At 47.0% G+C, this 72,089-nt stretch overlaps 1 non-coding gene and 1 pseudogene across 1 annotated transcript; one reads left to right on the top strand and one right to left on the bottom strand.

The window, feature by feature from the left end:
* The first annotated feature begins 4,453 nt into the window (after positions 1-4,453).
* Positions 4,454-5,279, top strand: LOC125940078 (uncharacterized; annotated as a pseudogene).
* Positions 5,280-56,980: 51,701 nt separating this feature from the next.
* On the bottom strand, positions 56,981-57,052 carry Trnag-ucc (transfer RNA glycine (anticodon UCC)). Its single transcript has one exon. It is a non-coding gene; the product is annotated as a tRNA-Gly (tRNA).
* Positions 57,053-72,089: the final 15,037 nt, after the last annotated feature.

Below are 72,089 nucleotides of genomic sequence, written 5' to 3'. Positions count from 1 at the left end.
TAATTTTCGCCGAGGAGACCCACAAGATAGTGCTCAATGTGAATGTCCTTTAAACTGTGTGATGGTATACCACATAGACATCTAGCTGCCCTGCCCTACATTACTCGCTATTCGCAACTCAAATGAACTGCAGGGGGCGCTGCGAAAACTGGCCGCGTCTGGCTACACTGTGCAACATGGCGGCTTTACGGAGGTCCCCCTGTCGCCGCAACCGCTGTGTTTGATGTACAGTACACTGTAGTTTGATGATTTTCGTGCAGTGTGATGCCAGTTTGCACTGTTTTGTGGAAGGAAAGCGAGTAGTTTAGGCCGAGCAAATCATTTTATCCGATCTGAGAGAGGCACAGTGGGTAATGAGGCTGAAATGGTCGCACGGTGTGTGCAAACATCTGGCGTGACATCGGACCCGCACGAGATTCTGATGAAAATCACCGATGTATTCTTGAACCCATCAGTCGTGGAACCGATGTACTCGTGCACTGTCGAATTCTCGGAAAAGTACAAGGACGTTTCTGCTGCTTTGATTCACTGTGAATGCGCGGATAGATAGTCCGGCGTTTCGAGCGTGCCAGAAAGCGGCCGGCGATGTTGGATACGTCACGCTGGCCTCGCCAGGATTGCCGAAATCTTACAACCTGCTCAGTTTTTCACGTTAACATGCCCCGCAGCAGCGCACCGACTTGCTCGATCAGCTGTTGCCGCTGCACATGCGGATAAATGCGCAGCCGGCGCGCATGCACTTTCTCATTGTTGTTCGTCCGGCGAAGGCGCTAACTCTGCATGCTCTTTTCAGTCCAGAGAGCAAGCGAACCTAAAATCAAGCTTTGCACTTTCTCGCGAGCATGCACTGTAGAGGGCGCGAGTGCTAAGCCGATTATGAGGCGCCCTCTATAGGATGTAGCATATAAAGGCTGTGCTGTGAATAAACGGGGGCACTTCTGCTGGGGACTCGGAGCGTGTGTCTTTACTCCGCGGCCCTCGGGCTTCAGCCTGCCTCCTCGGCCGCCTCGGCTCGAACCCTCCCACCACATGGTGTCAGAAGTGGGATGCGTGGTTCCCGCGACTTGCCATGGCTAACAAAGACGCTCCAGTTCCTGCTCTCGCTGCCGCCAGTCTCCGGAGTCCCGCTCCGTTCCCCTTCGACGATGTCGGCGAGTGGCTGCCCTGGTTACGGCAATTTGAGGACTATGCCTTCGCCACCGGCATGCACGCAGCCCCGGACGAGACGAGGGTTAGGACTCTCCTCTACTGTATGGGCCCCCGTGCACGCATTGTCCTCAGTTCTCTCATGTCCGATGAAGAAGCGTACAAGTCCTACGCGGAAGTCACCCGGCGGCTCACAAGCTACTTCGTGCACCCTGTAAACGAGGTGTACGAGAGCTCTCGGTTCCACAAGCGGACGCAAGAGCCAGGCGAAACCGTCGACAGTTTCTTCACGGCCCTTCGGAACATGGTACGCAAGTGTAACTACCCGTCACCTGCCGTTGAAGAGCGTCTTGTTCGCGACCGTTTCGTCGTGGGTTTGGCGGATTCTCGCCTTTCAGACAAGCTGTGCCGCACTCCGAGCCTTTCCCTGGACGACGCACTCGTGCAAGCTCGTCAGCACGAAGACGCCGAACGCGAAAGACAACGCCTGTCCCTCACCGCTGGGCAACCGCTTACGGCAGCTCACGTGGACGCGGCGACTTCGCGTAAACCCGCGCAGCGTGCACGCGGACGACGCAATAGACGGGACTCTGGCAACTTTGCTGACTTTGCGTCACGTGACCGACCCGACGGTTCGCACTCGAGCAACAGAGCTGGCGAGGCTTTGAAATGCGGCCTAGGCCTAAGTAGGCAATGCGGATTTTGCGGTCACGAGTTTCACCGACGGTCTGACTGTCCAGCGGCCAAAGCGGTCTGTAACCATTGCAAGAAGCGAGGCCACTTCGCGGCGGTATGTCGCTCAGGGAAGCGCCTCGGATCCGTCGAGCTCCACTCCGTCGCGGCGGTGGCCCGCAACGGGCGGTACGTTGAGGTGCGTGTCAACGGGAACCCTCTCGTCTTCAAAGTGGACTCTGGAGCCGACGTCTCGGTGGTTCCGCGCACGTTTCCCGGCTGCCCAGCCGTCCTCGATAAGCCGCGAGGCGAAGAACTTTTCGGACCCGGGAAACAAGCCCTGAAGCTTCTCGGCACCTTCGACGCGGCGCTGTCTTGGAGAGGCAGGCAAGTCAACGAGCGCCTCTACGTCGTTGCGGGACAAGAGCAGCCACTTCTCGGCTATCCCGCTATCGTTGTCCTTGGGGTCGTCAAGTTTGTCGGCGCCGTCGCACCAGCTCTGCCGGACGCACCACCTCGTGAAGTCCCTCCAGCCCTTTTCACCGGCCTGGGCACGTTTCCGGAAGAGTACACGATACGTATCAAGCCTGACGCGGTACCGTATGCCCTCAGCACAGCCCGGCGTATCCCGATACCGCTACGAGACGTAGTCAAAAAGGAGCTCGACAAGATGGAGCAGGAGGGCGTGATCCGGTGCGTCGACGAACCGACGGACTGGTGCGCGGGACTTGTCGTCGTCCCGAAGCCAGCGGGGGGTTACCGCCTGTGCGTTGATTTGACCAAACTCAACCAAGTCGTTCTGCGTGAACGCCACGTACTCCCGACCGTCGACCAAACCCTCGGACTTCTCGGTGACGCACGCGTTTTCTCGAAGTTGGACGCAACTTCAGGCTTCCACCAAGTACGCCTGGCGCGCGACTCCCAGAAGTACACGACTTTCATCACTCCGTTTGGCAGGTATTGCTACTGCCGCCTCCCATTCGGCATAACATCGGCCCCGGAATACTTCCAGCGTCAGATGTCTCGCCTGCTGGAAGGGTTGGCTGGTGTTGTTAACCTTATGGACGACATCCTTGTGTTTGGCCGCACCACAGAAGAACACGACCAACGCCTCCAGGCAGTCCTTGGTCGCCTCCAACAAGCGGGGGTCACCCTCAACGCTGCCAAGTGCACTTTCGGCGTGTCCAGCGTGCGGTTCCTTGGCGTTGTCGTCGGTGCCAATGGCATCACTCCGGATCCAGAGAAAGTGGCCGCCATTCAGCGCATGCCAGCTCCTCAGGACGTTCATGGTGTCCAACGTTTTCTCGGTATGCTCAACCATGTCGGTCGCTTCCTCCCGGGCCTCTCTCAAACGACTGCGCCAATCAGAAGTCTCCTGAACAAGCTTGCAGCCTGGACATGGGGACCAGCGCAGGCTTCAGCATTTGAAAAGCTCAAGAGCATGCTGTCGTCGGACATCTGCCTCGCAAGGTACAACCCTGCACTGTTGACGACAGTCTCCGCAGATGCCAGTTCCTTCGGGTTGGGTGCTGTCCTCCTTCAAGACCAGCCATCAGGGGAGCGCCGACCAGTTGCATACGCCTCTCGAGCGCTGACTGAAACGGAACGGAGGTACAGCCAGATCGAAAAGGAGGCACTGGCTGCCACCTGGGCCATCAACCGATTCGACGAGTTTCTTCGGGGTCTTCGTTTCACCCTCGAGACCGACCATAAGCCGTTAGTACAGCTCCTAGGAACCGCGGATCTCGATCTCATGCCACCACGAATCCAGCGCTTCCGCATCCGCCTTCTCCAGTACCAGTTTGATGTCAAGTACGTTCCTGGGAAACAGCTGGCCACCGCAGATGCACTCTCAAGGGACCCAGTCGTCCAGCTGCCAGCGACTCCAGCTGTTGACAAGGTGGAGCTGTACGTTCAAGAAGCACTCCGTGCTATCCCTCCTACATTTGCAGTCCTCCTCGACGACTTCCGAGCTCACCAGGCTGCAGATGGGGAGTGCGCGCAGCTCAAGTTGTACTGTGAGCAAGGGTGGCCTAGGAAAGAGAATCTGCCTCTCAGCATGGCTCAGTTCTGGGCTCATCGGGCCGAGTTCAGTATTGGTGACGGCCTTCTCCTCTGCGGTGGACGCCTGCTGGTGCCCGCTTCTCTGCGGAAGCACGTCCTCTCCCTCATCCATGACGGACACCTCGGAGTGAACCGTTGCCGCGCCATCGCCAGGGGAGCTGTCTGGTGGCCGACCATGGGGAGTCAGATCAAGACAATGGTGGAGAACTGTCCCAACTGTGCTACCACGCGGGTCCAGCGAGCAGAGCCACTGCTGCCTACCGTGACGCCTAGCCGTCCCTGGGAGCGAGTCGGGGTGGACATATTTCATCACGAAGAAGCCGACTACCTTCTCCTCGTAGATTACTACTCGAGGTACCCTGAAGTGCTGTCCCTTCGCTCGACGACGTCTACAGCGGTGATCTCCATCATCAAAAGTGTCTTCGCAAGGCATGGGATCCCAGAGACCCTCGTCAGCGATAATGGGCCTCAATTTTCGTCGGCAGAATTCCGCGTCTTCGCCCAGAGCTACGGATTCTCCCACGTCACCAGCAGTCCCAGGTACCCGCAGTCTAATGGGGAAGTCGAGCGTATGGTGCGGACGGTTAAGGAACTCTTCAAGAAGTCTCCGGACTGGCCTTTGGCCCTCTTGGCATACCGCAACGCACCTGGCGTGACCGGGTACAGCCCTGCTCAGCTGCTCATGGGGCGCAGCCTCAGGACTCGCCTTCCGGTCCCCATGGCCGCGTTGCTTCCAGAACCACCTAACGCTGCCGACTTCCACCGGCGTGACACTACCCAACGACGTCGCCAGCGTCAAGATTTTGACCGTCGACATGCTGCACAAGATTTGCGGCCCCTGGAGGAGGGAGAGAGAGTGTGGATTCGCGACACAGATTGTGCTGGCACTGTTCTTAGCCCAGCGCAGCGTCCACGCTCCTACGTGGTCCAGACGGATGCAGGTGCTCTCGTCCGCAACCGGAGACATCTGGTTCCGCAGCAGTCTCCGTCATCAGGTGGTCTAGACCTCGGCAGCTCCAGTCCACGGACACGAGGATCTGAAAGCCTGCCACAGACTCCAACTCGCCCAGAGCCTGTGTGCAGCAGTCCAACTCCCAGGGCACTTACTCCTCTACCAGTTGCATCGCCACCGGTTGCCCCGGCTACTCCCTCAAGACCGCCTGGGTCAGTTGTACGCACTCGGTCTGGACGTTGTGTTAGGCCGCCGGTGCGGCTGAACTTGTAGAACGTGCCATGAGACATTTGTCATTACGTTGTATACCTGAGAGCAAGGGGTTGCTTTCTGTTACTTTCCCAAAAGGGGGGATGTAGAGGGCGCGAGTGCTAAGCCGATTATGAGGCGCCCTCTATAGGATGTAGCATATAAAGGCTGTGCTGTGAATAAACGGGGGCACTTCTGCTGGGGACTCGGAGCGTGTGTCTTTACTCCGCGGCCCTCGGGCTTCAGCCTGCCTCCTCGGCCGCCTCGGCTCGAACCCTCCCACCACATGCACTACGAATCTTTGGCGAACCAGTCCCGCTACTTTTGCGTTCCTGTTATCTATTTTACATTCAAGGTTTGCGCAACGTGACTGCTGCTTCGCTTAGCTGTAGTTATTGCAGTAGTTGGCGCATTGTTTCTCTCGTAGAGCACAAAATGATAAATAAGAAACCGAAATATCTGCTTACTACAACAAAAACACATTTGCACACCATGCACATGTATGACTAGTGCTGCGTGGCCTGACCATCATTGATTACTCCCCGCTGTCTATGAACATGTCGCTTATGGCTGCTGTGTAAACTAATGAAATAAAACAAATTTTTCTGTGTAAATTAGTGTTATCTAAGCTACTGCATTATGAATATAATTAATTTTCATGTTATTCCATAATTTACGTATCCTGCACTTTAAGTGGCCAGAACTGCCACTGTGTTCGCCGTGCCACTGTGTTCGCCTCAGAACTGCCAATTTCCTTCAGACACTGATAAGAGATACAATTGCTTTGATAATTACGCACTTTCAGATAAGCGCCTACTAATTTGCACTAGTTACACGGGTAGCATGTCCACGTCGCAATGAAGGCGTACCGCTATGCCACCCCATAGTTATTTTGCACGCTGGCGCGTACATATTGTGCTTACATATTGTGCTTACAGCGATTTTCGCTGATGTACCATACGCGGTAGTTCCACGTTGTGCGCCGCATGTATCCGATATAAAAGCTTTGATCAATGAAAGCTTGAGTACCGCGGCGACATTTGCATCATAAACTGCATTACCACGCCGGCTATCACATGAAACTGCTTGTTGCAGCACGCATACGCTGAACGTTATCACGATGGCAGTAACAACCTCAACGCAAACTTCCTGAAGTTTGCTGTAGCGCTATACTGCAAACGTAGTACCAGCAACAGGATCGCGTTCTCTTCACAGAAACAACAAACTGACCCTCGCTTAAAAAAAAAGGAAAACTTTCTCGAGCGAGATGTTGAGAACACAACTATTGCCGTTGCTGCAGCTTATGATAATATTCGCAATCCATGTAGCTCTTCGGCGCCGCAAAACTGCAAAACGCAGCATAATTGCACGGCCATGTGGAGTTTCGCAGATGGTGGCTCCACCGTACGCACCCGATAGCAGTACGAAAGCTACGGATCAGCTACTGCTCCGACGCTCCGACCTCCGTGTGAGGTTTCCGGCGCTCGCCGCTAGGTGTCGCATGAATTGCTGGAGTCGCGAATAGTATGTAGATAATGTCTGTATCTGAGCCTTCTTTATTCCGGACTCTGGTGGCAGCCTTGTTCAAGAAATGTTGCAAGAAGACCTGAACATATAACTGTTGTATACTAAAGAGATCGCAACGAGAAAAGATAATTATGTGATTTGCTCTGCCCCCCCCCCCCTCCCCCAGAAGTGTATTTCACATGCCAGCGTTTCAACAACCAAGCCATTGTTCGGCGGTGCGCTTTCGCCATGTAAACAAATCAGACGAATGTAAACATGATGCGGTCTTCAGCTTGCTTCTGTCGTGTGATGCCTGTTGCATGGGCGAAACTGTCTGTTCTATTAATGACAGCAGGAGTACGCGGACCGTGTGTTTGCATGTACTGTAACGGGCCACCTGGTGGCACATTGCCGTACGTGTGGTTACAACGCGGTATTTGAACAGATACCTGTCCACAGCAAAATAACTGACACGGAAACACGTGTCCTCCTTCAGGCCGTATCGATATGCAAGAAAGGCAGCTCTTGCTTCAGCATGCCGTGAATCACCCTGTTAAAAAAAATCGTTCTGCTGCCGATAGAAATATCATTTAGGTTCGCAACCTCATTTTTTCTGTTTCTATTTTTCTAATCGTTTGCATTTCTTTATATTGCTATGCGTGTGTTGCTTTCGTTCAGTCAATATGTGTTAGTGATGGTCTCGTTTCTTCAACTTTTTTTTTGTAGTGCAATGTTATACTCGCCGAACCTGTCGATATGCACCAACTATATCTACCAACTTTTTGATCTAACTTTTAGAAGACCTTCAGCCACGCCATGAGAGACAGCCTTTGAACATACTAAACCAGCACAGATTTACTGGTGTTAGACAGGAGAGACAACCCATTGCATTAAAGCCCTGGAAGCTTAAGTAAACCTAAATAGAATTATTTGCCGCGTTGTAGGCCTGACATGGGGAGGGTCAGTTTTATCGCTAGGAAAGGTACATGATGTACTTATAAAGCAAAATGTAGCATAATTTTCAACATTTCTACATGGCCTCTCCCGTTCATCTGAAGAGCGGCTTCCACGATTAATAGCTAGGACCCTTAGACCATGCCTAGATATTACTCGAGCAACCTCGAATTTCTCAGTGAATAAACGGGTGCGTCACCCTACATTTCCTATTAGGAGGATGGTTGAAACCAGTCGTTACTTTTTTCGAGTTTCCCTGCAGCACTAGCTATTGCTCTCATTGAAAGAAAGAGGGCTTGCATCAGTACGGTGATACAGGTGCACAGAAATCTATCGCGAAAATCCAGTTTTAGATCTCAGATATTTCTTATTCTGCATGGACACATGTTAACGCAAAAGTTCAACTTTCAGTGGAAGGAATCATGTGCAAACGAGATAAGCTGATGCTAACAGCGCAACAACTGGCGTTATACCAGATACATTTAGATACCCTGGTGGCATTCAAGTGTACACACAGATTATTTTGATGCGAAGCGTTCCTTGCCTCATTTTTGGCACTTTGTCGTAAATGAGTAGGTAGCTTACTGTCTCGCGTCGATAAAAAGAAAATAATCTGTGACCTATAGTGGAATCGAACCTCTGCCATGGAGTACAACATCCCGGTGCTCTAACCACTTGGCCAGGAGTGCTTTCTCCCTTTATTGGTTGCAAGAATAAATGCATATGTGTACACTCAAGCGGAAATTCCAAAGGAATTACAACATACTTCTCATTCCAGCCCACATGAACTCAACTTGTTGAAATTAGAGAGATTTCATATGCAGTACAATTTCCACGCGCGGCACCCACTCCGGAACACAAGTGTGTGTTTTATGCACTTGTGCCTGCCTGACGTACATCTTAAAGTAGGCCACCATGGTACGCATGCTCCTGTTCTTCCAAAGGCAGCCAACTCTCTCAAACACTCGGCGCATGCGCCACGTGCCACTTTCTCGCCTTCTTTGCTCGTGACAGCTCGGTCTTTGAGGCGCCAGGTTAGACTGCACATCTTCTAGACCAGCCCACTTTCCCTAGCACTTTCTTTATAGCAGTTTTCGCCGCCTAGAAACAATGTGACATTGTACCAATGTCACACCCAGCCAAGTTAATCATGTTTTAATATTCCTCCACTCGAGTACCAATGCCATCGCCATTTCAACGTACACTACATGACATAGCCATAGGTACGTGCGATTGTAGAACACGTAGTTGTTGATGATGTCAAAACCCACGTTTCCCTCGCTTACGCGCGTCAACTACCAATGAAAAAACCAACAATTGTCGTGTCCTAAGCTCGCGTTGAACAGCCGGCATAGATACTATGCCGTTGCAGCCATATACAATTGTCGTGGACGTGGGTGTCAGGCTGTTGTCGTCACACAGACGTACGCTCGCAACTCACATACACAGGTACTCAATCTGCACAAACACGTTGGTTCACCTGGGTTTGCGGTACCCAAACAATGCTGGATGGCCAGGTACCTGTAAAGTGCTTCGCGTAACATATATTCCCACTGTGCTCGGCATCTGCGCATTTTTTTCCGTCAAACCAATTCTTCTACGACCGCCTTTGCCATTACAGAATAGAACGTTATACAGATATGCATGCATTCTCACACATGACAAGCTGCAGCATAAATTTATATACGTAAATTAAATCCAAGAAGGAAAGAATGGGTCATCTCATGTCCTTCGCAGGCAGTTTTACCGTCGCTTCCTAGAGACAACGAGACGTGACTTTATTTCCCGAAACTCTGAAGGAACTCACGAAAGCACGAGAAGATAATCGCACAATAAAGTTCAAAGGCATGCCTGGCCCACGACCAACTCAAATACTGACCTGCTCAGCTGGTGGCTCTCTATGGAGCCGCCTGCGCCGGTTCTCGTTCCAGACTTCGCCGCTCGAGTTACCCCACCCGAGGATCGACGGGCAATGGTTACAGCACACGCGGGCGCGCTGTACAAGTGCTTCAATCACGCAACGTGTTCAAATTTAGGGATATTTTGATTTATTGCAATGTTTGTGATAGTGAGAATGTTTATCTGCATTTCAGCCAACATTTCAAAGCGTTTATTTATAACAGAAACAACTACACAAAAACTGGTGCACTATTCGGTTCTTCAGCAAATAACTGATTTTGCGCACGTTTCTTTCTTTGTTTTGTTCACCGTGCAAAAGAGAAATGTGCTTATTTGTCGTCCGCGAGCTTAGCGAACCTTATTATGCGCTCTTCTGTAGAGCCCTCCTGCGTAAATACTATTTCCAGCGGTCGCTTGGAGGGCAGTTGAATTTATTTTCTTAACCCCGCAATAACGCATAAGCTTTAGCATCTATACCTCATGCACGTATACACAGGCAAACTCCTGTCTCGGAGAGGGCAGCCCACCTTTCCATCTCATAATGATCCCCACAGTCGCAGCTACGATGGTAGAGCAGGGGACTTATAGATATATATAGCTTTCCACTTACCACTGAAATATCGCTATATCTTCTGCGGCTCTTAGTATAAAGCTGGCGCTGAATGTCTTCATGTTGCTAGATTTGTCCGGGACTCTTTAACAAATATTTTGGGTCCCGGAGTGTTCTGAGGTGCATTGTACTTTTCAAGAAAGTCTACAATCTGCGATAGAATTCCAAGGGCCAGTGTGCAAGTCTCGTCACCATCAAATTCGCAATCTTTAAACTCTTACTGAAGATTAGTGGTGCATCTGCTTGCACCAATTCATGACTTTCCGTTCTGCGACAGGCTTTGCGACGCGCGTAATGTATACGACCGAGGACCATTTATTTACTGTATAAAATTCGACTGTATAACGTACACGCACCTCGTTCCATTTCCTTTTTGCTGATTACATGCTACTCGCTTTTGGTACGGCAGGCGCCGCACGTGCACCTAGGCTACAATGCCGTACATCTTGAATTGAAAGCCGTACATCTTGCATTCAGTCTTTACGTCATATTTTGGCCTAAAATCATCTCAAGTGAAATAAAGGCTATATCCTTGCAATCTGAACTTGATTGTAGGGATTTCTGGCTGTTAAACGAGACGAATAAATAATGAAGACGTACGCGATAAGCCACCAACGGTAATACAGTTTTTTTTTTCTGCGGCGCAACTTATTTGCAGGAATGTTTGTTGCAAAATATTTCGTGCGGACCTTGCCTCTCATGCTCGCAATCCAAATTTGATAACGGTGGCTAAGGTATTCTGGAAATACCACTAAGTGATAGTAAATGTACGGGTACATCTCTCTAGTCATAGAACACCTACGTATAACAATTTTAGGCATGTAGCTGCATTTTCGGCACGCCAAATAACACTTGGTCAGTCTCACTTTTTCTAGAAACTGCATGCCATGATCCATTATTTTCACCCAGGTGCGTAAAGCAGGAACTCAATGTAAGGCGTATGCCAGACGTTTTACCTGGCTGTGATTTATACAAAGTCACGTAGTAGTGCGGCATTATTGTTTATTTTGCTCAATCAACGTACTTTTGCTCCTTTTCTTAGTCAAAGTGCATACCCACGCAAACATCGTAGCTTGGCGCGAGCAGGCGACAGCAAAAGTGCGGCGCAGATGGGGTAACAAGTAGCGCCATAAGGCTCGTAGTGGCAAAAATATGAGCTAGAACTATGAGTGACTGGGATTAAATCATTATTATGGCTTGACATTAAAATTGATTGCGTAAAACATTTACATAAGTTGACTAACTTTCGTCTTTATGTGATTTTGTTGTACATGTGGCATTTAATATTTGCAGTTTTATGTAAGAAAAGGCCAGTGCTGCCAAGGAATAATGTTAGATTAGAATTCAAATTCTTCCGAGTTATTTTGCATAGAACCTTAGTGCGAATGAAAAATTCCCCGCACATTTGATAGAACCAGATCCTGTGAGACGTCGGTTCAGTCTGCCGGTTCGCTACCACGTTAACAAAACACTTCTACGCACAAATGAACGCGCTGATACGTGCAATGCACTTGTGGCTACTTGAATGAGTATATACGAGATCTTTTACTATAGTGTCTGCAACACGCCGCCTGCACAAAACAACATTTATTACGTGAGTTCATGGCATTGAGCCGTACACCCTGCCGCCCGAAGAAGATCCCAGGTCCATGGCCAACATTCATTGCAATATCGAGCGCCAATGGCGTGCCGGAAATTTCGGGAAGCGAGCGATATCCTCGACAAACCCTCCATTTATTGTAGCAACAGCTACATTACGCCAGGTTTTCGCCTCTTCACCGTCACCACACTTTGAGCCATGGCCGCACTGTGACGTCACACCACGGCCCGCGATTTTCCAGCAACTCGGCTCGTCGAGGTCGCCGCGTGGCCACCGCTCCTACGACGCGCGTCCGCCGTTGCCTGGCAACCACCACAGCTGGCGCGCTCGCCGCGCCCTCTCTGTGACGTCATACCACGGGCCTCGATTCTCCGCCAACTCGCCTTTTCGCGGTCGCCGCGCGGCCACCGCTCCGGCCGTTGGTAAAGTCCCTTGATGTAGGAAAGTACCGCCACTCTTTGTACTCTGCCGCCGGCGCGCGACCTCCTCGCCTCCTCCTCGCCCCTCGCGAGTCCCCTCCGCGGCAGACGGTCTTGCGCCCGTTTTCCTGCACGATGATTGGTCTCCCTGCCGTTGCCCTTGGAAACGAGCGGAGCTTGCGTTTTGCTTGTGTTTTCCTTTTTCGTTCGCGCCATTTTGCGCCTCAGCTCGGCTGGCTCGGCGTATAGAACGTCGCGCGCGCAAACATTGCACGCTGTTTCGTGCACTCTGCTGGCGCTATGCCGTGCTGCTGTGCATATAACTGCAGCAAGAAGCGTGATGATGGCTATGCGGTTCTTACGATACCGCAAGGAAAGCGTGATGGCTTGCGCAAGAAGTAGTGGCTGCACAACATTGGCCGGAGAACTTTGTTCCGACAAGGAACAGTGTTGTTTGCGAGGTAAGGGGCCTTTCTTATTGCTCGTATCAAAGCATCCCATAATGCTGCATTTTTCCAATTCTTCCGGCCTGCTCATTAGCGTTTTTGCTGCGGCAATTTGTACGTTGCATAAAAATGGGGTTTTCCTCAGAATGCTGAATATTCTGCTGGGACTCCATCACCTCGCACGTCGTCAACTCTAATTCAATCGGAAATGGCATATTTGTACACTAGCATTGTTTCTCATTCTGAATATTATATGACACTCTTCTACGTTATCTGTATCTTGTCAAATAACGTTTTTTGCGCGTGCACGAAAATAAAGCATCTTACTGACCATTCTTTTTGTTTTTTGTGTGATAAATGTTTTTCTGATGTCTAATAAAAATCACAATTTTAACTATCCGCCTACTACACAATTAAACGGTATGTTGGTGTGAACTATCAAAATACCTTTTCCAGAGGCGTTTCTCTTGCCTAAAAATATAGAATGCCTTCTCCCATAGGTATACCGATTATTTTTTAAGCTTCATTGACACCGAAGCCTAAAGAATAATCTGTAAATACCTTTCCTCAGATTCTGTTATTGTGGGTGATGAGTGGCTGCCGGCACTGTTTCATGGCACTGAAATGGCGCAACCGTCCTATTCAATGCAGAAACCGCAGCGCAAAAGCTACTTTGACATTGAGACAAACACATGGACGGACGATGCTCTCGCCAGTAATTCATTATAAGAAGGCACACTGAATATAATACCTGCGGTGCACATGCGCGCACATACAAGAAAAAACTGCCAAACATAGAGCGATCTGCCACAAGCAATACTAGATCAGATGCAAAAAGTAAAGCAGCGTATCGTGTCGCAGAAAAAATAACTGGAGTATAGAACTCGCCTCAAAGCTCCTTTAACATCAGTGTGTGTCATTCATACGGCTTTAAGATAAAACCAACCTCCTCATAAACGTTGCATTCAGCATTCTACATGCTGTTATCACCATATTTCAAAATATTCTACGGCACTGGGGCGCGCAACTGGCCCAAAATAATGCGCCTCCATCGAATTGTGCGGCCCGTCCACGGGAGCCCAGGCGCAATAGCGTGTCGTGCGCAGCGCGCGCAGCCGGCGGGCGAGGAGAATTGAGGAGGAAAGCGCGCGCGCGGAGGAGAGTGTCGCTACTTTCAAGATCAAGGGGTTTTAGCCGTTGGGTGCTCGCTGCGCCCTCTGTATGACGTCACACCCCGCGCTCCGCAGCTGTGATAACCGGGAGTATAGAAGGGGAGAGCTCGCGTCGCCGCAGACATAGTTGAGGCCGCAGTATGGATGGTGAGAAGTCGGTCAACCTGAAGGAGGCCAGGGATCGCCGTATAAATGAAGAGGAGACAGTGCGCTGAAGAGACTCAAGAGGAGCGTGCCGAATGGTTGGCCAAACGCCGTGAAAGCGATGCCGCTAGGCCGGCTCGCTTAGCCATGTCCTACAAGCGAAGCCTAAGCGCAGCCGGGGGTCTGTAGCTATCGCTACTCGACTGGGTTTAACCAGAGCTAAACCACAGGCAATGTTGCACGCTCACTGAATGTCTTTCATTTGACCTGACTTTGTTTTGTTCCGTGCGTTACATCATGCGTCTCAGTGCATAACTACAAATTTATTCTATCTGGCTACCGTGCCCTGAATTCAGTGTACTTGTGTGACTGTACATTGTGCTTCAGTGCTTTGGAATTATGTGGCCTGACTGTATGATTGAGTGTGTTTCACTTATTATTGTACCTTGAGTTAAAAACTAATTACCTATAACCTGTTTATGTGAGTTGACTTTCTTGTATGTAATTTTTTGTACATGTGGCTCTGGTTATTTGATTTTTTATATAATAAAATCTTGAGACAGTGCCAGGCCGACATCTGCTTGTACATAACGTCTTATATTTCGCTGATATATACATGTGCAGGTGTGAAGCAGTGTAGAATCTCTTAATATCCAAACGCTGCCAGAAATGAGATATTCCATTGTAAGAACGAATACGGTTATCGAAGAAGGTTTACTTTAGCTGTCAGCGAGCTCGGGAACTAGGTATTTCCTAGTCAAACCTGGAGGGGAAAACAATTTTTATTAAGTTTCATTTAGATTCCTGCGTTTGTGAATAGTATTTCAACAAACGTAAACGGCGAAAGCGTCTACTATTTGCCTTGTCTGTAAGGAGATCACGTGCCTAGGGTAAACGTGTGCACAATTGAAGACATCGCCCGCACACCTGAGCCATTGAGTGGGCAAATGAAAACAGCCGCTGTGCTTCGTTTTCACTGGGTATTTGGAAAGAAGCAACAAATCACAAACACCCGTGGTCTGACAAGGTCCGTAGAGACAGACAGGGGTCATCAAAGGAGCAGGCATTCCATTGCAAGATTTTTTTTGTTCTGCTCACTCTTTTTTCTTGCGGCTTTCAGAGACAATGTCTCACAGAGTTCATGACTCACTTCAGTATATGCAACCCAGCGTGGTTCGACCAATCATTTCATATCCTGAGGTGCAATTCCTTGAATCTACAGGGCTGGAATACTTCTCCATCCTTATATTTGGAAAGCTGCAGCAGTTGTAGGAGTCCAAATATTAGCTACTGGATAGCTAATCCGAAGCTAGCTAGGAAGTTCGCTGCGTGCAGAAAACGATCGGGGGAAGGGGCCGCGCATCATTTATATTTCGCTGATATAGACACGTGCAGGTGTGAAGCAACGCAGAATGTGTTAATATCCAAACGCTGCTAGAAATACACCTCGCGCCCGTCACTCAAATTTGCGCTGAATGGTTTTTTATGCGGTCCTTTACGGTTCGCTCCTTGTACACGTCAGAGGCACTCCTTCATCAGTGTCCAATGCCATGACAAGAATCTTACTATCTTACAGTGGGACTTATCGCAGTAGCGAAAGAAACCCGTCGGCTTGGCCCTTTGTGCCTTTTCGAACACCGCTGGCTGATAAGGCCCATACTTAAGTTGAAGACGCGGGGCGGTCCGACGTGCACCCAGCCATATAGTATAGATATTGTGACACCGAGGATAAAATGTAGCAGCTTGGACATCAATTGGTCAACGGCAGCCCGCTTCCTACCGTGCTCCACACGAGGCCGCCGCAGTATGGCCGTCACGTGCTCCCTGTACCGAGACGTGATGGCCAAACGCAGCGAGCTTCGCCGCCACCCACTGATAAAGTGGGGAACGAAATGGGATGTAACTCATGTAAGAATCGACGATACCGCGCTGATATGCCAAGTATGCCACGCAAAACACTGGCTCGGGCTTGTCGAAACATAGTCACTCATATGGTCCGTACGGAGAGCCAAGATTATTTACGCTGTTGCTACTTTGTTGCGACTAGAAGTGCTCAGTACGCGCTGTCCAGACTAGTAATGAGGAGCCTTTACTACGATTTCCATGGTCTTTACCCTTTCGTGCGGAAGATATCCGGGGAATTTTCATTCAGGTGGCGTAAGCTGTACAAGGGGAAAGACGTCGCTATACGATTTCGGAAAGAAGCGCGATTATCTCGGACTCCCTGGCTTAGCGTATGCACCGACAGCCCTCGCGATTCAGAAAACCTTATTTGAGCACTGCCTGCATGCTTAAGGGGCTCGCACTACGGCCACTTGGCGCACGTACGCTTCCGCTTAAGCATTCTCTATCGGTCACGGCCGCTCGTAAGTTGAAGCTGTTCGCATAGCAGCGTGGAAGTGATCACAGGTATCAAAGATGCCTGAAGGATGTTTGGTACGCGAGAACGCAAACAAGCCGGGAACGTTCCCTGATAAAGGTCTCGCTGCTGAACAGAGCCCCTACGCATACTACGTAGCCGTTCCATCGTTACATTTCGCGCCGTTTCCCGTATATCTGACATGTTTCAAGTAGCTTTATTCTAAGAGTGTTCATTTCATGTTGGATTTTTTAAACGCCCGCACGACGGTGCAGAATACGGGGTTGATAGAATTCGCAGTTCATTCACCCTTACAATGTAAAATGCAAGCGTGGAGACAGAAGCTCGCAACATCGTTGTCACGTGCTACGCACCTTACTGAGACGCTAAAGCGGAGTCATCCTTCGGGCCTTCATAAGCAGATTCATAAATAACGAGGTTTGCGTCTTACTTGAAGAACTCGCTTGGGGACCACTGAAAAAAATGCATTTCATCAAAAAATAAGTCTACCTAGTAATTCCCCCAATCCTGTCTCCGTCGCTTTCCTAAGATTGCGAAGAGCTTCCCAGTTCACGCAATGACATGGGTGCCAGGACACCCAATCCGAGGATTCTGTTTTTAGTGTTGAGAACCTGGCCGCTTCTGTGCAGACCAACGCAATACACTTCACGGAGCCGCGAGAATTCTGCTTGCGTAACCGAGGTGGATTAGTGGGCTGAAGATTTACGAACCTGCAATCGGAACGGCACCCAAAGAGTAGCAGATCCATAAATAACGAGGTTTGCGTCTTACTTGAAGGACTCGCTCGGGGACCACTGAAAAAAAATGCCTTCGCTGTTTCACTCAGCCGAGCAGGTAGTCATTGGCTGAGCCAAGGTGCGCGACATGACCGAGGAATTTGTTACGACGGCCCAACGTGCGAGTTTGACACTATCCAACTTTATTGCGCGGCAGCCCCGGCTGAGATTTCTTACGCAGTTATCTGGATATCGGGTCATTTTATGGTTTGCGATTCAATATCGCATACGCCCTCTGTGGTAGAAACCTACCCACGGCTAGGCGCCCCGAACAGCAGTGAATGAACGTAATTCAGAAGGCACCATGCTTGTCTTACTCTCTTTTTGTGGCAGCACAATCGGAGGGACAAAGACGCGTGTACTGATGCGCAGGAGTCGGCGACTTTGACTCGTCGCGTTGAGAACTTGGCGGATGAGTCTAGAATAACTCGATATAAGATATACTTGCGCATATTTGAAGGAGTTTTGTAAAGTTTTTGTTACACTGGTGGCCGAATATAAAAATAACGATGACATGTGAATGCAGAATCAGCGTTGTTCAAGTTAGGACTTTGGGACGATGGGTCACTGTCGTCGAGAGCGATTGGCTCGTTTTGAGTGCGTCCATCGCTGTTATCAGTTCGCAGTGCTGCCGTGGTCTTCCGCGCTCATTCAAAGAGCGCCTCAATTCCAACTCGCCCCGTTTTCCACTTTACTAGAATGAATTGTACAACGGGAAGAAGTAAAGGCGGTTTCCCAAACGAAGCGTCTCGGCACGAAATGTTACTCTATGGCTGAGGCCTCTCGATGGAAACATTCCCGCTTCTCTAATACGCGTCTTTTAATATTTTTTTTTGTGAACAACTGGAACGTTACATCCCGCCCAACGACCAAACGTTACCACCGCCGCCTCCTGACGTTGAGGTATGTCTCTATTCTTCCCAAGATCACTTATTTAGCTGCTGGTCAGCATTCGCATGCATTACCTTATTTAGTGTCTTTTACATTTTACAGCTTCTTTCATACTTGAAAAAAATTTGAGGACGCTTGAGCTTCGCCTTTAAAACTGGAACGCGATAGCATTCAAAGATCTCTGGCTGATTATCAGGCTTCCCGGCAACTGCAGCTTACTTTTTTCTCCAACTTCGCGTCCCCATGCGTTTGCCGAGGAGGCGAGCGCCATCTGGATGGTATTTTTGCAAGGAGCCATCCGCGGCGCGCCGCTGTATGAGTAGTAGAAATGTTGGAAAAGGGACTTGCGTTTCAGTTTACGCGTAAGAGAATTATGTTTTCTCGTATATTCAAATTACAATTCGGCGGTATCACGTATGTTGGTTGTGGTTACGTCGTACTTTGCGATTTTTCTGGAGCATTTTGCTTCGAGAAATTGGTTTAGTTCACCAGCGCCTCTGCACCACGCGGAGGGCCTGCGTGGTCGGGGTGGTTGAGGATGATTTTCTCGGCCGCGGACGCCGACGCTGAGTATGATACCGACGCCGATGCCGGATTTTCTGCGACACTGGGCCTTTAGCGCTATCGCGTTAAAGCAAGTTTGAATTGAAAAACAGCCCTGAAACTGAAGTGGTATAATATGATGACGCTTCTTGATTAATCACGCATTACCTATTAGTGTTTCGTACCAAAAAGGCATGTGTTTGTCGATTGGCTCAGAGCTCGGACGTTATTCACCTGCCATATTGAATCTTCCCAAAAATTTTCCTTGTGCTATATTGCCCTGAATTAAAAATTTCGCTTCGTATGCATGTCTTTCCTAATAGGAGGCCCCGAAGGCTGCAATCAACATTTGAAGCTGTTGCTAAAGGCCATTTATCGCTTTACAAAGCTTTCATTGGAGTGTACCACTTTCTGCATATCAAATAATAGCACCGGGGGAAAGTTCACAAAGTGCGAAAGTCGCGGGGGGGGGGCTCAAGTGTTTGTTTCGGCCATCAGCTTGCAAACTCATTTCTCGAATACGACCGCATAATGAGTTCTCAATGTCTCTAAATAAGGGGCACCAGTCTCACCTTATTTTGCTATATGCTGACTCCGTAAAACCGCAGAACAGGCTTATTTACTAATGGCACAACACAAATATTTTCCAAGACCCACAAGTTCGAAATCATTAATCAATGATAGCGGCTACTCTGCGAAGAGAAGACGCCTTAACGCAATTAAAATGTTCTACCAAATGCGCTTCCTTCAAACGAGATCCAGTCTTGGTGTCTCCAAAGAGAGCGGGTACTTACCTACGAATATTCTGACTACTGTCCAAAAGATGGAAAACTTGAACAGTGCATTGATGAGACCGCACTCAAAAAAAAAAAAATGCTAGAAACACACTCCACACGGGAAAGGTGTGGGAACTCGTGAAGAAAGTTAAATAAAAACGTACAAATTAAACTGTGATTGCCCGCAAATTCGCATATGGACAACTTCTTTAATGCTGTAAAAAAATAAAAAATATGGTAATCACTATTCTGATAGTCACGTAATGAACGGCTAAGTATATATAGTAAAAAGTCAACAAACATTGACACCACGGAGAGCAACGGGGTAGTCATCTGCAATTCTTAATTTAATTAAAGAAATGATAGAAAATGAAATGAAAGTGGATCAGAAAGGTAGTCACCCTTGCATCGACAAGAATAGTAACATGAACTTAATATTAAAAATACCTTAAGTAATGGGCAGACGTAAACGAGAAGTTAAATTTAAAATAATAGTACGAATAATATTATTACTGTGAACTTGTGTTCTTGTCATTTGAATTTTCTAAACTGATAATTTATTGACGGAGAAATAAATCAATAATGGAAATGGGAAATAATAAAAAAAACAGGCAAGTTTGCACTCGGTAGCGCAAAACTTAGGCACAGCGAAGCTCACTGGCTGCTACTGCTAGGTATTAACTTGGTTTAACTGAACTACGCATGTGGGAAGGTATTCTCCAGCGGTCATTTTCAGAGGTACCTTCCCTTTCGCGACATTTCGCGTGACTGGCGATGGACGCGTCGGCGCCCACGAACGACAGCGCTCCTGGCATGCCATAAACGCAGGCAGGCTAACCAAGGCTCCGCGGAAAGAGGCTTCGGTGCCGGCTCCGAGTAGCACAATGCGGTATTTTTTAACACTGGCTATGGCTATAAAATGCCCGACTCTGAAAGAACTAGCTCGGCGTCCACGGCCAACGGCGTTCCTAGGGCCTTGGGGGGATGAGACGCGCGTCGGCGTCCACGGGCGACGATGTTCCTAGCGCGTTCTTTACGCTTTTGTATGAAGTTCCCAGAGAAGAAACCTTGACCAACAGGCGTATTCAGTAAGAGTCCGCCTAGTGGACTGTCCACTTCAGCTGTCGCGATTATCTCCAGCCGCACGGGCGAGAAGGAGCCAGCCAGTCTCCTTCTCGTTGACAGGGACGGCTGGCTTTGGAGTCGATCGAGACAGCGCGGGTAGGCTGTTCGGCGATGTCCTTTACCGACCATGGCACGCTCACGGCTACCCGCGATCACTGGTAATTTTAAGGCGTTAGCATTATGAGTGTCAGTGGGAAAAAAAGTGTGCGTGTGTGAAGTGTTGGAAGCCGAGGGTATGGGAGAGCTTAGAAGAGCGTATATATACGGATTCATTACTCGTCTCATTCCCGGACCCCTTGACACTTGTCCTGGGGAGCGGATCAAAGACCTGAACACTGGCAGTGATGAGGGCGGTGAGTGCGCGAAGGCGCCGTGAATAATACCGTTACCTACGAGTAATCTGTGTAGCCTTCGAATCCTTCCGCCTTCTGCCTTTTTTGTCATTTCCTTAGCTGTGACGTCGCGTCACCGACTGGAAAACTGGGTGAAACCCAAAGCTTTGGACCAATAGCGGAGCGTTATGGCAAAAGAGGTATAAAATACCAAAGAATTACCTTTCTTTTGTTTGGTCTAGTATTGTTTAATCGGAGTGGTCACATCATACCAGAGGGGAGTTTTGGCGGATTCGTGACGTCGGGTGACAGGCAGGGGAAGTTAGGGGTAGCAAAAAAAATGAAGGGTGACTGAAAAAATGGAATTTAAACAGTTTGCAATAGCTTTGCGTTATAGCGTCGCGGCATCTAGTACGACTAGCTCAAGATAGCCGACCTCTTGCTCACACAAGCTTGCAGGACGCATACTGACGAAGCCACTCAAATGCAATAATCCAATATGGCGCCGTGCGAATTCCACGCAGCCGTGCTCAGTGGCCGCACTGGCGCATGCCACGCTTCCACTGCGCTGCACAGTAGTTTAATTGAAGCTGTTTGCATATTTGATTTCGTGTGAATGGAGGTTGCGTGCAGCGAAAGTATTTTATTGGCAAAGTGGGCCTTTCATTGAGGCGTCGAGTCCGCGGTTTTGTTCACCATGCGACTAGGACAGTGAATATAAAAATCCGTTATTGGACAGCGCAGCGAAATGATTCATTGCCGCTCTAACGAAAATTTTTAAAAAATGTACAGAGTGCACACGTGAAGAGAAGATGCGCTTATTGCGCTTCGGGTGGACGCAGAAAGGCTGCTTGTTCAAAAACACGGTTTTTTACCTCCTGCCTGTTGGCACTAGGAAAAAGCGCCGTCTCCTTTTGACCGGGCTCCTGATCCATATTGCGCAGCAAGACGAGTGGTATCTGGCTAGCAAGTTACCTGTACGCCGAAATTAACACTTACGTCCATGAACACCCGCTTAGCACTTCGCGTCAGCAAGCGCGCCAGCCTTTCCCCCGCGCCTTCGCCTTCCACTTCCAACTTCACGTGGAAGCGCGCGGTAACGTAAAGGTTGAGCTGTTTCTTGTCCTTCGCGTTAACTATTGGCCGGTTCACAGCTCATGCGCGGTACACTTTTGGGCCGCGATGAGTCGGTGGCCGCCTGATTGCTATAACGACAGCGTGGCACCATCAGTACCCTTTGCCGAACCCCTACTTGAATTTCGCTGTCTAATGACGTTTTTGACCATGTGACATTAGAACATAATAATTAGTTAATGCGTGTACCGCAAACGCAAGGGCAGCACCAACATCGCTTGAATGAAGTGGCGCCGACGGCGCTGACGGGAAACTTGCGTCTTTACCGGGGCCTGGATGCGCTACACATTAGACCGCGAAATACCCAGTGACGTAGGTTCGTGGGAAAGCGGTTAGCGAGAACGATAGCCCGTTCAAACTGCATGAAACATCCGAAAAATGCTTATCGCCTTAAAAAATGTGGGCGAACACAGAGAGCCCAGATATCGAGCTTATGCTTCGACAAAGGCACCTGCTTTCTTTTCCATTTGCAAACTTTACTTTACAGCACATACATAGACAAAGGGCAAGCAAGAATGACGAAAGGCAAGCGCTGCACCTGGAATACCAATTAAACAGCACAAGTTTGCAAATGGAATACCAACTAGCCCGTACCCAAATCATGCTTATTTTCCATGGCCTTGAAGTGAAAACGTTTCCTTTGTTCGTCTGCTGCTCTCGTATTTGGCGTACTGAGAAGATCCGATAAGATTTGTTGAGGCATAAAATGCCACTTACCACCTTTTTTTTAATATAGAAGATGTATAAAGCTTGATTGAAACCACCATTTATTTCCATCTGCTTTGGTGAAGAGAGAAACACGTGGAGAGGGCCAGTGCGATCAACCACTACAAGGTAACAACCAGGTATTTCTTGAGCTGCTCTCGCTTTGTTTGCAGTCACAATGAACAACTTCACGAAAGCAGCGCTTCCCTTATGTTTAAAAAAAATCTATATCGAAAGCACACAGTATTTTGTCGAGGCAATACTACCGTATGTAAGGTTGTGAGACACCACAGAAAAATGGAGACTGCGACACATCAAGTTAACCGCATGCATTACTTGCGCTTATTTTTTTGTTGCCTATATTTTTGTGTTACAGACGTTCTCTTCACGATTTTTCAATTTTTGCGCTCACACTCTTTCCTACCGATTACAATCCCCGGTCACCGTGGGAATATTACGATGAAAAAGCTCAATTCACTTCATCTAGGCATGACAGTGGGCAATGTGGTAATGGTGCAGACCGGAGGCTTAGCTAATATATAGAGAGAAAGGCTTGTTGCATATTCACGGTCATACGGAGTGATAATGCTCCTGAGTCTGGAGGCTCGCAGGTCACCCACTGGTCACTTGCATCATTGCCAATTGGAATGTAAGCAAGGACATGACAGCAAATTAACCTAAAGCTAAACACAGACCGCGTGTCAAGCTGGTTCTGGAAAGGAAAGCATTCAGCCCAACGACATCATAAAAAATGGCGATGACTAAATATTTACTGACCAATAAGACGTGTGGTACTCAAGGCACAATAACGTCAGTCGCTTGTTCCATAAATACTGCAGCTTCGTACCGCGACTTGTTTTACTTCTTGCTTGTAATTGTACGCTTATATGCTTCTTTCTATATGACGCTAGAAAGAACTTACGCGTGGCGAATTTTCTTTGAACCAACGTGCTTCTGTAAAAACAGAAAAATTATTTTACTGATAGGAATGAATGCCGGCTACCAGCAGTCTTAAGCTATGATAACTTCTACTGTTAAATGTCAAAGTTTTCAACCATAAATGTACGATAGAGAGGCGCTTTTTAACGCAGTATCATTAGTCTGAACGCGGCAACCAAAAATTGATCTCGTTATGAAGATAGCATTAGTGCAGTAGTGCCGCGGTTTCTCGTCCGGAGCCCTTGTCCGTTCAAGGAACGGCTTCTATATTACCGCAAGCGCAATCAAGTTGTTCGACGACACCCCTGTAATAGAGCCTTTATCAGCGACACGCCCTTTAGTGCCCTTTGCCTCTCTCCAAATTCTTGTTTCAAGGCGCCGCCTAGCTAATTGCATTCGTGGCGTCGCGGCACTGTCGTGCAATTAGGCGTTCGTATCAAATGTGCGAAGCCATGTGTTAAGATTAAAGGGTTGACGGCGTTGCAGCGGGAAGCAATTATGAAAATCAAGAGGGCCACTGGTTGCCGATTATCACGTCCAAAGCAAGGAGCATTGAAAACGTCTTGTTGGGATCGAGACGGAATGTCCTCTTCTTTTTTACGTGCCAACCTAAATTACCTTAGTGGATCGTCATCGTTTGTCAATCGCAATGCGTGAGATATTTCTTAGTCCGCTAGTCGCCCCTTCCCTGTTATTAGAAGGAATAATCAGTGTAACAATTTTCCTGGCTTACATGTTTCCAGAAGCAGGCCACATGAAAGCACTTCTACAAATCAACCACGAATGTGAATGGAACGTTCCGATTTGGAACATTGCCTTTTTAAAGACTGCTTTGAGAGTCAGACAATTTAAGTGGCAGCAAACCCCATTTTGTGGGGGCAATCTGCGGTCACTGGTCTGACCTAATCGAGTCAGAGAAGTTGTTCTGCTACTGAGCAATGACTCAGTCTATAATCTCCAGTGAGAGGTGTAAGTAAAACGTGATGTCAATGACCAACAAGTGAAATAGGCACAGTGGGCGTTGTTGTTATTCGTGTTCCTTTTTTCCGTGACTGACCTTTACGACTTTTTGTTTGAGGTATATAAACTCGAGTATAGATCTAAAGGTATGCGAAATACGTTCAATCAAAACAAAGTAAACATCAATTGCCGTTCAGCTGCGTCAAAACATAGTTCGTAAACATTTCAGAAAAGTACGCTATTTTGGTAATACCCTCTCACTGGTGGCCTAAAACAGGCATCCACAACTTCCTGCTAAAACTGTTTTTAGACGCATTTCTAGCAGTCAAACTCTTAAAAGCTTTAGCCCTCTGTTGAGAAAAGCCTGTAAATAAGCAATTCTCTATGACTAAACGCTTAAATGATAGAAGGTAAAGTGATAAAAGTAAAATATATGTACATGTACATTATTTCCGCTAAGGTGATTTGTCATATGTTATAGAACGTCCAAAGCAAACCAGAAGTTAGCCAGTTCGCGAATGCGAAGCCAAAACAGACCGCAAAATTATGGACACAATGTTTGTTTCAACGTTGAAGCGGGCAATATGGACGCTTCACTCTGTGATTGAGTCGCACATGTCACGCACATATTTGCGATGTTCTTTCCGTCGAAAAAGCTCCGCAAAGAGAGGACTATTGTGATGATGTGCGAGAAATCAGCGTGGTCCAGTCATCGGCACTTGTGTGGTAAAGCACAATTGCCGAGCGTGGCTTTAAAAGCATACAAAACAAATCCCCAATCAGCGAGAAGCACGGCATCCCAGAGAGAAAGATGCATGAAATACATTATATTATACCAGGCGCGCGTTGCCCCAGTTGAGGGGCGTCCGTACTCCAGAAAAGAATGGCTCTCTGCCGACAGCCCGGTCCTGCCCACCAGCGAAGTTGGTCCTCCGAGTCCTGGCACGTCAGCATATCCTTCCGCTGGTGTTGACATGATTTCGGTACTTGCGGTGTTCTCGGGTTGTGTCTGCACCCCCTTACCACGTCGGTGTTTGCCGTGTTTGTGTACTATTTGCCACCTTTTTGAAAATTACCGTAATGAACTGTGGGTAATAGAGTTTTGCCTAGGCATGCTCCTGTCTATGGTCGTCTCCATATTACTGCCTCTTCCCTTGTTAGTCGTCCGTGTGGTCTAGGGTAGCATTTGCTTTCCTTCTTGTAGTGTTTTACGATGGTCATGTGTTGCTTAGTACTCTTTCTTCGATATCACGAGCCGTGACAATGTCACGGTGGGGTGGCGCGGAGTAGGTTATCTCGGGCGGCGGTGTGGGCCACTTGGATTCCCATCATGGACGCGTGTCCGGGTGTCGAGATGATGTGCGTTTCTTATGTGTTTGCCCCTGATTAGGTTAAGTGCTGAACGAGTTCTCGTTCTTATTAGTAAACCACACTCACGACCTATTTGTTAAGCCCACCACATTCTGCCGCATCGGTGTATCTGATGTATTCGTCATTTTGCTTGTGTCTTCTGCAAAGCTTGTGGTCGTGCTAGTCTGATCTTCCTGTCATGTTCACGGTGCAAGTTCCTGGGTATTTCGGAAACGTGGATCCTCTCCCTTATTACTAAGCCTATACGTGGAAGTTGATTTCGGTCTTGTTCTGGGGTGCATCCTAATTTAGTCAGCAAAATTCGTCCCGCGGTGTATCCAACTGGCTAGCCTTGTGCGTTTTCATCAGCTTCTCCCAAGTGCCATGAACACACATTTTGAGCTTCTCTCTAGACATAGTGGCTGGAAGCCTGTGCCCGCTCTTCATTTCTACGCTTGACTCCTGGACTGAGGAAACCGCCCCCCCCCCCCCCCCCTGCAGAGCGGAGTAGCTACCTACGCTCGTGTGCTCTTTTGCATAAAGTTTATTCTCTCTCTCTCTAGGGGGTACTGTACGTGGTTCTGGTTGTGACGAGTGCGTGAACAATTCTGATCCAGTCTTCCCCCTTTAGCTCGTGGCGTTTGTTTGATGGCCCGCATGATAAGAGGTGTCCATTGTGTGACTGTAATTCGTAGTTTATGAAAATCTGCACCCCCTGCTTCGTCTTTCTGCAGCGTAGCGTATGCTGAAGATGCCTAGCGTAGTTACCTTGGGTATGTCGATGCCTCGCACTGTCACTTCCGGCTCCGGTATCCATCGAGGAGGGCGGCCTCGCGTCCGCTGGCGCAAAACCATAAACTCGGAATTCTACGGGGCGCTGGAGAGCCAGCTTGCAACAAGGTATACCTATAGTCTGCCGTCACATTTACGGCAGCTTTCAACGCATCTTGTTGTCGTCCAACTGAAGCACCAAATGGTCAGATCGTTCGCGTACAGTGCCTAATTGATTACCTTGATTTTGCGCAGCCTCAGGGCTGCAGAGCTCATTGACTGGTTTAATAGCATTGGCTATATAACCGAAATTTAGGTGATGTCGCAGGAGATATTAGCGAATACTCTCTTGACATCAAAGGTGAGATTGGCTATCTTGCTGTGTGGTTGGAGTTGATCAATTACTTCGTATTTGATTTCTGGTAACACGTAATTTATGGATAGATGTGGTCTGAATCTGAACATAGTGTCAGGTAGGTATGCATTGTCTTCGAGATACGGCGGTAATGATACAGTGATGAACAGTTATATAGAGTCGCTGCGTTTTCCCGAATTTGATTCTGCACGAGTCACCCACTTAGTGGCATAGCGCCATACTTGCAGACGTAATTTGAAGCATTTATTTTCTCTCGCCGAAACTGTTTTTATACGCGCCAGTTCAAATTAATGGCAAATCTCTGGATGAGCAATAACGAAGCACGGAGCTTTATTCCAATATACGCAATTGTTCTAAATTGTTCCAAGAGTAATGATGATAGTAATACAAGCGTCGCTGTGGTCGCATGGCTCCTGAAGTGAGGAAGAGAAAGACATAAGGATCGGTGTCACTGGTTTTGCCTTGTGCTGGCATTTGGCTGGAACTGCTCAGGTGCTCTTTGCGCTGGACCTAGCGTGACTGGGCTTAAACGCCAATAAACCCTATATCACAAGTGATATATACCTGCATACTCTTCATAAAATTTTACTCTGCGAATCTATCTATACTTGCTGTGCGTCGCTACCTTTGTACTGATCTGTTTAAAATGGCTCAGAATCGTCAAGGAAGATTATGCAATGAGTCTGCATTTAAATGCGCGATTGTGTGTGGATGTCCGTTTACTTCAAACCCATTTACAGCGAAGGTGTTAGCCTCTCGTTGGTCGGCATTTGTCGTGGCATCATCCATGGGCAAAATGTGGGCAAACCCCAAAGGTTGCGCAATACCAGGCCGACCTGCGGCGGAGGTGAAGCAGGCTTCAAGCACTCAGCAAAGTGAACCGAAAAGTGAGTGAATACATTCTTTGGAAGCATGTTTAGAACATACTGAACAGCACTCGTATCAAGAAAGAACAAGCACAAAACAAGCATCCGAACCACATAACTGATGATAAGGCGCTCCTCATAACAATGTGAAGCACGTAGCGCTACCCGCATACGTTTCCCGGTAAAGATTACTGTTGCACAAGCTGCTGGCGGTGACGACAGCTTGCGACGTGGGGACAGACGTCACTAGCCTTTCGTATATAAAAGAGCCAACATAGGCACATATTTCATTGTTGTTGCAGCACCGCTATGAGTTGGCACTGTATAGTAAGGGCTCCCGAGGAGCAGCATGAATACGAGGAGCGGATAAGGGGAAAAAAAACGGCAATACGACAAGTGGTGACGTGCTGTCAAAATTGTCATTACTACCATTTCTAAAAAGCAATAAAGCCTTGCATACCCCCCTCAGCAGTTGTAGTGGTGGTTTTCAATGGCTTTGCTGGACATACACTTTCGCAGGGCCTGGATGGTGAGTAAATTTTTTTAAAGCCCATAAAGTTTAGTTTATTTGGTTAGTGGAGGTGAATGACCTGTCTAGGCGGACATAATTTGCAAGAAATACCAAGCCTAGCCATTTATTATAATCAATTACCTTGCTAACAAAAAAAAAGCTTTGACACAAGTTTTAATACGAAAGTTTAAATTATCCGTCATAATTATTCGTCGAATCCTTTGTTTCAGCATTTCAAGATATAGATACAGATATAGATTTCAGCATTTCAAGATGTATAGATTAAAATACCCACCGTATGATTATTCGTTCAATTTGCCTCATTATGCATGCGGGACCAGTGGGCATGGCTCACCCTCCAACCTCCCCGTGACGTTGTAGGGAAGCCTAAAGTGAAGCTTCGCCATATGGCGCAGTCGAGTGGCCCGCTTTGCCCATGCTGCTGAAGTGACTGTGCTTTCATTCGGGAGCGGCATCAAGCGTCAATAGCTGTCAGCCCGTGGAATAAGGTAAGCACGACGGCAGTTTAGTCTTACGCCGCCCTACTGCGTAACAGAGCGGTTTGACAGCGGCTCACGCTTGGCGGTCCACGTGCGTAATGAGGTAGATTGAACAAATAATTTGATGCAGTAAGTTCATTCATGCATGACCACTCTCAAATGCAGAAAGAGGGAACCAGACTTTTGTGACAATTTCCTTAAACTTTCCACTATAAACATGCGCTGAAGTTTTGTGATTAGCAAGAAAATTTGTGTTATATATTCAATGAGTGAATTGATCGCTTCGATTTTTATAGCAAATTCCAAGTAAAACAAGAAAAAACTGTACTTGCTGGGATATTTCGTTTCAACAAAATCAGTTAGGAGACTGCGCTCGTCTTTTCCTGCGGTCTAGCCTCTGTCCCATCTTTAACTGGGCAGTTTACAGAAATGAAACCGTAGAACCTTGTGCAGTTCAGCTGATGACGTATCAATAGAGTCTGTAGCGAGCATTCCCTTAGCCCTGCAGGAAGCCGCAGTGCAGCGTAATGCATGGGTGTATTATTCAATTTTAGCGCCCGCCGGTCTCCTTCGTGATGATCGCTTAAACGCACCACGAAGGCCACAGGAACAGGGTGCGCTACCGCAAGCAAGAGTGTCGAATCCGCAGAAGCAGCGCAGCAGGCATCACTTACTAAAAGGCCAGCGCTTCGAATTTATCGTTCGCTCTCTCTGCGAGGTGAAGAAGCCGTGGAACCTCTGAATCGGCATCGGCTGGTGCCAAGAGCAGGTCCCGCCAGTAGCACGATTAAGTGGTCTCGCATGCCATGGCCCCATCCATTCGGTAGGCTGTCACCGTCGCGTTGTCGCCGTTCAACCTATTCATTTCGTTCCGTACGACATGGTGTGCCTTTGCCGATGTGCTGCATCCTCCGTCTTATAGCAGTCTAGGTTACGTGCACGTTCTTTTACTGCGGCCATGTTGCTTTCTGTTTCTTGCGCATTCCTTGTTCACACTGCTTAAAGTCGGCGCTCTCGATTTACGAGGTGGGATTCTTCATCATGTGTCAGTGCGCGATCGGGAAGTGAAGACTCGGCGCTTCCGGTTAGCGCAGTTTTCATTCGCGATAAATAAGCTTCCTCAATAAATAGATGATTCCCTCTCGGCTTCTGCTGGAACGAAATACGTAGCAGTGGCGTTTCAAAAGTCTTGTTTTTCTTCTCCCGCTGTTGGCGATGCAATCCAAAAGTACCGATTCGCATGGTCCTGGATTTCCATGGCATACCAAAGCGAAAAAGTATGTCCGTGATAAGATTTTGGCACTCGAAAGAACCACAAATTTCAGAACACTGTGATTTCACGGTTTGCTGAAGCCGTCTCACGTGGTATTTAGAAACCTGCTACGCACACGCCTCACAAGACGGTTGTGCGTGATAACTCGCTTCTCCTGCGTATATCGAAGATTGCCTCTGCCACAGGCAGTAGCTTGATTTTTGTTGTTTCTTTTCTTTCTTTTTACAGAGGAGCCAAATTTCTGACGAACCTCTGTCTCACAATTTTCTTGTAGTAAAAATTATTATTGAACGAGCAGTAATGAAGGGAGCCGCCATGTGCTGTGATATAATTACGTGCGAATCAGGCAGCAAAATTATTTAAAGGCATAAAAAAAACAGCGCAAAAAAAGACAGGGACAAGAGAGAGCGACACGCACACAGCGCTCTCTCGTGTCTCTGTCTTTTTTCCCCCCAATAAATCACCAACACGCCCAAGCTTCCACGCTAAGTCGTTACAAGGCATATTTAAAATTTTTGTGCGAGCGCAACCAAGATCGAGCGACCCCGATCAACAACCATTTGTCACAAAACTGTCATTTTTATAAAGATAAAGGCCTCGTTTGCGTCCGAATTTTTCGCCAGTCACGAATTTCATAAGTGTCGCTATATGAGGAACAACGAAGCAAGCAAGCACTGTGCCTTAAAAGGTAGGCATGTTATCCAAGTTAGCTGAATTAGAGATGTTTGCTATGTTATCAGCCTAGAAAGTTTCGATGTGCGTGTAAGCGTCAATGTGACATTGCTCCAGCAGCTCAACACGGAAGAACGGACGATGCTGTAAATTTTCAGGTACAAAAGGCACATGTGTGCTTTAATATGGTCAGGTTACACGTATCACAGGCATCGTTTAGCTGTTTGGAGGTCTTTTCGAAAATTTTCTGTTGAGAATGCTGTAGCTAATAAGAAATTATCGCATCGGCTATCTCAAGGAGAACAAAAGTGTCACGGAGTGTGCTGCATTTGTTATATGTTATTGCAAAATACTAAAGATGCTTTTCTTGCATCTTTTACCAGGATCTCAGTAATCTGCGCTTTTACCAGGATACCAGGATCCCCGTAATAAGCAAGGAATGGCTTCCCTCTCGTCATTAAATTGTATTCGGAACAGCTGTTCGCTAGTATTTATGCTTCATTCTAACTTTATGCTTCTAGTCAATGGTTGCATCATGTATAAATCCAGTGGGACTCTAGAACGTCATGCGGAATTGCAGAAATGAGGGCGTAAGCGCCTGTCATGCCGTTTATTGCTGTGCACGGTAGCGCACCCAATATATTGAAAACGAGGGCCACTTCTTCTATAAGCCAGCTCCAAATGGAGGCCATACTCATTGTTCTCCTGCAACAGCATTTTCATTCTCATACGAGAGTCTGCGCAGCCTGTGCGCTGCAGTGCGCTTCACAGTCACCTGTAGTCCCATGTTTACTGCACTCTATCGGATCTCCAAGTACGGGCTACACATGCGTTGAATTTTCCTATTTGGTTTCCTCTTTGGTTTCGTGAATTATGCTCGAGCCGCGCTTGCACTGTACGCCCATGAGTACTTAAAGGATCCCTGAAATTGTTTAGAGAAATTTTCTAGACGCGTAGGCTACAGCTACAGCAAAACATTAGCGCCAAAACGTAAGTGAAGTGACTCATATTAAGAGAGCCACCGACGATTACAAGTCACCCTCCTCCCAAGCCATGTTTTTACTCCTCAACTCGTTCGCCTAGTGATCGGGGCTAAGCTCTGCCATCACTAGCTCTGCGTAAGGATTTGACGTCGCGTCACTTACTTCCGGTTGTCTTGGAGCCAGCGCCCGAACCCTGTCCAACCTCTCAGCTAGCCGCCTAGCCGTGGATCCCCCGCGAGGGCAATCCGAGCAGCGTTCGTCGCGAGCGTTCTGTCGCAGCGCCGAGCGTGAACTGTATTCCGTTAACCAAGGGTGAGCAGGGTGTTGTGGCGGATGGGCAGAGGCACCAAGTCAAGCCCCTGGATCGCACTGCTACGGCTGTGATAAATGGGCTTTAGTATAAACGTGAGCGGCCTTAGTTACATGCACGTTGCAACCCCCTGGCGGTGCTGAGCTTAACCAGCCAAACACAGAGATACTATCGCTGTAATTAGGTGTAAAATATTTTAAACAGGTAAGAAGGCAATGTGTTCACGATTTTGCTCCTGCCGAAAATTTGCATCAGCAGCGAAATAGAACACACTTGGTTACTGCTATATTAGCTATGTATGTGTCTGGTTGAGCTCAGTGCTACCATGTGATTGCACCGTGCAGGCCGTTCATGTCTGCGCCTCCGCGCATTTGGTAAAACGCCCAGTCCGCTTACGCTTGCGTTTACTCGAATCCCGTACACGCTAAAACTCTCTATTGCGGTCGTAATCCTCCGGCATGAAGTGACTGCCGCAAACGCGCAGATGCTGGCGCCGATCAAATAACAGCCCGATGCGCTACAGACACTCCGCTCGCCTGTTGCCTTGCAGAAGGACATGATGTAGCAGTTTTACATGTTGCCGATCGCTCGATTTGCAGCCCACATCGTAACAAGGGCGATCCATGGTGCTCGCGAAAAGAAAGCTCGAGACCAACACTGACCGCATAGCTCGGTTCAACACTGAGCACGTTGTAACACAAGCCGACGACACTTGCTGTGTGCCGGAAGTGCTTGAGTGTAACTGATAGACTTTCGTTGTGTATTCTCTTTGTGTAGCTTTATTTTATCGAAACAAGTTAACCAACATTCCAGCTATTACGAACAATATGTGTTAACCATAATATTGGAAACATTATCGTTGACGAGACCTTGGTATCCAATCGGATAGCTCGCCCAGCTGGCGTCAATTGGGCTAGTTACGTCAATTGGGAAGGGGCGGCGGAACACTCAAGAGAGCGGTGCCGCTGCGATCGGTAGCGATATATATTTTTAAAACCTTGTAGCTAATTAAACGCTTTACGCAAAGCGCTTAAATGCATCACTTAATGATGAAATGCAACTAGCGTAATGACTCAGTATGTTTGTACAAAATCATCAATATCAATACAGGGTCCCTTTAAAATTGCAACAAATAGTGCATAAGGTATAACTTGCCGTAGCCTAGCCTATATGAAGGTAAGATATGAGAAAACCTTTAGCTAGGCAATCAGGAAAGGAAGTTGGAAGCATGTGTCTTCTCCTACATCGTTTTAAAAACAGGGCGGTCTTTCTTGCTCTTCTGCCAGCGACGCGGTATGCAATTGACTATGGGCTAAGTTGCTTTGAGTTATGAAGATAGCTCGCAAAACAAGAATGCAAATCCACCAACCAGCTATTCGTGTAAGACAAGAGCCAGCACGAAATGTGGGAGCAAGAGGACAAGGATGCGTCGCTTTAAAACACTGGCTAATGTGGAAGAATGTGCCGAAACAAATCTAAAGCTCAATGACATGATGTCAGACACTCAAACTTTCTTCTGCGATTGTTTCGCAAGGGGAGCCGATAGGTTCGGCCATTTAGCGCTGCAAATATATGTTGATGTTACACAGTATTGTGTCGAATATTTTGCTTATAGGTCGAAACAATAATTTATATTGTTCTCACAGCGTTGTAACAATATATTTTGTACTAATCAGAGACATTTAGAAGAACGTATAAGGTGCAAATGGTAAAAAATAGATGGAATATTGGCCGAAGGCGTTTTTCTGAATCCCAAGCTCAACATCGCAGCTGGTTCACGACACGTTAAGTGCAGGAATGAGGGTTTCTGAAATGTTCTAGAATTGTTGCGATCTCTCAGACGTTTTCGGTCGTCAAGGAATAGAAACTGTTTGTTCGCCCCGTTCTGTGCGCGCTGTCACCGTTTCTTTCGCTTGGCCTCAACAAATAACATAGCACCCTTCAGCTTCCTGATTTTAATGGGACCCATCTGATTGCCCTGTAATCTTCGTCGCTTAGCCGCTTCCTTTTTTGCTTAAAAATGAGCACTCAATTTGTACCCCCCGCGCTGATGGCAGGCGAGATTACGTCACATCTCCGTCGCCTGAAGCGCCCAGAGACGCATTAGGTTTTACGGGGAGGAATTCTCGTTGCTTTTCACTTACTAGATTTGAGGCTGGGTGCTGAATTCCCGGCTACAGATATGAAAGAAACATAAGAAAGGATAGAGTAGTGCCTACCACATTAGATATGGAAACCTTAGGCCACGTGCTTTCCACCTGATGCAATTCTAGCTTGTGAGCAAAGCCCGAAACACCGCCGATAACGATAAGCAAAGCTGAGACTCTTTACAGCAAAGCTACGAAACAGTAACGCGCAGATTTTTTTGGCATCCATCGCGTTTTCTTTTGCGTTATTTCACGTCGTTTTTCTTTTCTTTTTTCCTTCTTTTTTGACCTCGCTCTTTTCTGGAAATGGAAACTGACTGTAGCACGAGATGGTCGAAAGCACGTTCTGTTTCGCATCTTTTGGTGAAAACATCGTCATTAGATATACATTAGCGCTAACGGCGGGAACGTGATAGGCACCAAGTGGTGAGCTATGGCGAAGGGGGCCGATACCGCAGTAATCGCGAAGAGGCGATGTCGCCACTGACACCGACCGCCCGTCTCTTAGGGCCCCCATTCCATCTTCGAGGGTGCCGCCTTCTTAGCGGGACAGGGCCGGCAATGTTTTTTCGTGGCGAGTGAGATTACTGCCGAGACAAGGGCGGCTACCGAGTTCCCACCGTTTTCTCTCCGTGCGCTTTACTTAAGATATAAAAACACAAAAATGATAAGCAGCCTATCTATGTAAGCGTATCTTTATCCGTAGGTCGGCGCTATATGGACGAATTCTTCGATGGCTTTCGGTATACAGCGCAGTACATTCTTACGCTTGCCTCCGCCGAAACCACTGTGGCGGTTGACACCGTTGATAGCCCTTGGATAGAGTGCCACCATATTACTCTTTGCTTCGGGGAATCGTTTGGCCCGTCTGTGTCTTTCTCTTTTCTTCTTTTTGTCGGTATTTCCTGATAAAACTGGTTCCGCTGGCCGGTCCCGGATCCTGCCTATGGCACGGTGCTGTATGCGCCCTGTGCGAACAAGGCAGCTACCGTTCGAATCGCGAAGGTGGCCGAGCGGAGTGGAGATACCAAAATGCATCGATTAAGTTTGAGAGGGGGCTGCTGCTATCGCAATCTTAAACCTGGCTGTGAACAGATGACGCTGAAGAACTTTGTTCACTTCAATATCGCAGAAGCGGGCATCACACACAAAAAAAGCGAAGTCGTAACTCTTGAGCGCCACGTTCGGTGAAACGCTGCTATCAGATGTGAAAACCTGTAGTGATGGCTGTTTGTGTGCACAATCTCTATATTTGTCAGACCCGAGGAGTTTCGTCAACGTAGATGTATTTTTTGCCATAATTTGTTGCCCAGTGTAAGCATGCGAAATGTGATCATTGTCACTACTATGAGAAAAAAGTTATGCGATGCATTGAAAATGTGCTTCATCAGTTTTGCCTATTGCCAGGACTAACTAAAAACATGAAATTGCGAACGAAATGAGCCTCCAAGAGGTCACCTTATATACGCAAATAAGGAGCCTTCTGTGCGAAAGAGACGATCACATACATTTATTTGCTTTATATCCTAATATCAGTAACATTACATCCATGTTTCCGTGAATCTTCGTGGTTGCGCAATTGCTATGACATACTGGGGTGGAATAGGAGGTCTCTGGTGTGTCCGTTAAAAGCGGTAACTGCAGCATCCCGACGTGCAAAACATTTTCTAGTGTCAAGCATATTGTGCATTTTAGAAAATCATATGCACGGAGGGTAAAAATTAATCGTAGTCCTTCCGCCGCAGCATTTCATAATGTACCTGCATTTGTTTCGAGCAGTTTCACTCTTATCTGTCATCGATGTTGAACAAAGTGTCATCATGCGTTTATCAAATTGTTTTCGCCTCCTTAAGTTGTGCGTAGCGTACCAGCCTTATAAGGTAATTGATGTCTGACATCTGCCTCGCTCGATGTTCAGCTGTGGTACATAGTGAGGTGATACAAAACAGCTTGTCACTTGTTTGCACCACGCATGCCAAATATTTCACATTGACCGCGGAATAGGAATTGTATACAGAAAAACACCGTATAAGGACAGCAAGATAGCACGGATGAGCGCCTGCTATCGCTGAAGCAAGAACGAAACATGAATGTGCTAGCACATGTATTAGCGTAGTTATTATCACAAAGAGAATCTCGCATTTACAGGCAGATGTAAAGATGATGGAAGGTCTGCTCTGCTATTTTAACTGAAAAAAATAAAAATAAACAAGGTGACGCAGTAACTCCGGGGAGATTTATTGAAGGCGGGAACGTTTTCTACATCACGGTTGGAAGAAAAGGCAGTATTGCAAGAAGCAAATTGTCAGGCCAGCGTCTAACTGTCCGACAGAAGCAGTCCTCGTTGTAGTGCAAACTAGAGCACTGCACGGGCTCGGGCTTACCCGAAAGGGTAGCACAGTTTTTTTACGGGCTCGGGCCAGGCTCGGGCACGGCGTGTGCTTTCTGACTCGGGCTCGGGCCGGGCTCGGGTTTTTTGACGCGGGCCCGGGCCGGGCTCGGGCTTTCTGGTGGTGTGCATGTAACGTGCAGCGAGTTATTCTCGGGTGTCTAAACTCTGAAAAACATTATTTTTCGGTGTCGGGCCGGGTTCGTGCCGGTTTCGAGTCGGACTCGGGCCGGGCTCGGGCCTAAGGTAAAGGGGTGGCGGGCCGGGCCGGGCGGGTAACGTAGATATTTCCGGGCCCGGGCCGGGCCCGGGTCTCGCCATAAAAGTTTTGATCGGGCTCGGGCGGGCCGCCCAACGTCAAAACGGGCCCGGGCCGAGCCCGGGCTGAAAAAATCGGCCCGTGCAGTGCTCTACTGCAAACGTAAATATAAGGCGGGTGTCACAAGGGCACCTTCGATCGTGCTCGACAATCATCACTGCATCACTGCTGCACACAAACAGGATTGACTGAACCGTAGCGCACCAAGTGTCAATAAGCGAGTCCATAAACATTCAGAAATTTTCCTAATACGCATTAAAGATTGTAGGGCAGACGCCAGCCAACAATCATGATAGAAGCTCGATCATAATGCACAGATTGCGGTTGACTCGATCCGGATCGAGTTACGTCGAGACCGAAAGCGTCCGTAGGACACCGAGGGCACTATCACGTCCAAATCTGTCATGTTCTCGAAATCTGTAGTTGCCGCGCAATTAGTCAATCAGAGAGGCCGTAGCAGCCATGTGGGTGCTGACAAGGTGTCGAATCAGAAAACACGGCGGAATTTACAAGTGCAGAGAAATGTACCGCGGTACAAAAATTTATGGTCTACATTCGTCGCATTATCTTTTGTGAAACAACCAGGTCAAGACGCACCACACTTTGTAGACTTCCACATGGAAATGATGAATGTCCGAGACCATTCAGTTTCCGGATATTCACCAATGCTCACTCTTTCATGTTCCGCGTATGGGCTACACCGTCATCGCTTGCTATGGCGTAGCTGTGCGTACCTCAAACGCTATGGCATGCGCCACAGTTACTTGTCTGTTTAGAAGACTGTGCCTGTTAAAAATGCTGCCATCTTGAAAAGAAAGGAGTTTCGTTTTCCTGGCAGCGATACCCTCGCGTGCAAACAAGTAGTCTGAGTGTGCCTCGCTCTTATCGGAGCAAAATAAAAACACACTTGACTGAGTGAATGACCCTCACATCTACGCGCTCTCAATCCGTTTTATTCGTACTGCTCTTGGCACCGTAACCCGGCGCCGCGTTTGTCGACTTACAGCGTGTCCCATTCCAGGCATCTATGTCTGTGTGCACCAGCCTTGGTCGGGGCGCGTATCAGGCGCCGCGAACAGCTGTTTTTAGTTGAACGTGTGCCTCGGCTTCAGGGTGGCCTCCATATGTTCATGTACTTCCTTTATATACACTCTTATCGCGAGGCAGTGCTCCGGTGCCAAGTGCTCCCGCTCGGCGTAATGGGTATTGGCTCGCTCTGCCCTTCGGCGAGTTTTGTTTTGGAGGCGGATGCATCGCCGTAGCTGCATCTCGACGCCATAGCTGTTCTATATTTCTAGCGAGAGATGCAAGCCTGGCATGCCAGACATTTCATTGGGCCGAGAAGGAATATGATAACAAAGGTTGAATTCACCAAGCTTTTTGTTTGTAAGTGCTTTGTGCCATTGGCGGCTCCTTGGCCAATAATATGCCTGGTGTCAGCATCTCCTAGAATTGCATCGAAATATTCTAGCGTAACACCTTTTTTGCGAATAACAGACCACATTCATGCGCTAAACAGACGACCACGAATGTTATACACTCATCGACGGGACGGGAGCCTAAAGCAGAAAGAGTGGTTAACCATAGCACAGGACTCTCTATTCATTCTTATATGCAATGCCCCTCTCTTCATAGAGAACAAGTTCCCGTTACAAATCATTGAGGAAAACAATAGGACACATAAACATGGGCGAATGTAAGACTGCATCACACAGTGCGATAAAAGGAACACAGATCGCAAGGTAAACACACGACAACGATTGTCCTGTTTTCATGCGAAGCATTCTTGGCGAACTCCAGGCACTTTGAGTGTATCTATCTAGCCTACTACGCCGCGTGGTTAGCGGTGCCTACCAACTTGAGCCGCTGGGTATATGCTCAAGGTTGTGTTGACGGCGGGGTCGGATATATATATATCCACACGTTACCTCTTTCCTGCCGTATTGGCTCACGGGTTAGCCATGTTCAAATGGGTAGCGCATCATGCGGTCGTGCTGCGGCAACCGGGTTCAAAACGAACCGTCGGACCAACTTGGGTCACTGGGCCATGCGGCGCTCTTCCACGAGTAAAGTTTATTTGGAGCCGGGCGGAATCGAACCCACGTCACAAATATTCTTACAATCTTGTCATATAGACACGCGCATGCGTCCTGGCGGCGCCGCTGAATAGCGCGCCGTGTCGAGAGGAATGCGCTCAATAAATGCAAAATATGTGACGCGTTTCTGTGGCGTCAGTATGGCGTGTATCTACATTTCTTCAATAGTAATCGCAATAACGTTGACATTTGCCGTGAGGTTGACACCCGCAATTTTTTTTTCTTTTTTTTTTCAGATTCTCTCCTACACTTCAGCGCCGGCGCTCCAGTGTGACACCTCGGATCGGTAGGCATGGGATGACGCCCGTGGACCGAAGAAGAAGACGAAGTCGGTCGAGCAGCAGCACACTGCCTGTTACCCTGACAAGGGTTCGTGTTTGATGAGCCTCCTCTCTACAGTGGTGACCTGGAATCGCCGAACAATACAGGGTGTTTCACTTAACTTGGGACAAACTTTAAACATATGCAATTGCTAAGTAGCTGAACACAACCAAGGTAATGCTGTTTGCCGTCGCTTGGAGACACTCAGGTTATCTTTTTCCATTCTGCCAAATTACATAATTAGTCTTACTTATTGAACTTCTCTAATATTATAGTTACATTAAATGTGTAAATGAGAAAATTGTAGAGCAACATGCAAAACTCCGGATACAACTTTGTGTTTCTCAACACGTGCTATACAAAAGTGTTTTTCCGAGCGTGAAAGAAGCCCGCGAATACACGCAATGTTGCCGCGCGACGTACGGGCCACTCGAGGCGCGTTGTGTGTATTCTTGGGCATCTTTCCCGCTCGGAAAAACACTTTGATGTAGGACGTGTTGAGAAACACAAAGCTGTATCGGTAGTTTTTTATTTTGCTCTACAATTTTCTCTTTTGCACTTTTCTTCTAATTATAATATTTGAGAAGATGAATAATTAATCAGGACTAATTTTCTAATTAGGCGGAATGCTAAGAATAACCTGAATATCTCCAAGCAACTGCAAACAATATTACTTCGGTTTCAGCTACTTACATTGGTCCAGCTACTTAGCATTTCTGTATATTTATATGTTTGGCCCAAAATAAGTGAAACCCCTGTATGGTTCCAACGAAGAAAGCGCGTCCGCCCGATCATCTCCACCGCGTGTTCAAGCGACAATTGTCCACATGCCCCCTTTCTGCCGGCAGACACTTTGTTGTCTATGCAATTATATAAACATTCGTGGCGCGTTGCGCCGTCGGTGCCATGCATTGACGGATTCGACGACATGCGTCAGCCGTGTGTCTGGAGAGACAGCGAGATTGTGGTTTTCAAGGGTAATCCAGCTGCAGAGACGGGAGGGGGTTAGCGGTTCTCCTGAGATGCGGAGTGTATCCCGCAGCAATAGCGACGAAGCCAAGTGGAAGCACACTCAACCTCCGCTACATCGGCTCTGCAGCGGAGCCAGGGTCTGCCGGCATGAGCCTTGTGTGCGCAAACATTAGCGTTCCTGCTGTGTACCTGTGTGCATGCCGCACCATGGCGCGTTCAGGGCTCTGAAGGCAACGCACCGTGCACTTCAAGCCACAAGCGCTGACGGTTTTCCTTCTGCGTCATCTCGTGCACTATTGAGGAGCGATGCCCACAACGGCGGTGGCTGTGCTCCTTTCCATGCCAGCGTTGTGAGACGCCTGTAGCAGCGACCGGGTCACATCTCCCCCGCGTGTTATTAGATGCGAAGCATGTTATGCTCGGGGCTATGTCCCTCCCTCCGCCGTGCAGCGTCCACACCCGCACTGCGCATGCGCATCCTCCTCCTCCTCCTCTCCTTGTCTCATCTCCTCTCCTCTCGGCATGCTTCCTCTCCTGTACGACGCTCCTCTCCTCTCCGGATTGCGCAACGAATGGCAACACCTGCGGCTCAGCCCGCGATAATGCGAAGCAGCTTAGGTTAGAGGCGCGACGGTAGGCGCTGCATACTCCGCTGGGGGCGCCACTGTAGCTCGCGGTATAATGACGCGTGCGCGCGCTCCGCTCCTCTCAGTCTCCTCCCGTAACGCCGCGATGAGTGCCACGGACAGCGCCAGCGTCAACGCCAGTGTCAGCGCCGTGGACAGCGCTGCGGAGAAGAGGAATGGAGCCGCTGCCACGAAACGGCAGCGGCGACAGGCCGATCTGAAAACTAATGGGAACTTGAGTCGACCCCATGGCTGCTTCGCATACTACTCAGGGTTCCCCTGCGGGAAGATGGTGTAATTTTTTAGAACATATTCTGAGGAGCTCCACAGTGCAACGATAAAAGTTCTTGTAGCTATCAGTGCTACGCCCTCCGGGCCTGCTTTGGATTTTTTTCCTGTGTTAGCATCAGGAGTGTCTACGTGTAAAACAGCGTATTCGTGTATTGCGTTGGAAACTGGTCACGTGGTAGAGCAAGAGAGGGGATGGGATGGCTTAGAAGAGCGTTTACGTGTGTTGTGTGTAGAGAGAGAGAGAGAGAGGAAAGGCAGGGAGGTTAACCAGAGACGAGTTTCCGGTTTGCTACCCTGCACTGGGGTAAGGGATATAGGGGTTCGAAAGTGGACAAAGAGAGAGAAAAAGAAAGCCGGCACAGATCCCATGCCCTGTGGGAATCGATGTTAGGCGAATCAATGTGAGAGGAGACTACCAAGTTAACCAAACGACAATGAGAGCACCAAGACGTAGGCGACTGCATCATGACCTACGCGACACGCATGTCATGAAATTCATGTCATGAGTCCCTTTAGCTTAAGGCGAAAGCCTTAGTCATGCTTATGATTATGACTGCGACCATCAACCTTTAGTCTTTTCCTTCATTTAGTACCCCATCCGAAAAAAAATTAAATTATGGGGTATTACCTGCCAAACCCACGATCTGATTATGAGGCACGCCGTAGTGGGGGACTCCGGAAATTTGGACCACATGGGGTTCTTTAACGTGCACAAAATCTAAGCACATGGGTGTTTTCGCATTTCTCCCCCATCGAAATGCGGCCGCCGTGACCGGGATTCGATCCCGCAACCTCGTGCTTAGCAACCCAACATCATAGCCACTAAGCAACCACGGCGGGTAGTACCACATCCGAACCCATTTCAGTGGTTCTTGAGTGTTAATCTTTTTATTGCGATAGCAATTATATGGACACTACAACCGGATTTCTGCCGTCGGCGCCGCCGTCGTCGTCACCGTCGCCGTCGCCGTCAGGTTCCCTATAGATAAAATCTTCGCCGCGCGCCGTATGCCCGAGCGGAAGCGTGCGGGGACGCGCGCTATCACGGAGAGCGAACGCACTCAATCTCCCACGCGCAAGCAAGGAAGCGGGAAGCCAGCGCCGGAGGGAGCTGGGGGGGGGGGGGGGGGCGCACTTCTACTCTGCCAGCAACCGCGCTCGTCGCTCGCTCGCACCGTCGCTTATCTCCACACGGCTCAGACCTTTATGCGCCGTGCATTCGCCGCTCAGTTTCCGTTGAAGCGATAGACCGCACGTACCTTCGCCCGCTGCTTGCTGCCAGCGTTTTGACAGTCGTTGTCTACAGTCATTCAGTGTGATCTATTCATGTTTGTTTGTGCGCGCTCACACCACGCTTGTTCATTCAGTTAGTAATAGTCGGGCCACATTTTCCAACGCACGCTACACATGCAATGCTGCCCGGATCGGCAGTGCAGCGCTACAGGTGTGTCCCTTCGCACGCGCTGCCCACCGGAAGCGCTTCTCATGAACACCACCGTTTCACAGGCGCCTTCTCGTGGTCATCGAGTCTCTCTTCATGTCGGTCTACTTACGGCGCAGCACACCTGCTTACTTAATCAGCTCATGTTTACTACAATTCATATTGCTACCAAAGCCACTCACCTTACTTCGTATGGCATTGCTGTGTTGCTATCGCATTCATTGCTTCGCCCTTAGGGCGAAACTGTGACATTTTTTCGCTTAGTCACTGTCATTTTTGCTGAGTCATGGTCATGAATATGACTTATATCACCACCCTTTGGCGTTTCCTTCACTTAGACCCCACGACCGAAGCCATTCTGGTGGTTTTTGAGTGCTATTCTTCTTTCGCTGAGTCATTGTCATTTTTGATGAGTCATGCTCATGAATATCACCTCTACCACCATCCTTTAGGATTTCTTTCACTTAGTCCCCGCGTTCGAACACATTCCTGTGGGTTTTGAATGTTAATCTTTTTTCGCTGAGTCATTACCATTTTTGGTGAGTGATGCTCATGACTATGACTTCTACGATTATATTTTAGTGTTTCCTTCACTTAGTACTCACGTCAAAACCCATTTCAGTGGTTTTTGAGTGTTAATGTTTCTTCGCTGGGTGATTGACACTTCAGGCGGCTGTTTCATGACTTGCATGACACGCATATCATGACACTCATGTCATGACCTATCATCTTTGTTTGTCTTACACTCTTGACATACTATGCCAATTTCGGTACCTACCAAGTTAACGAAACGACCATGGGAGCACTAAGACGTAGGTGGCTGTTTCATGACCTACATGACACGCATGTCATGATATTTATGTAATGACCTTTCATTTATTTATGTTCGCCATACACTCTTGTCACAATATACCAATTTTGGTACGTACCAAGTAAACGAAACGGCCATGAGAGCACCAATACATGGGCGGCTTGATACATACATACTATCAAAGTGATCAATGTTCGCCAAGAAATGCTTCGCATTTAAAAAAAAAGCAGTGGCAGGTAACAGAGAAGGCGTTCCAATCACAGGCGTTCACAGAGGCCGGTGGATCTCAAGAAGTGCAGTAGCGCTTGCACGGCCTTCTGATGCGATGGTAAGTCGCGACGGTGCTGCAAAATTATTCCTTCTGACAGAGGCTGGTCGTCCAACTGGTTCCGCACGACGGAAAGCAATTGTCTCTGCACACTGTACTGCGGGCACTGGCAAAGATAATTTCGAATTGTTTCCGTGTCGCCACAATCGCCTCATCCTGCGGTGTCAGCCATCCCTATGCGGAACGCGTAGGCATTGGTAAACGCGACGCCCAACCATAGCCTACCCAGAAGGGTCACGTCTCTTCGGAGAAGTCTTGGTGGAAGTCGAAGGCTTAAGGTTGGATCCGATGTTTATAATCGGGCGTGCATAAAATGTAGGTCATTCCGCTCTGATGTAGTGCACTGGCGTGCCAGTAGGCGGAGCATCCTTGCCGCATATGTCCTAGACAGCGGGATTGATAGGCGGTTGTCTTCTGCAAGAGCTGAACGCGCACCTTGATCGGAACGTTCATTGCCAATGATTCCACAGTGACTTGGTAGCCACTAAAAAATTATTTCATGTCCTTTCTCAGTTGCGTGTGTTAAGTCTATGGTGGATGCAATGTGGTGAACGAAGGTAAAATCATGGATCCGAGGCCTGAAAGAGATGCTATGTAATGCTTGCGCATTTCACTCAAATTGGCCGTTAGATCGCCGCTGAATTTTTTTAACCTTGCCTTGTGCCTACGTTTTTAGTGCTCTGTTGCCACCTTGGAAAAAATAATAAAAAACACAGCTCCCGTGACACATCCTGAAAGTCCGAGAAAAGTCAATTCATTGCCTGTCAATGATACAGACGTCGAGCCGACAAATATCTCAAAATCTTGCTATGGCTTCTGCTTGTGTGATCTCACGTGTAAACTGATTGTGGCATTAGTTGAAGTCAGAGGCACAATTCTTCTACAGTAAGGCAAGATATTCTTTTCATAACATTGTCGTCTTGCTGGCGCAATTTGTAGTTAAGGCCGAAACCCTATTTGCACAATGTAGTATTGGGCTCTATATACAAATGAATATATAGCACTACTTTAAAATTTAATCGCGCAGCTTTCGACTTCGAGTGTGCTCCTAATATTTTCGTCTCTTGATCTGTACTTGTCGTTTAATTTACCGTCGTGCACGTGTTTTGTCATCAATAGGAGCATTGACACGGTGAAAGGGTGCGAAATTATAATGACGAAAAGTAGGGTACGGTTTATACATATTGTGTACAGAGAAAGGTAGTGAACCTGACCAAAGGGAAATCATGTGCACCGTTCCGGCGACCGCAGCCTTCTTTATTATTCCAAAGAAATGTTTCGTACCAGTAATTTACAGTGTCATTTTGAACAAGGAGATGCTTTGAATCGCGACAGAACAACAAGGTCTCTCATTTATGCGTTTCATGCAGCGCGGCATGCCTTCGGGAACCGCTCACCAAGTGGTGGTACAACGCGGAAAGCTGAACGGGCCGGCGCCGAGGACCACGACTGCGAAACACGCCTCCGGCCCTGCTTGCGCTTTCCCGCACGGCAAATGGGACCGAACCGTTCGCGCTGAGACCTTCGACGCTCGCGATGTTTCGCTACTAGGCCTCCAATAGCGTCGTACGAGCTGCAGGTGACCTTACGATACCGAAGTAGGTGTAACCTTGCAGCCAGAAGCCAATCACAATCGCGTTCCCTCTACACGTGTCCACAGAGGCGTCAGACCACCGCACAAGGCCCCTTTGGCAAGCTAACTGGGATGTTGCAATGTGTCCCACATTCATAAGACCTGTATGCAAGAGAGGGTTTCTTTCCTCTCGACGAAGTGCTGCTGACCTGAGGGCTCAAATACCGTTTTTTCCCATGATTTAGCAGCACCATTACGCTGCCCTCACTAGTAGCATACATTTTGACTGCGTTACAGTGATGAAATTTAAAGTAAAATGAAATGCTTGTTCGTGGTCGCTATAGGAAAGAACACTGCGTACGAATATCGATCATGTTACTATGCTAATGTCTCCGTACGACGGCATGCAGCTTTTATAAAAAGCGTACTGAAGCCGCGACCCCCATAAATACATTGTAAGCTCGTCGCTGAGAAGCGACGCGCTGAGTCTGATGCGGAGCAGCTATCACTGCAACTAAATTGCTTAATTTGTTTCCGAGCACTGCAAGGACTATGAGCGCCGTGTGTGCCCTGTGTGTCATCTTGTGTCCAGTCTTATTCGCGCCAAATAAATCTTCTCAAAGTGCCATACCTACAAGCCCACATTGATAGCATACTGAGGTCGAAATGAGCGCAACAGACATGAGAACGATATCCCAAATGAACAGTAACAATTGGCTGCATTATGTCTCTCTAAATTGTGCGTAAAAAGCATATTGAAATCAGAAAATATAATGTAACAACTGCAGTTACAGACGGGTTACCGGTAATCGCAACAAATGTTTGGCGAATGCTTTGGAGATTTAGTTCATTAACTGAAGCTGGACTCTTGTAGCATTGAATTTCCATAAGCGCAGTTTTAGCAAAGCAAAGTGTTCTGTGTACATTCTTCTGTGTCCGTATCTCTTTATACAGCCTGCTAAATCGCATCCACGCCAGCTAGCCGATTCAGCCACAGTGTTGCAGCGTAGGTGGCCATGACGCTAGTTATTAAATAACGGGTGATATTGACGCCTGGTGTTGATATAGTCACCTGATTTTCAGAAATGAACCCAATGACTGGATTCACTATCCGAAACGCTGGCCATCAACAGCGACGCGCTGACGGCATCTACATCGAGTGGCAGAAACATAATGTTGACTACCGAGCCAACTAGTGCACAACACACGATGATCACCAGATAGCATATAGCTGCGGCAAGCAAAGTAGATCCACAATGACTCGCATTCCTTACACATGGACTGGTGAGCTGAGGCGGTCGCACACTGTTCCACAAACGCAATTTTTCAGTGACAACGCGCTATTATGATTTATTGTATTCTTTATGTGAAGTGTTCGTTTCCAAGCCATAAAAGCAAGGGAAAAAAAACGAACAAGAAGGTGCAGTCCATCAAGGCGCCCTTGAACTGCAAGGACGTCTTGATACCTATCACATGGCACACAGTGACGGGATAATTTGTTCGGATTCATGTTTAAAATATGCAAGGCGACTGGAGGAAGATATTTAAAGAAAGTGACACACGCAGAGCGCTAGTCAAGGTTCCTGTCATATACAGCGGCCTTTCTCACACAAGGGTTGCACTTTTTCCGGTGCAGAGTCCCACGGGTACAGTAACATTTAGGATAAACTGGAGAGGATATAAACATTCGCTTGTTGCGACTCCATGTCGTTTACGAATGAACAAGAAAGCTAGAAATACCGTCGACTGAAGCACATTCGTTTATAAAAGGTTCAGATACAAGCCAATACAATACGCTGTGATGAGACGAGTCTATCCGCACGCAAGTTATACACAACCACAGATACGCGACCGCTACGGCGCGAGAGACAAGCGGTTACATCCAATGTCGATGGAGTGCAGTTTCAAGACGAATTTCGCGCGTCAGATAAAGATGCAGTGGCATGGCACAGGATGTTGACTGTTCCACGCTTGACACCGGATGAAGTTCTTCGCTTGGACGCCAATAGTTCGCTCCATGTGATTTAGGCTATTATTTCTCATTGGCAAGCAAAACCTCATAAGCTGGCCTCTTAAAGCGAAGGACCACTCGGCGTCCTTGTTCTTTGGGAGCTGAGGCGGCTGCACGCCGTTTCTGCACCTATGATGAAACATTATGAAACAACCAGATGTCCACGTAATTTCTTACAAATGTCTGCTAACATAGAGAAAAAAAGGCGTATTATGAAATAATATGTGAAAACTTTAGCCGTCCTAATAAACACCGAATGGAGCCGGATTTTTCGTCATTGTGATGAAAATGAACGCGCATGTTCTATGTTCATCATTGGCCATGTTTCTAGATTACTTCGACAGTCTCCTTTAAAATTACGAGGAAAATACATGAGCTGGGATACTATTCTATTGGCAAATGCACAATTAGAGCTTGCATAAGTATGGCTTACAGAAAAGGACTGTTTCAATAGCAAGTAATGACAATTATTTACTACTTCGCTTTCAAGTGGTGCTTGAAGTCATTTCGCATAATTTTATAACCTACTAACCATAGGTCTGCAAAATGAACGGAACTCACTCAGGCTGACTCTCAAATTATATTTTTTACTTTGGGTTCACTCGCATTCAGACTCATGATACGTTTGGTCAGCCAGGCCCGCTCGGACTCAAACTCATCACTGTCCTACTCATCCGGGCTCGCTCGCACTCAGACTAACCGAAATTCTACTCAGCTGGACTCACTCAGACCCACGGGTTGGTCTGAGTCTGAGTGTGTCTGACGGAGTCGACCCATGAAGGAGTTCTCGGACCTATAGTGCTGACCATATAGGTTGATTGGCCAATTCATATTAATATGACTGGCGTTTCTGGTATACTTACTAAACATGGCAAAAAGGATACGACAGATAGTAGGTGACTATTCAAATACTGTTAACCATACAGCGGCTTAAATTTTTCAAGCAGGGCGAAAGTTGACATCTGTAAGCTACATTGACTATTGACACGCTTGTCTGAACTAGCATGAAGGAAATTCCTACAAAATGCCCCACTAGGCAGCGAAATAAAACCATCACAGTAGGTCTAACACCTTATAAGCTATGAGTGGCAGCAAAATGTCTGCTTACAGTGATCTTATGCAATCAGACTACCCTCAAGACAGGTGAGTCAAATGATCATGTGACTTTGGGGAGAACAATTCAGGCTATAGAGATATTGAAAAGAAAATGTTTTAGGTAAATATTATTTCCAACTTAGATTGCACTATCTATTGCGTGGTGAAAGAATATATAGGTGGCTCAACGACACCATGTGTCGGCGGAGCGTGGTGACTACGCCTCTATTCGCCCTTCCTTCCTTCGCCGGCAGGTGCGCTACAGTGGTGAGGTCGTCATTTTCTATCGTCTGTTAGAGGCGTGAGGCGCTGCATTCACACATTTAGCTGCAAGCGCCGTTAAACCGCGAGAAGTTACTTCCTATGTGGCCCTACTTTCTCTCGTCACTTCTGTAATACGGCTGCCCCCGCTGTTTGCGGCGGAAAATTAAAAATTAAAATCAAATATGCGTTTTCACGTGCCTAAACTACGATCTGATGAGGCAGCCCTAGGAGGGGGGGGGGGGGGACTCCGGAATAATTTTGACCACCTGGGGTTCCTTAATGTATATCTAAGTCAAAGTGCACGGCTATTTTCACATTTCGCCCCGATCTAAATGCAGCCGCCGGGGCTGGGATTCGATCCCGCGACCTCGTGCTTAGCAGCCCATCACCATAGCCACTGTCACACAGCACCATACAGCATCTTAATTCGTGCTTCTGAGAAAGTTTTCCCGGTAGCTGTAAGTGTCTAGCAGTGCTTGTGTGCACGGGAATGCAGTTGTAGTGTTCACGATAACAGTGCATTGAACCTAAATTGCACGTTAGATATCGGACACAATGTATATCCAGCCTTCCGCCATTTCTCTTAAGAGTCAATGTAAGCGCCTTTCTGTACTACTCAATATTTCATGTCACAGGTACTTAATCCGCCATTTTCAAAGGAAGCAGGTGCAAAATTTCAGCGATAAATAATTGATTGACGCTGGTGCAAGCACCCTACCACTATGACGAAGACTTCGCCTGACTATTCATCATCTGAAAGACCAGCTGTTCAACTGGCTTCCCCGCAGTTGCGCATCTAGGCCCAGCACGACTTCCATTATTTGTTCGGAGGAGCGCCTCAGTCGATTCTCACAAATATGGCCGATTTGAAGATACTACCGCAGTGTTTCCATGGCAACAAGTTCACGAGCTTCAGGTTTGCGTGTAAGACTGATTTCAGATATCTCGATTCAATGAAGTAATGAAGTTACCAAAATATTCTTTCCTGTCTGCCATTTATTCATCGATGTTATCTCTAGCTGACCAGCTTCACATGGTCGCGTTTCTTCGCTTACATCGGTGTGGTCTTGCCGGCTGACGACTGCCGACCACAGACCACACGTAAGTTTGTTTGCAGTGTACAGCTAAACTTTTCCGCCAGACGGCGTAATTTATGGCGATTGAGAACGTCGCCACTCTCCAGAAGGTCTACAGAGCGTCGCCACTCCTCCACGGAAGATTTGCATCTTCCGTGCCGTAAAGAATTGGCAGCAAATCCAAAAGATCGTTTCGCAGTGATGGCACTCCACATCTTTCTGTAGCATCATTAGCGCACTTCAAAGCTTTGATCACATGGGCTGTCTGCAGGAATACCAGCTCTTTTTTTTTTGTCGGGATAGACCAGAATTTTAGAAGCGTTGGAACAGAGAGATAAGCTGGGCGATATTTTGTGTTTATCTCTATTTTCGCTCGGTAAATGCGAGATCTCTTCGGCTACCGTTTGGATGTGATACTAAAAGGGTTACGGCGGCCGTAATCACCGCTTGCTTGAGCTAGAGGCGACAGTTGCTTTTACGACGTACCTTAGTGCGTTGATTGTTAAGGCCGCATTTTGCATGCGTTCTTTCATGTTTACAGAAGTGGTAGGACGAGGAGCCAGTTTGGAAGGGGGCAACGTCATACGGAGCTAAGTATCACTCCGACCTCGGCTGCGAACTGGAGTCGATGTCTTCGAGCGGGAGAACAGGCACCGACTTAGCGGCACATCCAGAGCAGATGACGCTTCAAGCGACGGACTTCCTTGGTGTAATGCGAGACCTACTAGCCGCAGTGCGTCTCGTGGGGAAATAGAACGTGACGAAGCAACTACCCAGCCAAACTAAGAAGAATCAGAGTTCGAAGTTATCCTGACGACAGTCAAAAATGAACCATAACTCCACACAGCGAATCTGAAAACACTCAGTAAATTCATGGCGCAACCCACTAAAGCGTTAGCTTAAAAGATTTACTACGAAAAGCAGCACACACCGAGTACTTTTGAGGCACAGCCAACTAAAGAGCCAGGTTGCTGTCCTCGATAAAACCTCTCTGAAATGGCCTCGATTCCACCAAGCGTTCTAGAGATTTAAAGGATGGTTTTTTGATATTTGCATAGAGGCACATTCCCTGTGGCACATCCTAAGTTACCCAAGTTGGCGCCGCAGACGTTCATTGAAGTAAGGTATGCGACCAGGTTAGTTGGTGTTCATCCATGACGTTTAACCACGCGAACTTGGACAAAGGAAGGCGAAAGAGACAGTCGTAGACAAGCACTTGCCTACGTGTGTCTCTTTCGCCATCCTTTGTTCAAGTTCGCGCGGTTAAACGTCGTGGTTCATTGAAGAGCGGCCCATTCCTACTGGCACATAGCCAGTGAGGCAAGTCGCGGCGTCACGGAGGTTCATTGAACTACGGTATCGACCTAGTCCCGTATCTACAGTGACCCGTTTCGGCGTGAAAGAGGTTCGTTTAACAACGACGGATATGTACACAATTGTTATGCCCCGTTTTACACATTCGACACACCACCCAATTTCAAAGGGGATGTCGTTAAAGCAAATCAATATAATTATCAAAGCCCGAAAGACGCGCCAGGTTGTCACATGACACGTTTCTCAACGTTCGCATGCTCCGGCGCGCCATGCATTTCGGAGGCCACGTGCAGACTTGGCGGCGGCACCGCTAGACGGCGCCGACTGTACTCCAGGAGCACGAAAGAGAAGTCCCGCTGCAGTACACGCCTCATACGTGTTTCGACAGTGGCAATACGCTGTGTCGCTTATTGATTCAATGGCAAATACCATACCACTGACGGTCGTCCTGAAGTGGGTTCTGTCGAATTTTTGGGGATGTGCAATGGCGTGATGAATAATGAACTTCCTTTTTGCCCCAGCGTAGGGAGCAAATTTGCTTGAGAGCATGCTACAAGAGACGGTAAAATTGACGTTTTCATTGACAGACCTAATGTATTTCTTCACGGTGTAATTTCTTCAGCATGCAGTCCTGAAGTGCGGAAAGACAGATGGAAAAGGACGAAGGAGTAGCCTTCGTACCTTTTTACCTTTCTTTGTGCACTTCAGTGCTTCGCGCTGCAGAAATTACACCAAGAACTCAAACCAACTCGTCCACATCGCTATTACTAATTGATGTCTGCTTTCCAGCATTTGATTAAAAAGTTCTGAGGTACTTGTCTGTCGTTAGTTGACATACAAACTTATTTAGCAGACTGAGAGAGCAAACTGACTGCTGAAGGCAAGCAAAAGTTTCTGGACAAAAAAATAAAGAAAACAATGATCGACCATTCTTCTAGCACGTATAAAATGTGAAGGCCACAGGTAATGTCCACTCTGACGTCACACATAGCCTTTCGGTAGGATTCGGCATCAAAAAAGAAGCAAGCTGGACCCAAGGAGGAATCCAAAAAAGATCGCAATCATGTCACCTGCTAGTCGGTGACTGAAAGCGCGCGCCCTTTCGGCTACTCTATTGGTATTTGCCTCCAGGTGGTCGGGCTACAACTAAGCTGGACGATGCAGAGCGATAAGCTTTCTAAGGCGAGTGTAACACGCCGGCCAAAGCACTCTTACTAATCCGTGGAATAATTGGCTAGCAGCTGCGAAGCAGATCAGCGCTGTGCAGAAACTAAGACCCGCATTTTTCAATCCTTGATGTTTGCAAGGTGGAAAAGATACAAGAGATCGCTACATTCACGAGAATGAAATATAACTTATTCGCGACGAAGCATATTTGCATATTAGTTTAATGGCTAGCAGCCATCGGATTATTTCTATATTTACCAAGTGTGCAAAGAGATATTTGAGTGAACCCCAAGCAAGGTGTACTTTAAAGGTTGCTATTTTTAACATTTTTTTACTCTTTATAAATGTAATGACAACATGCAATCAGGGATGATTATTGTGGTTATCGTAAGTTAGGTTTAAAAGCAGCGACGATCTTATAAAATACCCACGTGTACCGTATATACACTTTAGCGCAAGACGTCACGTTTTTATGACACCTGTCAGTATGCGCTGGAGCAAGGTATGTTTCGCTCCTATAAATAGATCGCCCGCACTGCGTCAACATCAACAATGAGGAACATACTATAACTTAAAAAAATGTAAAAATAAAATTTCAGAACATATTATAATTATAATGCTGTGTTACAGAGCGTAAGCAGCAGCCCTAGTTGCAAAACCCATCGAATCACGTTTAAGCACGGGATTTCCTCATTCGGGATTTATCAATAGCTTGTTTTGCGCAAGTAACACCATGAATTCAGTTGCTAAAATTTCATTGTTATGTCAGAAAACGAAACAAAAGTGATATCATCAGGCCACATTTGCTGATAGTGCACTAAACCTTGCTTCGACTAGAAAACACTCTCGGCCTTCAAAAGGCTCACGAATTAAGTTGCTGGTCTCCACTCGGCACATTCCCTGCGAATTCCTCGTAAACGCTTCATTTACATTTATATTTCTTTGAGGGGGTGCTCACACAATGCGCATAGAATTGTTGAGCCAACAGCTGAACGTGCAGTTTAGTTCCGTATTCGTGTACATTTTACAGATGCAGCAAAAAACGAACAAAACCATTGAAGGTATCTAAGTTACAACACATGAAATCAAGATTTATGTAAGTGACAATAATTTCTGTGGGACGTGAAACAAAGAAAACCATTTTGTTGCATAAATCCCGTGAAATGCAAATTTTAGAAGAACAAAATAACTTCAAGTATAAAAATGATGAACATACATGGAAGAAAATGTTAGAGAATAGCCTAGTATCGTTTCCTACTATGACAACTGTATGATATTCAAATAATCAGGATTGCTCTGCTAAATGTTTGGACTGTACAATCTAAGGATTTTACGTAAACCCATATTTTCTTACCAATGTACACATAAATTGTGCGGTACTTACTTTTTAGTTGTTGCATAACCTTGGACTAAGCCAGATATCTGTGCTTTGCGAGCGCAATGCACCGTCACCAGCTACAGTTGACAATTCATAGCTGATGCCAGAAAGTGGTACCATGAGTTCTTTGCTAAAGCCCCTGTAGCAGCTTATACAGCGATGCTTCTGAATATGCATTATTTTTATTGCCTAAAAAACGACACCACACATTTACTCACAAACACAAATATTGACAGTTGTGGCGCATCCCTTTCTGTTATATTGGTGCGTTTGTGCGTCGTGTTCTTTGCCAGGTGTCTGCTTCTCGCGCAGTATAAACGAATGCATAGAGCAACAGGCGTCAGCTTATAAAGTAACAAGCGCTTTTGCACAGAGCTTATTGTGAGTCGAGCAAGTTGATAGGCATTCGTGTTTGTAGAATGCGGGCGTGCAGACACGGCACATGTATAGGAACTTTGTGTTGTCCTCTTCGTTCCTATCTCGACCGTGTTCGGATGCCTGTTTCTTCAGTAACGTGAATCTTCTCGCACCGTGTGTCAGTCCCCTCTTTCCTCAGCGTTTCTCTGTGTTTGCGCCGGATGTTCGTCCTGTCCTCTTTCATCGACGCCTTTGACCGCAGCGAATAAGTTGTCTGATCGCAACACTCTCGTCCCAGTACAGCGTCCCGGCATCCGCTCCATCGGTGCAACGCACTGACACTGCACTGTACGACTGCACTGTCGAGAGCCGACGTCGCGTGGCCAGCACGCTCCTGGCAACCTGCCCCATCCCGGCGTGCCCCGGGCGTCAAAGGCGGGTTGGTTTGGAACGTGACCGCCATAAGCGATTGGCGGCACGCGTCTCGTCGACCTCGCCTTCTTCACGCGATGGCGGCGGTCGGGCCGCAGCGGATGCAGTGTGCTGCGGATGCCTCGGGTGTTAATCGCGGTGGGGGACCGCGATGACGCATTCCGATGCCGGCTTTGCACGCCGAAAGGGTTTCGCATGCCAAGAAGCTCGCTGTGCGTAGAGCTGCCTGCCCCTCGAATCAACGGCGGCATCTATGCGGACGCGGTAAACGAGTACCCGGTGGTCGACCGCTGTGCGTTCGATTGAGAGACACCGGTTTTCGACCGTATATAGTGCGTACATGGATGGAATCCTGCTGAAACAACGTGTTGTACGCAACACGTTTTGTTTTTGTCGATGTCATGTGGGTCCGTCGTACGTACATAAAGTCTTTAACAAAATCTAGAATGATAGAACCGATGGGCTCGATTTCGCATGTGGTCTAACCATACGAATAAACTAACAATTGAGTCAGAGATAGCCTAAATGAAACGAATTGCTACGTTTGATGGAAATGAAGAAATAATAAGGTAAGGAAAAAATAATGTGGTTGAACTGATAACTTGCCGCTGGTAGGAGTCGAATTCAAATCTTGCCCAGTAGGCGTGCGGTATTGGCAATATCTTGCGGGAAAACAAATTCGCTACAGCAGTTAACACTGACATTGGCAGTACGAATTTCTCTGCTAGAGATAAAAAATGTCGTTCAGATGCGACCCCACGTGTAAGGACGAGCGCGCTTAAGACCCCGAATGACATTTTCACGGGCCACGGGCCACTTTTAGGTCATCAAACTTGCAGATAAGTCTAGATAGTAGGTGTTGCTGGGAAAGCCAGCTGATACGGCACAATTTAAGAATATAAGTCATATGGCCACATTTTCACAGACCACTTTTGGGTCATCAAACTTGCAGATGAGTCTGGGTGGTACGTGTTGCTGGGCTGGTCAGCTCATACTGCACAATTTCAGAATAAATCCTGTGGCCACATCGAGCAAGATGAAAATAAAGTGGGAAGGGGACAAGGAGCGCGCTAAGAAGGTGTGTCGGAAACGCCATTACATTTTTCAGACATTCGAAAGATAGTCGCCTTCCCTATTTTATTTTCAGTTCGCCCTAAGTGGCCATAAACTTCATCGTCTGAAAGAGCAGATGAGTCTTCACACAGCAAAATTCAATGTGTGCGAACTGTAACGAACACAGCTCCTTTGAATTGGTCATAATCAAAAAGCTGAAAGAAGTGTGCAAGATTACCCCCACAGTAAACCTTGCTGGTGCTTCCGGCTTGCGTTTGGGCATAGACTTTTGTATACGAATAGAAGTGCCCTAAAGAGAGACTTCAAGACTGGGGCTGTGCATAACCTACCTCGCTTTTGCCTCGGCTCTTTGCTCTACTCACCGCAGCCACAGTATGGACGTTTCCATTACATTTAGAGCTTTATGTGGAATTTCTATGAGGATGGAATTAGGCATCATCTGAGTGTGTAGGTTACGAGCGGGGGAAGAAGACGAAAAACAAACAAAACGATTGGACGAGCGCTGGCGTGCTTCGCTTTTTTTTTCTTATCGACGTCACACGTAACTGCAAAAGAAGCAAAACAAAATAAAACATATGCAAGAAACCGAGACAACTATACAAAGCAGGATAAATAAACTAAAAAGACAGCCTTATCCACAGCATATGACTTCCATGTGTAAGATAAGAAATGTTGCAAACGCTTAGTCGCACACTGAGAGCAACGTCCGTGTGAAAAAAAAAACAAAAAATCATTAAATAATCTAGTTTGAAGTTGGCGTTCCTACTGTCGTTTTCTGAGTAATTTGTCTTTTGCCCTGAGCTGTTGATCTGCCGCGATAAGCTATGAACTACAATCTAAATATCCCAATAACTTTGTAAGTGAAGCTCGTTGGAAGAGCTTTACAGTAAAGAAATATAGGAACTACCGCATTCTATAGCTTGAGTGAAAGAACGTGTTCAGAGTAGGAAGACTGCATTGGCAATTGTAGGACTCACGGAGAGTAATCATTTAGCGATTGCTGAAGAAAATGAACCTACATGCTACAGTCATGAGATTTGTGGCCCAAAGCTTCACGCTATAATTTACATTAAACCAACCTAACCGCTGTTAGAACAAAATAGTGTTGAACTTGGAGACGAGTCCCTATTACAAGCAGATTTACCTTCTGCAATATTTCATGAATCATATGAGAGTAGATGTGAAAAATAACGCGGCTTCAAGAAAGATACGTCAACAGCACAAGCGCATCAGCCGATATCTTAATTGTAACATCTAGAAATTGTTTAACTTAATGAAGCAAAGCTACTTTTTTTTTCGGTCCTTCCGGCTTTCGTTGTTTTTATACCGCTCATTATTTTAGTAGTATTCCACAAGGCTTACAGAACAACACGAGCATGCTCAAAACATGACCGAAATGAAGCCCGGGCGACAGTTAGTTAGCATTACGGCTGAGTTTCCACAAAAAGAAAAAAATAACAAAAGACATGTGTTATAAAAGAAAAAAAAATGTTGCGTCGGCCGGGAATCGAACCCGGGTCAACTGCTTGGAAGGCAGCTATGCTAACCACTATACCACCGACGCCGCCGTTTCACCGCTGCCCGACAACGGCTTATATAGGTTGGATATATTCAGAGCTACGTGGCGAGGAGACCTGTTCCGTTGGCGAGAGAAAAAGGAAGCGGGTCAACAGTCTCTATGGACGGACTTGGCCGAAATTACGCCAACGCATTTCTCCAGGCACATGTGCTCCAGACACATGTGCTCCATGCTCGCTGTAAGTATTGCGTTTCGCCTGTCGTTTGCATTTTTTTTTTCTCGCAAATGCGTGGCCACCTGGACAATGACATACACAATGGCCCTCGCTTACAAGGGCATCGCTTGAGGCCGAACAATGGTTTCTTGTCGTTCGAAACTTATATATTGCTTGTGGACCTGCATTTCGTATGGAGTTACGTGCAGTAACGTCTCAAGCGTTCACATTTATAAAAATTAATGCGAATAGCATTCTTGGCATTCTCAGACCGCCTCTCTTTCGATACATTTACTATCTTGCAATCTATCTATCCCAGAAAAAATATGAGTGGATCCTGAAGATTGTGCAGTCGAAAAATGTGGCCCAGCCGCTTGATTATGTGACACTGGTTATGCAACATTGGGTATGAGCCGCTCTTTAATGGACCTTTTCGACGCCAACTTGTGTGTGTGCCACTGGGTATTCACCCCCAGGTATGAGCCACTCTTTGATGAACGTCTTTGATGCCAACATGTGTAAATTTATAAATCTCCGGAGTACTATCAACCTCTATAGATGGCTTTCATGGGATACGAAAAATTCGATTCAGTAGAGATACCAGCAGTCATGGAGGCATTGCGTAATCAAGAAGTACAGGAGGCATACGTGAATATCTTGGCGAATACCTACAAGGATTTCACAGCAACCTGCTCTCCACAAGAAAAGTAGAAAAGCACCTACCAAGAGATGGTTCAGGCGAGAAAACACAATCTTTCCAATGCTATGTACTGGATGCGTAGAAGTATTCAGGCTACTATATAGGAAATATTTAGGAGGGATGATCAAGGGCGAATATCTCAACAAGCTTCGGTTTATTCTGTAATGTTAAGACGCTATTGAGGGCGTAAAAAATTTCAAGACTGAAAATAGTGTTTTAAATGCTTGTTACCAATGGTTGCAACCGAAGGCCGAAAAAAGTGCAAGAGTGCAGACGATAGCTCTTCCGTGTTTTGAACTTTTTTCCACCCTCCGTTGCATCTTAACATTCATTGCGTAATAATATGAACCAACTAGACCACCAACAAGTTTTGAAACATTTGGTTTGATGATAACATTGTCCTGTTGAACAACACTGGGGATGAACTGATAAAAATTAATAAGGACCTTAATCGGGAAAGCGTAAGTGTAGGGTCGAAGATTAATATGCAGAAGACAAAGGCACTGTTCAACAGTCTGCACAGGAGTAGGTTTACCGAGGTCAATTGCCACAGGACACCCTCATCATGTGAAGGAAATTTACAGAAAAATAAAAAATGGGTTTGAGTGCATGCAGGCAGGCATTACGAAATCCTGACTGGGAGCTTACCACTCGTTGAAAAGGAAAGTCTGCAACTATTGCATTCTGTTGGTGCTAACATCATCATCATCATCATCATCATCATCATAAGCCTATATTTATGTCCACTGTAGGACGAAGGCCTCTGCCTGTGATCTCCACTTACCCCTGTCTTGCGCTAGCTGATTCTAACTTGCGCCGGCATATTCCGGCTACCAATGATTGCAACCGAACATATGGGGCAGCAACTTGGAAGTTAACAAAGAAGCTCGAGAACAAGTTGAAGACCGCGCAAAGAATTATGAAACGAGAAATGTTAGGTGTAACGTTGTGTAACTTTCCTGCTTTGTGCTTTATGTGGTGAAAACGTAGATATGGAACACCTCGTTTGGTTGTGCCGGCAAGCCGAAGAGGATAGAAAGGCATCAACTTTGTAATCGACAGAAAGGGCCTCTTAAAAACATTGGTTTTTAGGACGGAGAAATCAGGCAAGCAGTACGCCTGTTGTTTAATTTCGTTCGCTACACTGAGATTATGAGCGTTTGTATTAACCTTCCGTAAAAAAGTGTATTAGCTGCTCCGGTAGCACCACCACCACCACAACCAGGATTCCGCTGTCCGCTTAAAGGCGGTGGCGTAGCCTATGAAGTGCTTAGAGAAATCTCAATAACGAGTCGAGTTTAGCGCACGAGAAGTTAGCGGACAAAAACCACCCAGCGTATAAAATACCGTACTGTTTACAAAAGTACTCAATAGGAGCACAAAAGAACAAAAGCAGTACCGTAGAAGATTGGGTGCGCTATCTCTAACAATCCTTACAAAGGCCGTCATTTCGTTTCCGTAAGAGTTTACAGAGGAAACATTTAAATGTTTTATAAACCAGGACGGTACCAGTGAAATGACGACACAAACAGAAACACGCACGACAGGGCAAGCTGTCAAGGTTCAAATATGCTTGCACCTTTCGAGTTGAAATTTGAAATATACGCAATCCCCTAATTTCTTTTGCAACTTTTGAGCACAACACTGGTGAAAGTAACATTTACAAGAACAATTCTACGTAATCGAGGTGTAACGATATATTTTATGTCGCGTTATAAAGCAGAAAACTTCTATCAGCAATGACATTATTTTTATATCTCCCAAGGCACCATGCGTGAAGAAAGGTCTCTGCGTTAACGCAAGCGTTAACGCAGAGACCAAGAAAAAAAATTATGACTGATTCCTCTTTTATAGGAATCGGTAGAACACGAAAGTGAAACGTGTCTTCACCGAAGCTGTTTGCTTGTTTGCTCCGTGAAGTCACGGTCCGCTGCAGCGAAAAGCGCACGATTTGCGGGCCAGCGACCGTGTTGCAGGTTTCCTTGGCACGCGGCGTCAGGTTCGCGAGTGGATTCGGCGAAGGTGCATGAATTATGGTGCGGTGCCGTAGTGGCTACGGCAGCCAGTCGAAATGCGGCGCGCTCTGCTACAGGAATGCTAGTGGCATGAGTTCGCACCGTGCGTCGCGAGCGCGCGAAGGCATTCTGCTTCACGCTGGCGTACCTCTCACCGGAGCAAAGCGAGATTCGCCCGGTGACGTCCTTGCTTTTCGGCGCCGCTTAGCACAGCAGTTGTCTTAGGTGGTGCCATCGCAAGTGAAGCAGTAGGCGATGGACAGCTGGTGCACGGTGAAGCACCAATCCGCAAGCGACGAGGCGCCACAGGCTAATCCGACGCGAAAGCCAAACCATGTACGGTAACTGCCTACATGAGGCCACAGGCTCTGGCGTCGCAATCGTTCAGTCACCATGGGAATGGTGGGTTTCGCCAAAGCAATTGAGGATTTCGCAATAGACGATTTCGTCAAAGCAATTAATGACCATACACGAATAGATGTAATTTACCTAGACATTTCAAAGACCTTTTACCGTGTCTGCCGCGCTAAACTTCTTATAAAGCCTAAGATATACTAGAAGGTGGGAAGTGTTTCGTTGGAATAGCTGTTACTTATCCGACTGCTGCCAGATTGTCAAGTTAGACGCCCACACTTCTGAAATTATGCCAATCGTGTCTGGTGTACCCCAGATTTCCGTTTTGGCCCCTATCCTGTTCATTCTGTTCGTAAACTACATAACTAGTCAGGTTGAATCGAAGATTAGGTTATTTGCAGATGACTGCGTCCTGTATGGAGAAGCACTTAACCGACAAGATCAAATTAGTCTTAACAAGGATTTTGCTTTGATAGCCCAATTGTGTGAAGACTGTCAAATGGCCATCGGCTTCGATAAAACAGTTTCAGTGCCGGTCACAAAAAAAGAAATCCAAACTTAGTTTTGCGTACGGCTCTGTTAGTACCATCCTTAACACTGTCACAAATTATAAGTACTCGGGCGCCGTCACATCATCAGATCTAGGATGGTCGGCTCGCTTAGAGCACGAGGCAAGCAAAGCGATGCGAAAGATAATGTTTTTTAAGCGGGCCCTGCAATACTTTACGAAGCTCCTGGCCTATGTGACATTCATAACATTCATACGTCCTTTCTTAGAGTATGCGAGCGTGGCGTCGTTTCCGTTCACGCAAAATCATATAGCTACGCTTGAGGCTGTCCAGCGAAAAGCGGCACGTTTTATCTGTAGCAGATATAGACGCACCGACTCGCCTACGTTCATCCTGTCCGAGATCGACCTTCATACACTAACAAGACGTGCGATGCCTTACCGACTCAAATGTTTGTATCTCATTCTGCAAATAAGATTAAAGTGGACCCTGACACCTACATTTCCTGTAACACGTCTAGAGAAACCCGTCATAAGCATCACCTTACACTGCAAGAATATTTCTGTACTAACAATACATTTAATTATTCGTTCATCCCGCGAGCTGTTCCTGACTGGAATGCTTTAGCACAGACGGTGGTCACACAGCCTACTGTTGACAAATTTGTTGAAATTGCTCGCCAAACTGTGCTTTCATCAACGAGTATATGATGCTATCATTATTGTCTTTATCATTGTTTTACTTACCAGGTAAATTGGAAACCTGGGATGCGATATTGTGGATGATGTTATCAATTTTATATCTCATGTGCATGTCTTTCCTTCTTTTCTTTTGCAGTACATAGTATGTAACTGAAATAAGTTGATTATGCCTTATCTTTTTGCCCTACTCAATGCTGTTAACATAGGTTCATCATCTTTAACATTTTCTAGTTACTCTTATTTTCTATTACTGTTATATATAAATAAATAAATAAATGCCGCGAGACAGCTGTTCAACCTCGACGGTTTATTATCGAGGCCGCGCGCTGAAGAGAATGACGCTGGCCATGATGATGAGTATATACAGATGAAGAAGATGAAGGGGTAATATAATGCTCAAACAATTACCCCCGCGCATGGAAGCGGCCAACCTGGCCGCTGGCTATGGCGGCGAACACCGTATGAAAGGCTTTAAACGTGAAACATACACAATCTCTGTGGTACGGCAGCGGCCGTACAAAGGCGCAACAACGGGAATGACACGATAGTTAACTGGCGAAGTCAGTTCCTGAACAGTGTAGGGCCCGACAAAACGGGACTGAAATTTCACGCATAAGCCAGGAACGCGAACTGGAGTCCACAGCAACACTTCGTCTCCAGGCTGGAAGGAAACGGCACGGTGAGATGCATCATAGCGAGTTTTGCGCTCTTGTTGACTGGTGTCGGTGTTGAGGCGGGCGTGTTGGCGACACTGGGCAATGCGCGAAACAAATTGCTCACACATTGATGGGGGCGAGGGCATGGGGACGTCAAAGAAAGAGACGTCGAGGACAGTGATCGGTTGACGACCATACAGAAGGAAAAAGGGCGAGTACCCCGTTGTGTGTTGGACGGCCGTGTTGCAAGCGAAGGTGGCGAATGGGAGAATAACATCCCAATTGGTGTGGTCAGGGTTGATGGACATTGAAATCATGTCAGACAGCGTACGATGAAAGCGCTCTGTGAGACCATTAGTTTGAGGGTGGTAGCTGGAAGTCGTTTTATGGATGGTATTGGACGCACGGAGATCATCGTCGAGAAGTTTGGACGGTCCTGCCATGGTCACTCAAAAGGATACGTGGGGCTCCGTGTCGTAAAAAGATGGCTTCCAAGAAAAAGGGTGCAACCTCCGCTGCGGAACCGGAAGGTAGTGCGGCTGTATCAGCGCACCGTGTCAAGTGGTCTACAGCTGTGACAATCCATCGTTTACCGCCAGTCGATAAGGGTAGTGGTCCATACAAGTCGATACCAACGACTGCGAAAGGAGCTTCAGGACACGGGACAGGTTGTAGCAGTCTAGCCGGAGGTGAGGTCAGTCGTTTGCGGTGTTGTCAGATCGAACAAGAAGCCACGTATTTTGCTACGCTTGTGGCAAGTCCAGGCCAAGAGAAGCGGCTGCGAATTCGCTCATAGGTTTTATGGAAACCAAAGTGACCGGCAGTGGGATCGTCACGAAAGGTCTCCAGTATCTGGGCCCGAAGTGATCGGGGAACTACAGGGACCCAACTGTGTCCTTCGGGATGAAACACGTACCGGTATAGCACCGAATTTTCAACCTTGAAGTTCTTCAACTGCCGACGGAGTCGAGCGTTAGGTGTGCGAGACAGCTGTTCAACCTGGACGGTTTATTATGCAAGCCGCGCGCTGAAGAGAATGAAGCTGGCCATGATGATGAGTATATACAGATGATGAAGATGAAGGGGTAATATAATGCTCACAATACATACATTTGTCTTATCTTTGTACTTGTGGATTTAGACGTTCTTGTGGCTTTGTTTATTGCACTTTATATGCCTTCATCGTCATAAATTTTCGAGCAATGCTTTTCCAAGTGTAGAAGACGCTGCGAACATGCATAATCGCTACTAATTACAACGATTCAGCTTGTCGAGTTGGCCAAATGGAAACGCGCCAAGCGTTTCAATGCACTCGCTTGGCCACGATAAATTCATAAGGGCGTTTTATGTCACGTGTCAATGCATGCGTCCGTGGCGTAAAGGTTTCAGTATCAAGATTCTCTGCTAGAGGTCCTCTGGTAAAATCCTGCCATTGGACAGTTTTAATAATGTTTATTCATGATATGATTATTTTTTGTAAAATTGTCGTATGAAACTACGCACGAGGACGCACTTGGTTCTTTATCTTATGGCTACACCGCGTTGGAGCCTCCGCTGCGCTGTGAATACTGAAGTGATCCGTGTCGGCGCTCGTTAGTGTCATGATGCAGTACTTCGCTTCACCGCTCCTAGATGGCGGCGCAAGATCCGACGCCACATCCGTTACATCCGGTGCAGAAAATCAATCGTGAAACTCCGCATAAAACACTTTCGTGTTAAAATATTAAGCTAACAATATTCACAGATCCACTTGCTGCAGCCTGCTCCTGTCGTCTTTTAGCGATACTCAACACGACAGCTTGGACAACGTGTTTTGCAAAGTCTGTGGTTCTCAAGAGGAATAAATTTTTTAGTCGGATTGAATGTTTCACCGAAATGACCTTCTCTTTTACATGTGCAAGGAGGAACGACTGATCATTAAGGAACGAATACTTGATACTTGAACGTTCTTCCTTCTTGCCTCACATCGCTACGAATTGCACTTAAGAAAACTAATAGCTTTAGGACATCAAGAGCAGAATATAAAATTGATAACGGCAACGCCACTGGGAAACTTTTCTTTCGATCAGTACCATTTTTACAATATACTTTATGCGTTTTGATCTATGGCCTCTAATGCTCTTCGCGCCTTATATTTCAACTCGTTTCTCTCTTGCAATAAAAGTAATAAAAAAACAATTATACCATCGCTACCATTCACGCTTATTCTTGGCATGCACGTCCTCGCCGGACCTGTAATAAAAGTTATTTCACTCACTCACGAGCAGCTAGCAGCGGGATGCCTCTTGGAGAGTAAAAAAATATATATCTACATAATAATATCCGCTAGGTCAGCGCATATTTTCATATTCCTGTAATTTATCGTTCCGGATTCTTGCTCTAAATATTCCGTCTTCGTTCTCATCATGCCAAGAAACACATTAACTAAATTGGTGATGCCCTCTGCTGGAATCATTATGCACCGCTTGTAGCCAGCATACGCGCTACACTTGTACGACGTGACAGCGCGTTATCGAGACCTCTGAGAAGATAACTTATTTCAGCCTAGTGCATACCCAGTCATGCAGAGTCATGGTTTCATCAGTGTGGGCTGCCTATCTACGATGCATCTGTTCATTTTAACCTTTTAAGCGCCGCACCATGAAGTAGTAGTAAAAAAGCTGAAATTGATGTTGATAATTTGCATTCGTCTTCTAAATTAACTATGATAAAAAATACAGCCGCATTCACAAAGACTTAATAGTTTTTTTCGCATGTTCCATTTTTGGAACATTGGCGTTTCCCATATGAAAAACACAAATTTTGTCTGGAACAACCTTAATTGACTGTTAAATGGGAATTGCTTACTCATGTTAACAAAAGAATAACTATTAGCGTCGTACAAGGCCTTTCAAAAGTAAAAATGTTTATAACAATGCGCGTGAAAATTTCTTTTTTCATCTTACTTGCTGTAGGTCAGTGAACACTTCACAAGCCATGGTATGCTGCAAAGCATTTCGTGTGCAGGCGCTTTTTGCACTGCAGACACTGGTTCGTCGTATTTTTCTTGCGCTCTGCCGACTTCCCCCGAGTCGCAGAGATGATGTAGTGGCCATCAGTTTTCCTATCCTCCGGTCTCGGATGAACCCGAGGTCCAGGCCGCACACTGATTCTCTGCTTGAGGTGCAGCAAGGACATGACGACATCCCGCCGAAATGCTATGTGCGTCATGGCGGCATCAGTTCCTTTGTGAAGCTCGCAGTGAAGGAGCTATCCCGCGACGACAACCATGTTCAGACCATTGCTGAAAAGGTTCCACTACCATTTTTTGCTTCGAAGTCTTCGGCGATAACTTCTGAGGAGGCGGTCAAGAACATCTACACCCCCCATGCCCTCATTGTATTTTTTGATCAAATATGGTTGAGGAATGACGATCCTTTTGTTTGAGCGTCGTGAGAAGCGTTTTGCAGTTCGAAGAGGCTCATGGCAGAGGTGGTTTGAAGAAACTGTGACGACTGCATTGTCGTTCCACCTGCATGTGTAGACCACCCAGTCACACTTGTAGTGGAAAGACCCTCTTTCCTCTCTTCCGACGTCTTTCAAGCTCTTCAGTGGACAACCACCGGTTCTTGTATCTCGTACAGTCCCCGTCACTCGAATCCCCTGGTCAGCCAGTTTCGTCAGGAGACTGTGTGAAGTGAAAAAGTTATCAAAGTGGATTTCGTGCTCTTTAGGGGCGGGCACGACAGATGCCATATTGCTAACAACCCTCTTCCCGAGAGGTGCCTTCTCGTCCTTCTCGTTTCTCCAGCAATATATTTCCATTGCATAGGGGTACCTTTTCGAAGAGCACATCATCCATTTCTTATACCCAAATCGAATAGGTTTACTGCGAATGAACATTTTGCATGAGTGGTGGCCATAATAGGGTACCATTGAGTCGTCGGTGCTGAGGCTTTCGTGGAACACTCCAAACTGGCGGAAACATTTGGAGATTTCGTCGTAAAACGGCTGAATCTTGCCCATCTTCTCGCCTTCTCTCAACTCAGTGTTGTCCACTACATGAAAAAACTTTTTCAGCTGCCGGAACCTATTGCGGGCCACCACTGTCCCAACTAAAGGCACACAAAGGTCTTCTGCGGTGCTCCAATACGAGTCCTCAGATGGAACTGAGTGATATCCGCTCAAAAGCAAGAGAACGAAAAAGAATAAAAACAAGGCGAAATGCATGCGCGAGTCTACGCTGCAATTGACACCGATACCCGCTCAAAAGCAAGAGAAAGAAAAAAATGACAGCAGATCCACGAGGTGAATGATGATGAGTGGGCGAAGCTCCGGAGGGAATCATCGGATCTCCCGCTTAAGTGGACGCTAGCACAAACGCGTTAGAAACGTGCAGTACTCTCTAGTAAGGTGGAGCGGCCACAGCGTCTTACGCAGCCATTTACACATGCCGGAACGTGCACCGCGTTTGCCGACGCCATCACACGACTGCTGAGAGAGTATACCCCCCGTATTCATAAACGCTCCTCGACTTGAACTTGACTTGCCACCGCTTTGGGCAGCGCGTTCGAAACGCGTTGAAGGTAAGGTGGAGAGGCCACAGCGTCTTACACCAGCTTCTTACACGGGCCGTAACGCGCTAGCACAAACGCGTTAGAAACGCGCTAGAAACGCGGCCTTTCGTTAATGTTGGGTATTTATAGCCATCGTGGTGCGTTTGTCCATGTCCGCTTCGTGGCGTTGTGCAATAAAGAAAAAAAAAAAAAGCTTCGTGGCGTTGTGGGCTAACGCCGCGCGCTCGGAAGCGAGGGGTCCCTGGTTCGATTCCGCGCTACGGACACAACTTCGGAATTTTTTAACACGAAAGTGTTTTATGCCGGGGTCCACCAAGACTTCACTGACGTATTTCCCTCACGGAAATACGTCATAGAACATAATACAAAAAAGAAACCAGAAGAAAAAGTTTCACAAACATGCAAAATTTGGAAATCGAACCCACGACCTCTCGGTCCGCGACGATAGATCGCCGAGCGTTTAACCCATTGCGCCACAAACGCATTTGCAGAGAGCTACACAGACGCGCCTTATATATCTAACAGTCCTCCGTGTACCCGCGCTCTTGCTCGGGGCGGTGCCGCCGCCTACGAGCAGAAAAGAGAAGTACTGCATTATTACACTAACGCGCACCGACAGTGAACGCTTCGGTGGTCTCAGCACTACGACGCCTCGATGCCAGCATTCGAAGGGACGCTGGCATCAAGAAGCACTACCAACGCCACCTAGGTGGCGTTCACCGTACTCAGCACAGCGGAGCGTGGCCTCCGCAATTAGCTCTGAAAATGTTTCTGAAGTTGATCGCGGAGGCTGGAATTACGACGCGCTGTACGCGCTGATTTGACTCGGTGACGATTCAGTTACGTGCTTTGTCTTGCGCGTTGTATTAGTGTGTCAGTTACGTGCTTCGTCTTTCGCGTTGTGCTAGCGTGTGCAGCGTAGTGCAGCTTCCATATGCACGACGGTTGCTCATGGTCATCGACGTTGGTAGTCGTGATGGAGGAGACGTGCCACCAGGCGTCAGCGTGGGTGCATCAACGCCTAAGGGCGCTTTAGCCACAAAACACCAATAGACATTATATATCAATGTGCAATAAACATTACACTACTTCTGTGAAGACACGTTTCACTTTCGTGTTCTATACCGATTCCTATATAAGAGGGATCAACCACATTTTTTTTCTCAGACTGGTTACACACTACTACTACTACTACGACGGGGACGGAACGGGTGCCGCTATAAGGAGCTTCACCACTAAAAGAAGAAAAACAAGGCGAAATGCATGCGCGAGTCTATGCTGCAATTGACACCGATATCCGCTCAAAAGCAAGCGAACGAAAAGGAAGAAAAACAACGCGAAATGCATGCGTGAGTCTACGCTGCAATTGACACCGCAAAACGCTAATGTTCCAAAAATGGAACATTCGCATAAAACTCTAAAAACTGAAAACTAGAGTGTCTTTATTATTTTTATTTTTTTGCCCAGTAATACCTGACTATATGCCGATATTTTAGTTCTACTTTGCTCATTGCAACATTACTTTTTCCCTGCGAAATAATTCAACAAACGTGTGGCACTGAAGGAACGCAAAATATGCCTGTTTGTGAGCATTTATCGAAAGCTTCATAATATCTAAAAAATTTAATTGCGATGTTTTCTACATGTATAAGTGTGTATGCGAAAACAAAAAGAAAAATACTGCGAGAGATGGGGAAGAGAATAAAAAATGGGGTTTCGTATGTTCCAGTTTTGGAACATTGGCAAGTAAAAGAAAATCAGAAAAAGGAAAATTATCATGGTGTTCACTGGGTTTCTAGTGAGTCATCCCTCGTGTTTTATTTTAGTTGCAGTCTTCTTCTATCCCATTTAATTTATTTACCCTTTTACCCTATCACAGGGTTGACAGGAAGTCTGTACAAGGGTTAACCTCTCTCTCTTTCCCGGTGTTGTTCCTCCCCACCTGAGTACAGAACAGCCTACTGGAAGCCGTTAAATTTAAAACAAAAATCTGGTCTCATATGTACCAAGGCTACAGTATGGCTCGGGAAGCAGTTAAAACTCAAAACGATCGGTGCGGTAATTTTTACAATGTGGAGTATATCGGCGAGTACAGATAGCTCGGTGCGCGAGTGTCTTAAAATAAATGTTTCCTAGCATATTTCCCACGTTTTATTGTGTAGTGTATTCGCCAGAGCCCAGTAAAAAAATGGACGGAGGGTGGCACGTTGCGTATATGAAAAGCAATTATTAGTGGCCAAGTAGTGCCAGGGTGCGCACCTGAGTGCACCTCTCTTCTGCGTAAGAAGACAGTAAATCATCGCATAAACGTGCACATATAATGCCGACTCATACGTAGCCGCAAAGCAAAGAAACCTCGCTTAATGCAATAGCCCATGAGGTTCAGCGGCTTCTTTTATTTGCACAATTTCGCCGTATATGGGTGACTTCCTTTTTGAGGCAGTGCGCATCTGCTGCTATAGGTAGGTGACCACTCTTGGCCACTGATACAGAATGTGTATGCACCACTGTGACATGAGCCGTGTGGAAGACCGAACTGTATTTATGTACGTTTCGTAGTTTTCTTTGCGTTCACGAACATTCTTTCCTTGACAAGCTTATGTAACGCCTTCTACCTCGCAGCATCATGGCGTCATCGCTTCACGCCTGATGTGGTGTTTGTATTTTGACATATAGCGTGGGAAAGGAGTAGTGTATAAACAATACATGAGAATATAAAGTTGTGACCTTTCTCGCGTGTGCACAGTAACCTCAAAAAACATTAGACGTTGCGTAGGATTAAAATAAACATAGTTGTAGGCATGCCATTTACTTAAAAGTATGGCTTTCTTGGCTAGTTGGTTTGATACATCAGACAGGGGTCATAGCGCTAGAAGACATGGACAAGAACCAGAGAACAGGACGTTCTCACGTTCTTGTCCATGTCTTCTAGCGCTATGACCCACTCTGAACCATTTACTTAGTTGTAGAGCATTTAGTTAACCACTTCACTAGATCTTAACTTCACAAATATTGCCACTGCGTGAATATTTTTGATGGGAACCTCACAGGAAAACAAATGTGTCCTAATGTAAACTTTTTTTTGAAGACTTGTGTTCCACAAAAAAATTTGATGGAATTATGGCGTTGTGGTCGTTGGTAGTTGGTTAGTTGGGAATGGTGGTTAGTCCACGAGGCTTCGTCCAAATTTCTCGTTTGGGGCTTCAAACATTCTTGCGATGTTTTCTGTTAGAATTTATATTTTTAAATTTCAGAACAAACATTGTTTTCGAAACGCGGTGAGCCTAACATTTTCTGCTAACATGTGTTAATCACTGCGATGTGTGACATTCATGTTGTTGGAAGTAATCAATTTGCGAAGTCACAAAGCCGATCGAATCCAGAAGGACGACGTTTAGGCACATCCACGTACTGACCGTCATTCCCGTGTTTCGCCGAACAACCCTGCTCGCAGGTCGCTTAGACACTAGCGTCATAGTTCTCTCCAGAAATTATTATAGGAAACTGTACGTTGTGTTTTCGCCAGTTACGTTCGCGCAGGCTGTCGTATAACTTAAGCAAGATCTCATGCTATATATGTTTCATGCGCTGCATTCCAATCCAGCAGTTGTCTCAACCCCGATTTTTGATTCTGCGGTAGCGTAGCCACACAGCAAGTTTAGCCGTGTATAACAAGAACACTGGGGGCCAAGTTCGCCTATGGGTTTCGAATGCGCGAATTCAACGTTCTCAGCATTTTTAGTCGGGTCGCGCTAATACTTATTTATTGATTTATTTATTTACATACTGTCGGGCCCGAGGGCATTACAGAGAGGGCTAGTTAACAAAATATATAATGTGTTATCTTCTTGTAGGCGGCTGAATTATGGGTTGTAGCAACCGAGGCAAGAAGGCGGTTTCATTCACCTCTGGTTCGTGGCAAAAAAGCAGCACGAGAGATAACAGAGCGGCATGACAGAGATTTCACCTTGAAATGGTGGTCGTTCCGCGAGTACGCCACAGTGGGGGGATCGAGAAATAGCTTATTTTCAAAAATCTGGCCTAGTGGAAGTTTTTCGTTAAGGGTTGAGGGGTCGAGCACTTGCGGAGTGAGTGAAGTGTTGCCAAACCTAAGTTAACGTTCATTGGTGAAACACTTGCGAGTAGATAAACAGCAGATAAGGAGCGCAATGGTTGTGGAGAAATTCAAGGGGATTTATTAATGCGGTTAGTTATTATTACATCTCCGATGCACAGCTTCATGATTTGAACTATGCCTATGTGCAAACCTACTGAGTGGGTGTCCAGATCGTTCGGGTTCTGAGCACCGCCATCAGCGAAACTTCTATCGCAAAACTTCACCATGACGACATGAGAGTACATTGTTACAAGCTTGTAAATTTACCTTGTCTGTTTCCTTAATGTTTTCCAGTGAGCAAAAAGGCAACGTATGATTTGCAGAGTTATTGCAGTAGTCAGAAGAAACTGCGATGTCCTTTTTATGAGTAAGGGGAACTAAACAAAATCTTGCACTTTAGATTGAACTGTTGGCCATCTCTGCAACTATCAACATGAAAAGTGTGACTTCATTAAATGCAGGAAACGTCCATGAGTGAGTTCTTAAGTGGTGTCCACAGAAAAGCGCCGAGCGTTATCACCGACAATAACACGGCTCTGTGTTGCATTGTAAAGCAACAATTGACTCCTGTGATTTATGAACTCGGTGTTATCTGCAGAATGTAGGGCGTGGTATGTTTACTGCTGTTTCACAATAGGGCGAAGCCAACACCTCTTGCGCTTTAAAATAAATATGCAAGCCAGTCTTTGCCACTGCTGTGATTGCATACTTGAACATTAGGCATGGAAAATGTGCTCGTGTGATAGCGCCGCTGAAAATAAAATCTACATTGCTAAGCAGTTTGAACGAACTTGAGCGAGCTTTTCCATTTGCGCGAAGTGATCGCTATCTGCAACGGCACCGTTGGCAGTTCCATACAGGTTTCGTGAGAACTTGGATGCTGGTTGCGCATAGCTCTTAAGGGGCTCAAGTCCTCTTGCGTATACGTATGAAGGCTGCCTACAGCACATTTCCGTTTTTGCTCCTGGGGAGAACAACTCTAAATACCTCTGGAAAAACCGGTACGCAAGCAGATTTTGTAATATTAGGCAACCATAGGGTAAACAGGAAACAGCGTCGGTATCACTGCTCATGCGCGGAACCTAAAGTTTTTCCTGCTCTATCTCCATTCCGTCCGCAAACTTTCGGAGCACTGTTAACAGATAATGTATTTGTTAAGAATCATTCTCACCGAGGAAAGCATTTCGAAGCTGATTTTTGACATGCTTTTATAGCTTTGCCCATTGAGAAGTGATTACCGCTTGAGGAATCTCTGCTGGC

This window comes from Dermacentor silvarum, chromosome 9, assembly GCF_013339745.2.
Source record: "Dermacentor silvarum isolate Dsil-2018 chromosome 9, BIME_Dsil_1.4, whole genome shotgun sequence".
NCBI lineage: Eukaryota > Metazoa > Arthropoda > Arachnida > Ixodida > Ixodidae > Dermacentor > Dermacentor silvarum.
The sequence above is the reverse complement of the archived record's forward strand: the minus strand, read 5'-3'. Positions and strand labels throughout refer to the sequence as shown.